Below are 71,345 nucleotides of genomic sequence, written 5' to 3'. Positions count from 1 at the left end.
TCACAGCCCTCACTGCTGTACTGCAATTGCTTGTCTACTCACTGGCCTCTCAGCTCCCCTGTGAGCCCCTGGAAGGAGAAGTAACCTTGTCTACCGGGGTGGCCCTAAAGCTTTGCTCCCTTTGGTAGGATTCATCTGCTGGGAGGAAGAAATGAACCCACCTGTGAGGGTTCATTTTATCCACCAACTGGGCTAGACTACAGTGCAAACATGTAGTTGGGGAAACATGAATCTAAATGTCCTGTGAACATGTTTTTTAGATGTGATTGACAGTTAAACCATAGACTTTAAGTAGAGCAGATTACCCTCCATAATGTGGGTGGGCCTCATCACATCAGTTGAAGGCCTTCACAGAAAGACTGGTCCCCCCCCCCCCACCCCGCCCCGGCAAAGGAGAGAGAACTCTGCCTTCAGAGTGCCTTTACATTCAAGCTGCAACACCAGCTCTCCCCTGGGGCTCCAGCCTGCTGACCTGCCCTGAAGATTTGGGCTTTTGCCAGCCCTCACAATCATGTGAGCCGATTCCCAAAATAAATTTCTGTATAATATATATATGTATATATTATTGGTTTTGCTTCCCCGGTGAGTCCTGATCAGTGCACCACCCTCCTGGATACTCTGTCCCCACCTAGTCGGCCACACAGCTATCCGCCCCTCATCTGGGCTAGCCTCTCTGTCTCCATTCCCTTCTTCTCTCTCCTATTACTGGCTCCCACTCCTCTTTTCTGCAGGCTCAGCATTTATACCTCCACCTTCTCTCCCACCAAAGCCCTTCTCTTGTAGAATTGACTCTTTCAAGCAGCAACTGTATACTGCCTCAACTCCACGTTAACTTGAACGATTTACTCCATCAACGATACAGAAGCAGCAGACAGGATCTGCGCGTTAGGTAGGTGGTACTAAGGGCCGGGGGGAAGCAATGATACAAAGATAAGTGAGGGACGGGTTCCATCCTGAAATGTCTTAACCATCAAGGAAATCATTGCAAGAGGGGCAAAGCAAAGGCACGGAAAGCGGCAACAGAGGGAGGGCTGCACGTGGAGCACAGGAGCGCGGGGCAGAGGGACCGGGGAGAGCACACGGGGATGATCTCTCTCCAGGAGTAAATGGGGAGAAACAAGAATTCAAAGAACAACCGCGGAACAGCAAGCCCATGAAAGATGGATAGGATTTTGAGCACGTTGGGAAAAGTGCAGGCCCATCTGGAAAAGGCTGACTAGACAGGAATGAAGGCTAAACAGGGGGTCCGAAACAAGACTGAATTCCCAGACCTAGGCTTTCACTCCTGACGTTCAGCCACATGTCGCCTATAGCGTCTCACCAACCACCCCCCCCCCCCCCCACCGTCCCGGCCCACAGTCAGCCTCACAGACTCCATCACTCCCAAGGCGGCTTCCTTTATCAGCATCTCTATTTGTCAGTGGAAGAGAAATATGATCGTCTAGGTCATTCAAACTCAAAACGGAACCTCTGGACTCAGTTTTTTTCCTCCCCAGTGGTGACTGTGTTACCAGTGTTTCTCCAGTGAGCAGACCTTCGGTCTGTCCCCCATCCAGACAGCACCCTGCTGAGGGTCATTTGGCCTTGGGTCAACTGCTCCCCTCATAGAAATCCACTGCTGGCCCATCTGTTTACAGTTTGTAAATGTCCCCTGGAAAGAAACCTATCTGCTCCCACTGGGCGGGACCAGCTTAGAGAAGAGGGAAAAGAAACACCCAGCTCACTGAGACACCAAACTTCCACTGAAGGTGCCCAAAGTTGCAATGGCTGTGGGGCAGTCACATCCCACTGGCTCGTAATGGACGCGCGCTTCATTAAAGTCGCCACGTTCGGTTCACGTCAAGCGGCATCTTGCTCCTTCCTCCTCATTTCGTAGCTAGTCTAGTTCCTCTTCCTGACTGGCATCCCCCACATGCACCCGGGCCCTACCTGACCACGATGCGCCTGTGTTCCCAACACCAGCAGTCCGCTGCCGCCGGGCCGGCCAGTCCCCGCCCCCCACCTGCCATCACACGAGCACATCACATTCATCCAGCTGCCACACACGCACGCCTGCCCGCAGCCCATCCCAGGCGCTCTGTGCCCCCTGCCCAGGCCACGAAGCTCTGCCCAGAGCTTGTCACCCTCACTGAGCTCTCCCCTCGCTGATCCCCCCCAGAAGGGAATTTGGCTTTTGTATGCGGTGTATGTCTTACGTTGTGAAATGATATTTCGTGGGACATGATATTATATGTGATAATTATTATACATAGTTTTATATATTCTTCTTTGGCCAGAACTTAGAGGGTTATAAGAAGTCACCCCAGGATGTGTATTTAAAGTCATGAAAATGTCACCCCCAAATTAGTACTGGCCTGCCACGGGAATATCCCAATCTAAGAAATCACTAATAAGTTGCTAAAGAAAACCTGGAAATACTAAGGTTTGTGAAAAGCAAACAGAAAAAGAAGATAAAAGAAGGAGAAGAGTCTGGATATGTGTGTTAGAAGCAAAGTATAACCCCACTAGGTATATTTCGAGATGACAGAAGAAGTGAAGACGTGTTTAAATAAGAACTATATTCTGCATGAAGCTTAAAAAGCCGAGAGTCAAAGACCAAGAATCCAGCGTTTTTTTCGGAAATGATCCTGTCTCTAGACGGCAGGCCAGATACTGGACTGAGGTCACTTGATGGACGGCTCGATGGAAAGAACCTTAAAGCATCCACCTGTTCTGCTCACAACTGTAGAGTACCATAAGGCATTGCGGGGGAGTGGACGGGTCTCCCAGGGGGACCTTCCCACCAAGTGCCCCTTAGGCCAGGTGCATCTCCATGAGAGAACAGTGTCATTGGATTGGGGCCTATGATCTCCTCTCTTCCAAGTCCCATAACTTTACGTTGTTTCTGCAGAGCTAAGAGCCGGATGCTGCACTGTCCAGATTGACTTCACTGGAGACGCCTGTAACTTCTGGCTGCAAAACAACAGGCCTCTTTCCCTCTAACAGCACGTGTCACATCTCCCTGTGAGATCATAACTGTTTCGAGGGTCAGCACCATGTCCCCACTCTTCCTGGAGACCTGCCACTCTCTCACGTACACAGACACGTCACTGGTTAGATCTTCAAACTACTCTTTCCTCGTATTTTCACCCACCAGACTCTTCTAATATTTTCAGTTAATAAACCCAACAAATACTCCTTGAACTTATTCATTCAACAAAAGCTTGCTGAGCCTCAAGAATACATCAGGCACAGCACTAGTGCTTGTACAGGAACACAAATTGATGAACAACACAGTCAAGACACCCTCCCTCAGGGAGCCCACAGTCAAGTAGAGGAGACAGAACAAATAGGCAAACGAGATCACAGACACCGAGCTCTCCACTGAACGGAAGCAGGGCTCCCTGGAGAAATGCCTGATCCTAGGGATGGGGCACGGCACACACAATACGAGCCTCGAGCATCTTGCAGGGCTAGAAAGAAAGCATTAAAAAAACCCACAATGATGGGTGTGTATCGAAAGGTAAAGAGGAACCAAGTGAAAGAACTCCCAACGGACAAAGATGAAATGATTTGAACAACAAAATAAAAAAGGTAGTATTTATGAATTATAATCCAAAGTATAAAATAAATATCCATCAGTCCGTGGCAATATAAACAAATGCGGGCCAAATGAGTAAATCTGGAAAAGGGACAAATGTCCCACACAGAAGAATAACAGATCATTATGTGGCTACTCCAGCCTCAAAGAGGTGGAGCGAAACTCCCCCACCCCTTACATGTGAGCTGCAGTGACTTCCTTCCAAGAAGCACAGTATGGAAGGGGGGATGGGAGGATGTAATCTTACAGTGGCAAGACCGGACAGACCCTACCCCAGCCAGATGAATAAGCCTGACATCCCAAGGGACAAGGGATGTTGATTGTAACATGTGCCTTTGACACAACATAATGAAGGTGGCAATTCTCTTCCGTGGTCTTCCTCCCCAAAATGCATAACCCCATCTAATCAAAGAAAATAATCAGACAAACCTCAGTTGAGGGACCTTCTGTTAAATACCTGGCCAGCACTCTTCAAAATTATCAAGGTCATCAAAAACAAGGAAAGCCAGAGAAACTGTCACAGCCGGGAGAAGCCTAAGTGTACATGGTGACTAATGGTGACGTGCTATCTCAGACACAAATCCTGGAATAGAAAAAGGACATTGGGTAAAAACTAAGGAAACCTGAGTAAAGTATGGGCTTTAGTGAGTAATAACACATTGCCATAGGTTCATTAATCGTAACAAACGTATCATACTCATGTAAGGCTTTACTCTTAGGAGAAACTCCATGCAGGGTATGTGGTAACTCTATTATCTTTGCAATTTTTCTGTAAGTCTAAAACTGTTTTAAAAGAAAAGGTTTATTATAAAAAAGAAAAGGTCCAAAACCACAGCTAGAGCTTTCAGTTCATGTACGCGAAGGGCCCCGTGGAGAACTAGAGGACAATCCCAGAGTAGTAACCAGTATCTCAGGACTTCCAACACTGGCAGCCAGAAAGAGTAAGGACACACAGCCACGCTTTTCGATGACAGCTTCATGGTGAGCTGGGCTCTGTGCCCCCTTCCCAATTTCACCGGCCATCGCCAGAATACGCTTCATCCTCCAACACAAGACCTTGCCTCATCACGGCAAAGTCTGTAGGGAGCATAGAACTGCCAGAGTCGGGCAGCAGCCTACATTTTGCACATCAGAGGAACTCTGTATTTGTTGAGATAGTGTTTGTAGATCACTTGGACACATGAAAACATCCATAACCGAACAGACATTTCTCCAATGATATACGAATGGCCAACGAACATATGAAAAGATGCTCAGTGTCATTAGACATCAGGGAAATGCAAAGCAAAACCACAACGAGATAATCCCTTAGTACCCACTAGGACGGCTGTAGCTTAAAAAAAGACAAAGGAAATAACAAGTGTTGGTGAGGATGTGGGGAAAGTGAAACCCTCAGACACTGGAGGTAGGATTGCAAAGCGGGGCAGCTGCGATAGAAGATGGGTAGTTCCTCAATAAGTTAAACATAGAACGACCACATGACCCAGCGGCCCCTCTCCTCTTCTGGTTTATACTCAAAACAATCACAAACAAGTGTTAACACAAAAACTTGCACACGGATGTTCATAGCAGCATTGTTCACAATAACCAAAAGGTATAAACAACCAGAGTGCCCGTCAACTGATGAACGGGTAAATGAAATGTGGTATATTCGTGCATTAAAAGGAATGAGGTACAAACACGAGCTACCACACGGATGAACTTCGAAACCATCATGCTAAGTAAAAGAGGCCAGACACAAAAGGCCATATATGGTATGAGCCCTTTTGTATGCAATATCCTGAACAGGTAAATCCATAGAAACAGAAAGCAGATTAGTAGTTAGTCAGGGGTTGGGAATCAGGGAGTGACTGTTCAGTGGGTACGATGTTTCCTTTTAGGTGACGAAAACAATATAGAACTAAACAGTGGTGATGGTGGAAAAACATTGTGACTAAACATCTCTGTGCATTGTACAATTTAGAATGGTTAAAAGTGCAGCACTCAGTAAGTTCTTTACAGATTTTGGATACTAACCCTTTATCTGATATGTCAAATATCTTCTCCCATTCCATGGGTTGCCTTTTAGTTTTGTTGATTGTTTCCTTCACTGTGCAGAAGTTTTTGTTTTTGTTTTTTTTTATCTTGATGAGGCCCCAGTAGTTCATCTTTGCTTTTATTTCCCTTGCCTCCAGAGATGTGTCAAGTAAGAAGTTGCTGAAGTTGCTGCCTAGGTCAAAGAGGTTGTTGCCTGTTTTCTCCTGTAGGATTTTGATGGTTTTCAGGATGAGCACTGGGTGTCGTATGTAAGAGATGAATCACTGGGTTCTACTCCCGAAGCCAAGACTACACTGTATGTTAACTCACTTGAATTAAAAAAAAAAAAAAGTAGGGCGCCTGGGTGGCTCAGTCAGTTAAATGTCTGACTTCATCTCGGGTCATGATCTCATGGTTCCTGGGTTCCAGCCCCACATAGGGCTCTCCGCTGTCAGCACAGAGTCCGTTTTGGATCCTCTGTCTGCCCCCCTCTCTCTGCCTCTCCCCCACTCACTCTGGCTCTCTTTCAAAACTAAATAAACGTTTAAAAATAAGTAAATAAAATAAAATGGTTAAAAGTTTATGTTCTGTGTATTTTACCATAATTCAAAATCACAAGTGCACTCCTTAATCCCATCACCTATTTCAGCCGTCCTCTCACCTGCCTCCCCCCTGGTAACCATCGGTGCGTTCTCTACAGTTAAGAGTCTTTTTCCTTTTTATGTATGGAATTGTTGAATCACTATATTGTACACCTGAAACTAATATAACACTGTATGTTAACTATACCAGAGCTAAAAATAAAATAAACAGAACACAGGAAAAAATAAAAACACCGATATCCTTTTAAAAATCAAAAAGCAAAGAACATCCATAACTAGCATGTTTCCAAGTATCACTCTCAGACTACCTATACCAGGAACACTCAGGATAATTGATAAAAATGCAAGTTCCTCGGCTCACCCAAGACTCACAGAATTAGATTCCCAGAAACCTGTCCTATTATCCTTTCAACAGCATCTCAAATGACCTTTGCACACAGATTTGAAAAATCAAACTAGAAAACTCTTGATATGGGAACTGTTTCCTCTATGTCCCCAGCCTAATAAAGCCCTGCTCAATATAGGCTTTTTTGTGGACTGAATAGACAAATGTTAGTTTTTGGGGGGTTTGTTTTGTTTTGTTTTGTGTTTTTTAAAGGGAGAACATGGTCGTCTCCCTTCCAGGCATCTGGGACTATGTCACTTACGAGGAAGAGTCCCCACGCTGTACTTTCAGCTTTTACACTGTGAGTCTGCTCCACTGACCAACAGGGCAGGGCATGGGGGGTGGCCTGATGGGAGTGGGGGCTGAAGTCCCCTTTGCTCTCCATGGAAAGGCAGGAGAGGTCACCCAGAGAATTTACAGATTTTCAAAAGAGCATTTCACCGTTACCCCTTCAACCCAGATTCTGGTGTTGCAAAGGAAGATCCACACTTCACAGATTTTGTGCGGATTAAAGTCATGGCCTCTGGAAATCATCATTAAGACACAGAGGGAAGATATCAATCAATCGTGTCACTGATTACAACCAGGGCTACAAAAGTCTTGCTTTCAGAATTGCGTGATGCTGTTAAGTGGATAGTGGAGTTGTAATCCGCTCCCGAAGGTTTTTCCATGCGTGCCACACAGGTCACCAACACAGTCTACACTCTAGATGGTTCTCATTAGCATAAAATCCTTAACTTTCAGTTTTCAAGTGAACATCTCAACAAGCCCGTACATTTATACAGTCCATATTAAATTTCTGCTGCCACAGGACCATATGGTAAGAAGTGAAAATTGGACGGGATTAAACATTAAGAGGCAAATGACAAAGTAAAAACCCATAGATACGGGAAAAGAGTACTTTTGCACAGTGTTGAGACTGTTCCCTTTCTGGGCACCTGAGCAAATGAAACACATTCTTTGTGGCTACTTTAGTTCCAAAGTTCTTTCCTGGAAAGGTCCTGGGATGATTTCCATTGGTCTAGAATCTACGTGCTCAAACACAGTGCTGTATGGAAGCAGCTTTAAAGAGGGGGAAGGTGGACAGTCATACTTGAGGAGTAAAAGCCATTTCCAGGATTATCTCCATGTTGCTTGGGCTTTGCCAATCAAGATGCAAATACTCATGGATCAGCATCTACCCTGTGCAAAGTATTTTACCTAGCGTGCTGGGAATGCAAAAACAAAAGCTTAAACTGACTACGATCCCCAAAGAGGTTTACAGTCTGCTTTTATCATTGAGTCATGTTACTATGCAAACAGATGGGTCCGGCTGGTGTATTTGTCTGGAGATAATGATGGAGAGACTAGAGGGCAGGAGAGGACCAGCCACACCTTTAAGGCTGAGGGAACATTCAAGGCACAGGATACATTAAAGACAGCAAGCCTGTCTAAAGAACAAGCCTAAAACAGGTTTTTGTGTGCCGCCTTTCAAGCTTACTTTCAAGGCCATTCGAGGGCCCACTCCGAAGTATTTTTAACTTATCTGAGTCTGGGCAGTTTTCTGAGAATCTTGTTCTCCTGAAAATATTTCAGGGGAGGGAGGTAGATTTTCATCCTCTTGCTTCATTTTTCAGGACCTTAGAGAGACCGAAGAACCACCACTCATCGCGTTACATGACACAATAGGACCCAGCGACTTGCGTGTGGTTTAGGTGGGGATGTTTAATGACCAACCGCGTGGAACACGCAAGGCCCACGTCTCCTGTCCGACTCAGGACAGGCTTGCACCTGTGCAGCCGGGTCCCCAAACAGCTTCCAACATTTGCATCCCACCGGCCCCTGCACCAACGCCTGTGCCTACCCCGGGCATCCCGAGCCCCGTCCGTGAAAGGAGGGCACCAGCACGGTCCTGACGTGGTGCCCCGGCCAGCCCGGGAGGCCCACTGGGCTTCCCCCGGAGGAGGTGTCAAACAAAGGGCGGAGAGGACTAGTAAAAATAGCCCCTTCAGCTCCCCTAGGCGGTCGTTAATTAATAAAGAACAACAGTCACGGTTCTCCAGGCTGCTCTCCGGCGCGCGCACGGCCAGGCTCTTAGAAGGTGGCAGCGTCCAGAAAAAAAGAGGATGTGTCCTGGCAAAAAAAAACTCCCCTGTCCCCAACACCGAGCCCCACGAGTCCACCTCCTTCGGAAGCTCCCGAGGGCTGCGGACCCACTGGCCCAGGCCCTTTCCCTAGGCCGCGGGGCCGGTGGCCAGGAACCCCCCCTCCCCCCTTCAGGCCCAGGTCCGGCCGGGCCCCCAGCGCGCGGCGCCCCCCGAGGGAGGCGCCACCCGCTCCCCGCGTCCAACCCCGGCTCTCCGCGCCCCCGAGGGAGGGCCCGCCTTGCACCCCGCGCCCCGGGGCGGGCGCGCGTCGGGTCTCGGCGCGCTCGCCTCTCGCGGCCGGCGGGGGAGCGTCAGGGCAGAGGCGGGGTGGGGCGCGGTTAAAAGGCGCTGCAGGTGGGAGCCGGGCCTGCACGCGAGGCCGCTTCCCACACCGGCTCCGGAGCCGCGGCGCCCCGGCCCGACCTGCCTCCCGGCTGCCGCGGAGGGCGCCGCCCCGCGCCGAGGCCCCCGCGCCCCCCGCGCCCCCCGCGCCCCCCGCGCCCCGGCCGCCGTCCAGCCGAGCAGGTAAGCGGGTGCCAGGCGCGCGGCCGCAGGCACGGCGGCCCCTGGGTGCTGGCTGCGAGCTGGGGGACCGGGGTGGGGGGGGGGGGGGCGACGGGGGGCGCCGTCTCGGCCCTTGGCGCGCAGGCGTTGCCTCCGAGGGCCCCGCGCGGGTGAGGTCTGCAGCCCGTCGCCCTCGTCGCCCTTGTCGGCGACCGCTCCAAGGTGGGCCCTGTGGCCGCAGGGCACAGTCGCCCTCCCGGCGCCGGGCGCCGGCGGGGGTGGGGGTCGGCGCGTTGGGGTTGCCCGGGGCAGCCTTATCGGCCGGGGACCCGCATCCTCCCGCGACCCCCGGGGCCACGGCCGGATGCCGCCCCGCAGCGCCTGGCGTCCTCCGCGCGCCCGGAGGAACGAGGATGGACGGGTCTGACTTTTACCCTGGATGGTCCCCCTTCGACTGGCACAACAGGTTTCATAAATACACCAACCGTGTGTATAAGCGGCCAAGGTGCGGGCCTGGGCCCCTTTCCCCCACTTGCTTTGCCGCGGTTTGGATTTTCTTTGCTTTCACCGAACACCGATGAACCCTGCTTGGAACTTCCCTGCTCGGGGCAAAGGAAGGCCGGTTCAACCGGGCTGGTGGATAAGTCCCAGGTAGAAGTGACCCCTTTGGCTGCGTGACGCGCGCCCAAAGAACTTGGGAAAGGCAGATGACAGCGGTGCAATTACTGGACAATTACTGGACAACGGTAATTAAGTGTCATTGGTGACACATCTCGGTTGAAAGGCGGAGGCACCAGAAGGGACTTCCTGTCTGCTGAAGGAGCCGTCCCAGGTGTTACCTGTATCCTGTGTTGGACGGGGGAGCGGGACTCACCTGAGGTGAGTGTGGCCCGAATGCAGTCAGGGACACCTGGCCCAGCAGCCACCTTGGCGTCGCCCAGGTGGAATCTCCCTGTCAGTTTAGGGCCTGATTGAATGTTACCGCGCATCATTGTTCTTTCCCCTCAGTAGACATTATGCCACAGAAGTATTTTCTTGCTCCAGTTCTAGTCGAATCTAACCAGTGTTCTAGAAGAAAATGTCCTGCCCGGATGCAGTTTCCTTAGAATCCCGGGATGCCGCTCAAACTGCTCCTGTGGAGAGCTTTGTCTGCGGCTTGGACCAGGCTGAGGCTTTGGGGGTGATGTCTGGATCCTGCCAAGGAGGGGAGAAGGAAGTCATGAAGAGAAAACATCAACACTCCCTAGCCTGTGACGTAACTGGGGTGGGGGAGGGGAGGGGGTGCAGGGCTCCCCATCCGTGCCCCGCAGTGACCCAAACTGGGAAGATGCTGATCAGTCCCGCTGCTCCACTGGTGTTTTTATTTTAAAACAAACCCCGGTACAGGTAACAGCGAATTCCTTTTCTTTTTCTCACTTTCCTGAATTACAACAGCTTTGAGAACGAAAAGACCCGCGGAAGGTCTGACTAAGCACTTCAATGGGGTGAAAAGAAACTTCTTGCTTGCAAACCCTCACTGTGCATCTTTGATTCAATCTGAATATTCCAGGAGCTATGAGTAGTCTGTAGACATTAGTTAAAATGTTAAACAGAATAAAATGGTGGGAAAATAATTTTCAACGCACGTGTCTTGGCCATGAGGACATAATCCTCCCAATGGCTACGTTAAGATATATTAAGATTTCTGTTTAACTTGCTTGAACGGTGAGAATGTATGGGCCCACAGAGTGCCTTTTCCTTTTTTATTTTCATGGACATTCAACTCAAGGTACACTTAAATCTTTGGAAAGGGCACAGGTTTGCTTGAATGAACAGAGACTGCTTAATGGAAAATTTAACTCTTTGAATTCTTTTCTTTTTTAAAAAATATTTATTTTTGAGAGAGAGAGAGGGACAGAGCACAAGCAGGGGAGGGGCAGAGAGAATGGGAGACACAGAATCCAAAGCAAGCTCCAGGCTCTGAGATGTCAGCACAAAGCCCGACACAGGACTCGAAGCTGGGAACGGCGAGATCATGACCTGGGCCGAAGTTGGACACTTAACCGACTGAGCCATCCAGGAGCCCCAACTCACTGAATTCTTAAGTGGATTAAGAAATACGTGTAATTCTATGAATTGTCCATGCTTCTATTTAGACTACGTGGATAGAAAAAGTTCTTTCATTTTTATTGAGTTAATTTTGAAGAAGTACATAAACCCTAAATCCATTTTAACACAACCTGTTACTCTGAAAGGACAGTTGATGACATTTTAAGTCATTACATTTAAAGGACAACCTAAGGTTGTCCCCAGGAAGACCTGGATATCTGTTGAGAGACAACAGATATAGATTCTTCTTGATTAAAGAGTTTGAGATTTTTTTAGACTGCCGATTTGAGGGAGAAAAGAGCATATCCAGTTTTTCAAATTCCCTTACCCCCTTTTTTAAGGGAATGGGCTCGAGGTTTGGGATTGGGGATCACAATTATGATCTTTGATAGGGGAAAGAATCTACATTAAAGATTTTAGTTTTTTCATTTTATTTTATTGGTATATAAAGTAAGAAGCATCAGGAAACTGGCGGCCTCTAGACTTCCATCATAACAGTTCTGGGGATAAAGAAAAACACCCACAAAGGTCATGCAATAGACACGTGGGGAGTAGTTCAGTGAATATGGCCACATCTACTATTTTTCCCTCAACAGGTGACACCCTCACTGACCTCCAGAAACTGCGTAGAGATTTACATTCATGTCGGTACTGTGCCCTGTTGCCTTCTAAGCAATCAGATGGTGTAGAAGAAAGCCTGAACCCTTGAAGAGGGACCCTTGCCCTAATTCTCCTCCAGGCTAATACCCTGTGACTCCTTGGAAGTAAGGCTCGGATGTGCTTGTTTCGCTCTGACATTGTCTTTCATCAATATAAATCTCTTCAACTACCTAAAGCTACTGTGGAAATCGGGAGGGATGTGCTCTGTTCTCAGGCCTATCAGATATTCAATGAATATCTTTGAAAGGGTTATCCAAATGGGAATAGAACTTTCTAGAAAGATGATTTCCACCTCTTGGAAATCTCATTGGTGTCTGCTAAGGGGTAACACTATAATTGTAAAGTTTTAGTTTTCGTTCTGTCATCAGTGAAATTTAAGATGGCATTTTTAAGCCAACTACTTAGGATGAAATTTTTAAGTTTTAAAACAATCAGAAAATCGTATTGCTGAAGCAGAATGCCCATAGACTTAAATTATTTGAATTGTAAAACGGAAGAACAATCTAACTTCAGAATACTGTGTGTATCATCAGAATGAGATCAATTGTTTACCTATTCTTAGAGCAAAGTATTCCAGCCTGGAGCTTTCGTATCAAGAATGCAATGTTTTCACCACGATTAGATATACCAGAAAACCAAAGACAGTTTTACCTTTGTAACTTGAGGTGTAACCACATTCTTGTACGGAGACAAGACTATAGGAGCGAGGCATATGTATTATTTCCTTAAAAGAGAGCCAGAGAAGCTGGTTTAAAATAAACCTCTCTGGTTGGCAAAGAAAGAGTTAATATTCTACTTTTTGTTGAAAAGTCTCCTCCCATTGGCTGCAGCCTGCCTAAAGCATGAAAGGAAAGAGGTGTTTTGTTTACCGACACTAATTGCAAAGGGTTTCAATGGATGCGGTTGTTTTGGAAAGTAATTTTCACAGGGTGTTCGGCCATCAAATCTGCAACCACAGTGCTGATGGAAAACTACCCCAAGAGTTACATTTTTATAGGGCAGACACAGAGGGGGATCGGGCCGGTGGGCAGTCTCTTCGCCCCAAGCCAGAAGTGGCTTTAACCCACTGAAAGGCCAGGTCAGGAGGAGCAAGTGGAACCAAATGTCCTCCTTTCAGCCTTGCTGAGTCTTCTGCCCTCTGTCCGCTCCTTCCTCTCCTGGGCTCCCTGAGTGGGCAAAGTGTCCTGGGGGCAGCCAGGCGTTACCAGTGGCTGCAGCAAAGTGTCAGGAAGTTTGGGGCGGTCCCTTTCCCTGACTGGCTCCTCATAGTTGTGAGGCGGGCTGTCCTTAGGTTCTCAACACTCAGAGAGTGATATGCAGGACCCCTGCCCCGGCTTCCTTGGTGAGGCCCTGAGGAAATGATGTGGACTGGACCGAAGAAAGTTCTCAGTGTAGGAAACATGGGCCAATTCACTCAATGGCTTTCCTGCTGCGCACTTAGGGCAAGGGAGCAATGGAGACTATGGACAGAGACTATGGACGGAGACTATGGACGGAGACTATGGAAAGCAGTGCTTGCTGTCGAGCCGTTTCTACTGTGATCAGTGATAGGGCCTCTGTTGCTCCTGCAGGAAGATGCTACAGATCAGGAGGTTTGCCATTAGCCTGATCGTCTTGAGTGACCAGTAGGCAGGACACACCCGTATTTGGGTTTAATCACTCATTTTTCTTAGTGTCCTAGGCATCTCTTTTTCTCCCTTTAAAGGCACAGGTAAATTGCTGATTTTTAGTGGAAGTCAAAAGTATTGTAAAATAGATTATTCTCTGTTCAGCTTTGCTACTTTGATAGAGCTTCAGAATGTGTAATTTGGGCACCCAGAAAAGCCAAAAGAAATAAAACTGTTATCATAATTGTCCCTGTTGTTTTGTTTTGTTTTGTTTTTTAAGAAGGAGAAGACCTAAGGTGCAGATGTCAAGGGTCCTGCTTCTAGAAAGCTGGGACCATATTCTTGTGGGGAAAGCCTCTTGACCCCTCCAATGACTTCAGCCTTTCCAGATTCCTTCGGACTGAGTTGTCCTTTGACACCTGATCGGTTTGCTTGCTAGAAGAGCAGGTAATAGGTGACCACAGGCGTGTCATTGTTCAAGAAGGCGGTTGGTAAAGAACTCAGAGGGAAAACACAGCCTTCTTACCTTTGGAGGAGTTTAAAGTCTCTGCACTTTGGAGGGTTTGGGAAAATGTGAGCTTTTATTTGGTAAATCAAAAACTTGTTGAATGTGCACTTAATTAAACCAAATTGCAATGGGAGATGTTCATTGGTTAGAGAACGTCTTCATTTCATAAACAAACCAGAGTGACCCCCTAGGTGAACAGCTGCTGTAAAATATGTGTAAACATCAGGTTGTACGAGTCTCTACCTCCTGAAATGGTTCCGGGATAGAAGAGCAACAATTAGGAAAATTTATTATAATGACTTTCAGTAGGGACTAAAACTTAATTTTATAGTTTGTATTACCCAAGGTGAGTTTTTAACATCGAAGATACATGTACCGGGGACACTGAAAATCTCTTTCTCAGAAAGTACACACTAGCTCCCCACCTCTCTTGTACTACGTTAGAAATAATTTTTAGGGGCATCTGGGTAGCTCAGTTGGTTAAGGGTCAACTTCAGCTCAGGTCATGATCTCATGGTTTGTGAGTTCGAGCCCCGAGTCTGGCTGCGTGCAGATAGCTCGGAGCCCGGAGCCTGCTTCGGACTCTGTCTCTCCCTCTCTCTCTCTGCCCTTCCCCACCCCCCCTTTCTCTCTCTCTCAAAAATAAGTAAACATTAAAAAAGAAATAATTTTTAAAATAATTTCTCTTTGATAAAGAAGGGAGAGTAAAATAAGAGTTTCTGCCTTTTATCTGCTATCAGTTCAAATTATACCATCTGCTCCAAGCATTGGGCCCACCCCTTTCTTTTCTTTTGACCCAAGTTTATCATATTTTTCTTTCTTTTTCATGTTTTTTTAAATTTTATCTTATTTTATTTTATTATTTTTTTTTTTGCCTCATTCAGTAATTAAATTTTTTGACACTGTTGTTACAAGCCTGGGCCCCTCCATTGTGTGTGGGGGGGTTGGGGTTGTCTTCCATCATCTTGTCAGTTGAAGATCTGAGCTCCTCAGAGCTGCTGGCAGTGTCCACCCCCACTCCCCCTTCAGAATTATCTGACACACTTTCGAGCCCTTGCCCCCCCAGCTCTGCCTTCCAAGTCCTCAGCTATGGAATTCTACCTCCCTTTTCATTTTCATTGAAAAATTAATATGCTTCTCAAAGTCTAAGCTAAGTTAAAACCACGATTTGAGTTTTCCTATCTGGGCCACAATGGAAGCTTTAGTTTGGATTCAAGACTTCAAATGTTCTTGTATTCTGTGTTAGAACTTTCAGAAGACTCCCATGGCATTTGAACAACTACAGACATTTTGAGGTTCTTTACTGCTTTCTGGCCAGTGGAGTTGGAATGGGCCGATACGCACTGAATCCTCCAGAATGATTTTTCAGCTTTCTTATTCCCAGCTCCACCTCCTTCGCCTTGGCGCCTGCCTGCAGGGTCTGGGAGCCCTGAGTAGTCTGAGGGTGCTGGCTTGTTAAGTGCTGGTTTTTAACTCCTTCTTCTGGATTATTCGAGGAAAGAATAAGCGTCTGTGAGATTCTGCGATCACTTTAATTATCCTGCCTTCCGGTGACTTGTTCATCAAGTGCAAGTACAGGTGCTGAAGGGCCGCCTCAAGGTCTCCTCCCTATTGCTTTCTCTTTGAGATGCTCTGTGCTCCCAGCTTACCTAGTTGTGATCTAACGCCTTAAACTTCGTGGGATAGGAATGCATCTCTGTCTGCAAGCTCTTCCCAGCGCCTCTAGCCCTGACGCCCCGACATCCCCCACCTGCTCTGCATCTCTGTTCAGAGCCTACTCAGCCCTGGGAACTGGACTATGTCTTGAGATGCAAAGGTGAAATGGCTGACATCTATATACAATAGACACTCAATAAATGCTCATGGTAGGCCTGGGGATCGTTATTTACTTGGCTTTGGCGATGTGGTGCGAGGAGGGGTTTTCCTATAATTGGGCTCTGTGTGCTTCAGCAAGAGAAGGTGGGGGAGAAACTCACGGTGCAGAAACTTCTAGCTATGCCCCCGCTTGCCCTCCACTCCCCTCCGCCTCCACAGCATGTGCCCCCTACTTCCCCTGCCCAGTTCGGACAGGAGGAATACACACACGTGTGCAAGGTGTGTGGTGGCATTATTTCCTTGGGCCTTGTGTCCTTGTGAGGAAAAGGTAGTGTCTAAAAGCCAAACCAAGGGCAAAGACAAATTTCCCAGAAAGCCAGCTAAAATGGAGGTCTGCCTTTTATACTACAGAGCTGGCTGACTTCATTAGTGTCAACGAAGGGTGTTGCTTCTGGGGCACACGTTAGTCCCTCGTCCGGAGACGCAGTGCCTAGCACTCCTGGGGACGCTGAGGCTGCCTCCTGCTACCTAGCTGCTTCGAAGAGCAGCACACGTGACTCAGGGGAGGCAGAGCTGTGGGCCAGAGGAGGGGCCCAGGAGGTCGAGGGGTCAGCCTGAGGAAAGGCCTGACCCCAGCCCTCAGTCAGATACAGGAAGGTCTCCCTAAGACCAATGACATAAAGGACTTTGGTGTCGCCCTCAGCCCCTAAAAAGGTTTGACAAGCTGTGTGAGTCTGTTTCTCTGAAAACAGGGACTTCACTTTCAAAAGATTGCCAGAGTGGCGTTGTTTCGTTTAAGGCAAACGCTGATTCATTCTCTCGTCTTCTGCAGCAATGTAGGGTCAGAGGGCATATCCGTGTGAACTGTAGCAGAAGTTCCTGTGGAAGTCAAGAGCGTTTTCTCTCAGCACGCTAAGTCAGTGCTCAGTCAGCAGGGAGGGGAGCCCTACCTGGCAGCAGCCACTGGTTCCCTTCACCCATGGCTCCTGGGGCCTGAGCTGTCGGGGAGGGAGCGCTGTCACCAGTCCTGGTTACCATGGAAACAAGTGAGCGCTTTTTGTAAAAGCTCATGATACTCTTTTGGAAGAGCACCTTCCAGTGGCGTGTGACGTCAGGGCCCCTAAGAACACAAGATTTCAGCAAACGATGTTATTCAAACTAGAGACGACCATAAATATATCGTATAAAGTAAGCTAACAAGTATTGGGGGTCCCTTCCGCCTTCCGAGTCTGCTGGGTATGCCACAGTAGGTCATTCCCATGATTAATTTTTTTTCTCTTCAATAAGCCACTTAATAAGATCCACTGTTGAACTTCCATGATCCCCTGGGCAAAACGAAAACTGATACAATACTTAAACTCATGGTGGATAAGAGAAAACTTGGAAATGTATTTGTTTACCTGAGTTCCTGGGTTAACGTCCAGCAGCAACCTAATATATAATCTGAATTCGGTGGAATCTGGATGATCTGAAACCTGTAACAGTTATTTCTGATTCAAAATGTTAGAATGCTTTTAGAGTGGGCATTCCTTATCAGAAAACCTACTAACCTAGGGGGTGGAAGTTATAAAATATCACAGCATCCTCTTAGGGAAATTTGCTTCCGTCTGTAATATAACCGTACTATTTCATAAAACCCGAAGGAGCTTTCCATTAGTTAACCTTTGCTAATGTTTTCTGTTTAGGAATAAGCCAACACAATGGACTGGGGTACCCTGCACACTTTCATCGGGGGTGTAAACAAACACTCCACCAGCATCGGGAAGGTATGGATCACCGTCATCTTCATTTTTCGCGTCATGATCCTCGTGGTCGCCGCTCAAGAGGTGTGGGGTGACGAGCAGGAAGATTTTGTCTGCAACACGCTGCAGCCAGGGTGCAAAAATGTGTGCTATGACCACTTTTTCCCTGTGTCCCACATCCGGCTGTGGGCCCTGCAGCTCATCTTCGTGTCCACCCCGGCCCTGCTGGTAGCGATGCACGTGGCCTACTACAGGCACGAGGCCGCCCGCAAATTCAGGCGAGGAGACAAGCGAAATGAATTCAAAGACCTCGAAGACATTAAAAAGCAGAGGGTCCGGATAGAGGGGTCCCTGTGGTGGACGTACACCAGCAGCATCTTCTTCCGCATCATCTTCGAAGCATCCTTTATGTACGTCTTTTACTTCCTTTACAACGGGTACCACCTGCCCTGGGTGTTGAAATGTGGGATTGACCCCTGCCCCAACCTTGTCGACTGCTTTATCTCTAGACCTACTGAGAAAACCGTGTTTACCATTTTTATGATTTCCGCATCTGTGATTTGCATGCTGCTTAACGTGGCCGAGCTGTGTTACCTGCTCCTGAAAGTGTGTTTTAGGAGATCAAAAAGAGCGCAGACACAGAGAAATCACCCCAATCATGCCCTAAAAGAGAGTAAGCAAAACGAAATGAACGAGCTGATTTCAGATAGTGGTCAGAATGCGATCACAGGCTTTCCAAGCTAAACGTTTCAAAGCACGGTGTAGCCGACTCATAACAAAAGTGGTGTCTTCTCCTGAAGGCAATGCCCACGTAAAAATCCCCTCTGTAGACTGAAGACTTTGTCTTTATAAATGGCTTTCATAATCCATAGACACTTGCGTTCACTTTTTCTAGAATAATTGGTGCAGTAATACGCAACGTAGTCGAGTATGTGGTCCGTCTCGGAAAACTAAGACACGATTGCCACTGTGCCTTGAAGTAACCTTAACACGTTAAATGGACTGTCTTACTAGGTGTTTCCCGAAAATTGCGTAACTGTTGTTGGTAAAGAACATTTATCTAGAAATTGATACTTTGATTAGTAAAAGGTATTTTCATAGGATTGGAGGTTTTAGTTCTGACTTTGAATTCATACAAAGTATTTTTATAATGACTGGTCTCTCTTACCTGGAAAAACAAACGATGCTGGCGTTGCGATGGTGCCACACGATCTACATTTTGAACTTGTAGAGAGTCTACCTTGTCGTCAATAGCGTGTTGTGTGGTCTGCTGACAAATCTACGAGCTGTCGTGATACTCTTAAGGTGGACATTGGTCATCGTACGACACGTTCTTACCGCTTTCCGCACGTAGACAGAGCTGTACTGGGGGGGAGCGGGGCGCTTCTGAACACTGGCCGATGTGGGGCCGTGGCGAACGGCCGAAAGGAGGGCGCTCGCCTCAATAAAGATCAGCCCGTGGCTTACCTTTCGCACGCGTGGCGGGTTTCTGTTCGTCCGGCCTCCGCGCAGCCACCTCGCGCGAGGACGCGTCGGTTGGGTGGCTTTGCCGCGTCGGCCGCCGGTTGCGCGGGTGGGGGCGCCCGAGAGGTCAAGGCGGACTCTCGCGGCCTCTTCCGAACGAGCCGAGCCGCGGTCAGCAGCCCGCCGGGCCTCGGCCGGCAGAGGATCCGGCCGCGTCGGGACACGCAAAATGCCCCCCCGGGTCGGGGCAGCCTGGGCGGAGCGGAGGCTGAGGAAGCGGGCAGCGGCTGTCGGACAAGGCTCGCCTCAGAGGACTCGCTCGTCACCGGCGCCCCTCGGTGCGTGTGACCGAGATACGCGCCCGTAGCTCCCTACCCGCAGGCCGGGACGCCTTTCTCCTCAGAGGTTCCCAGGCCGAACGCGGATGCCGTTAGCGTGGGTGCTGGCGAGTCAGCCGGTCACAGTCCGGCCACTCGAGCGTGAAAACACTACACGCACGTGCGGCCTCCGCGTGAAGGGACGAGAGCAGCTCGGTACGTTCCGCGCGAGGAAACCTGCCGGGCAAGAAGCGAGCACGAGGGCTTGACGTGGCGCACGATTCTAAGACCTCCCTCCAGAAAAACGGGATATTCTCATTTTCTTCCGAGTCCAGAGCAAACTCCACACATACCATTTCATCCACAGCTATCTCAGTATTAATCTGTAAAGACCAGGACTACCTTGTGAAACAAAACTACAACTCTACCATCAAATTAAAAAACCTGGTGAGCACGCCTAACTCCCGATGTCCCGTAGTATTCTTTTCTTTTTTTTTTTTTAATTTTTTTTAACGTTTATTTTTGAGACAGAGAGAGACAGAGCATGAATGGGGAGGATCAGAGAGAGAGGGAGACACAGAATCCGAAACAGGCTCCAGGCTCTGAGCGGTCAGCACAGAGCCTGACGCGGGGCTCGAACTCACGGACCGCGAGATCATGGCGGAAGTCCGTCGCTTAACCGACTGAGCCACCCAGGCGCCCCATATTATTTCCTTTTAAATAGCTGTTCAAATGAGTATCAGATGAAGGGCGAGGGGGAAATGCCAGGGGTAGACAAACCACCTTGGTAACAACCCCCGTCTGCATCAAAGAGGAACCTCCTTCCTACCATGATCTTGGAACTCCTGGTGCCTCGCCCGGCGGGACCCCTGGTCAGCCCCTCCTTTCTTACTTTCCATCTCTTTCTCTTCTCCCGTTGGTTTCTGCTCTTTAGCCCCCCTAACACTCCTTGCCTCTGGAGCCGTCCCTCCACCCCACCCCACAAGGTCAGGAGTAGTGGTCACGCCCTCTCAGCCCACTCACTTCTCAGCACCTTCATCTGGGCCCACCTGGCCACTGAACCCAAGCCTCTGTCAGCGCCAGTGACTTGCTGAACACCGAAGCTGATGGCTTCTCACCGGTTTTCATCTTCGTAAAGCTCTTTCCGAGACCTTTTTTGTTTTTGGATTCCAAGACCCTGCCGGCCTAACCTTGGGTCTCCACCTCGAATGGCTCCTCGTCTCCTGCACTGGCTCCTCTCCCTCTCCCACCCCTGGAGAGGAGACCTTTCCTTTTCTCTCCCTGTGCTCCTCTTTGGCAATCTCCTGTCTGCACAATTACCCTGAGATACTGTCACACTTTACAGAGAGGTTAAATAACGTGCCCCAGACTTGCCTCATATGTAGCAGAGCCAAGGTTCAAACCAGGTCCGACTCTCTCTGAAGGCAGTGGCTTCACGACCGTGTTGTGCCGGCAACCACAGCTCGGTGCTGGGTGACTGCGTATAAGGTATGATGTGGAGAAACCCCCTGCACCTCTCACCCAGCTCCAGCCGATGATCGAGTCGTGCTTTTTCGCTTTCCCAGGAGACTCTCACCTGCTTGTCCCTCACTCTGGATTCCTCTGAAGCAAGTCCCAGACACATCGTTTTGCTGGTAGATACCTCAATACGAGTCTTGTAAGAGTAGACTAATCTTTTAAAACTAAAACACAATGCCACCATCACGTTACAAAATCCAGTCGTGGTTCATAATTCCCCAACTGTCCTGTAAATGTTCCTCTTCTTTTTCTCATTATTTTAAGATAATTGGAGAATCACATGTAGGTGTAAGAAGTAACACAGAGGCCCATGTGCCCCTTGAACTTTCTCTCAACGGTAATATCCTGTGAAACTATAGTACAAGATCTCAACCACCGTATTGCCATTGATCCAGTCAAGACGTAGAACGTTGCCATCACCACAAAGATCTCCCATGTGGCCCTTTTATAACGACGCCCAATTCTCTCCCATCCCGTCTCCACTCATCACATCCCTTTTTGATTCCTGGAAACCACTGATCTGCGCATCATTTCTATAGTTTTGTCATCTCAAGAACATTATTATAAAAGAAATGATACACTATGCAACCTTGTGAGATTGGATTTTCGTTCCCCCGGCATACTTCTCTGAAGATTCGTCCAGGTCATGGTGTGCACTGATAGTCTATTCCTTTTTGGCGCTAAGTAATGTTCCATGGTAGAATGTGCAGAGTTTAACCATTCACTCATCAAAGGACATCTGGGCTGTTTCTAGTCTGTGGCCTATATGAAAAATACGAACAGGTTTTTCAGTGAACACATTTTCATTTCTCGTGATAAACATTCAGAAGTTCGATTGCTTGGCATACGGTGGTTGTACATTCCATTTTGTAAGAAACTGCCCAACTGTTTTCCAGAGCAGCTGCACCATTATACATTCTCACCAGCAGTGTATGAGTGATCTGCTTCTTCCTCATCCTTGCCAACATTTGGTGTTGTCACTATTTTTTATTTTAGCCATTCTGATTGATGTGTTCAATTTGCATTTCCATAATGTCTAATGAAGTTAAACATGTTTTCATATGATTATTTGCTATTTTTATATTCTTTTCATTTTCTTTCTTTTTTCTTTTTAATTTTTTTTTTAACGTTTATTTATTTTTGAGACAGAGAGAGACAGAGCATGAACGGGGGAGGGTCAGAGAGAGGGAGACACAGAATCTGAAACAGGCTCCAGGCTCCGAGCCATCAGCCCAGAGCCCGACATGGGGCTCAAACTCACGGACCGCGAGATCATGACCTGAGCTGAAGTCGGACGCTTAACCGACTGAGCCACCCAGGCGCCCCTTCATTTTCTAATTAGACTGTTTTTTTTTCTGTTGAACTTTGATAATTCTTTATATATTCTAAATACTAGTCCTTGGACAGAAAGTAGTTAGCAAATTTTTTCCTACTTTAGCTTTTCTTTTCATCTTCTTAACAAGGTCTTTTCCAGACCAAAAGTTTTACATTTTATTTGTTTTTTTTTTTTATTTTTAATGTTTATTTATTTGTGAGAGACAGAGACAGAATGCGAGTGGGCTAGGGGCAGAGAGAGAGGGAGACACAGAATCTGAAGCAGGCTCCAGGCTCCAAGCTGTCAGCACAGAGCCTGACATGGGGCTCGAACCCACGAACCGTGAGATCATGACCTGAGCCAAAGTCCAATGCTCAACTGACTGAGCCACCCAGGCACCCCAAAAGTTTTACATTTTAATGGAGTCCAATTTATCGAGTTTTTTTTCTTAGATGGATTGTGGTTTTAGTGTCAAGTCTAAGAAGTCTTTGCCTAATTCAAGATCCCAAAGATTTTCTTTCTTTCTTTTTTTTTTTTTTTTAATAAAAGCTGTATAGTTTTAGGTTTTACATTCAAGTTTGTGGTCCATTTTGTATTGAATTTTTTATAAGGTCTGAGATTTAAGTTGAGGTTCTTTTTTTGCATGCAGATGTCCTGTGGTTCCAGCACCCTTTTTTTTTTCATTTAAATTTTTTTAACATTTATTTATTTCTGAGAGATAGAGAGAGACAGAGAATGAGGAGGGGAGGGACAGAGAGCGAGGGAGACACAGAATCTGAAGCAGACTCCAGGCTCTAAGCTGTCAGCACAGCGCCCAACGCGGAGCTCAAACTTACGAACCATGAGATCATGACCTGAGCTGAAGTAAGTTGCTTAACCGACTGAGCCACTCAGGTGCCCCGCTCCAGCACCCTTTGATGAACATGCTATCTTTCCTCCGCTGAGTTGTTTTTGCACTTCTGTCAAAAATCAATTGTTTATATTCGTGTGGAGCTATTTCTGGATTCTCTGCTCTGTTCCATTGATCTGCATGTCTATTCCTCCACCATTACCAAATAGTCTTGATTATTGTACTGTATAAATCACCCTCGAAACCTGCTAGAGTGATTCCTCTCTCTCTATTCTTCCTTTTCAAATTATCTTAGCTCTTCTAATTCATCAGCCTTCGCATATACATTTTAGAATCATTTTGTCTGTGTCTAAAAAGTCTTGGGGGGGTTGGTAGAAATGGCATTAAATCTGGATATCAGTTTGAGGAAAATCAACATCTTCAAATATTCCTATCCATACACACAGTATGTTCCTCTACATATATCTTCTTTTATTTCTTTAATCAGCAGTGTATAGTTCTCAGCACACAAGTCATATAAATGTTTTGTTAGATTTATTTTAAGTATCCCATTTTCTTTTATTATAAATACTTTTTTATTTTAACTTCAGAGTCCATATGTTCATTGCTAGTATAAAGAAATAAATGGTTTGGGTATGGGGATTTTCTTCTGTTTTTGTATTGTGTGATCTTGCATTGCAAAAATCTAGGAGATTTTTGAAGATGCCTTGGGATTTTCTGCATAGACAACCATATCATCTGCAAGCCGGGACAGTTTTATTTCTTCCTTTCTGTTCTAAATGTCTTTTATTTCATTTTCTTGCCATATTGCACTCTCTTCTTTTCCCCTTTGTCAGTCTTGCTAGAATTTTTGTCAATTTTATTGATCTTTTCAAAGAACCAGCTCTTTGTTTCATTAATTTCTTCTATTCTTCTTCTGTTTTCAATTTAATTGATTCCTGATCTTACCTTTATTATTTCTGTCTTTTTGTTTGTTTTGAGTTTATTTTGCACTTTGTTTTCTATATTCCTGATGGGGAAGCTTAGATTATTGACTTGAGTCTCTTTCTCTTTTCATTCTGTGCTATACTATTCCTTATCATAATTCCTTTAACTGTGTCCCACAAATTTGGTATGTTGTAATTTTTTGAGAGAGGAATCAAGAGAGAGAGGGAGCGTGCACCTGAGTGGGAGAGGGGCAGAGAGAGAAGGAGAGAGAGAATCCCAAGCAGGCTCCATGCTCAGTGTGGAGCCCAGAATGGGGCTCAGTCTCACAACTGTGAGGTTATGACCTGAGCCAAAATCAAGAATCAGATACTTAACCAACTAAGCCACCCAGGTACCCCAATATGTATTTTTAATGACATTGTCTTTTTATTGAGTTTTGAGTATTCTTTTTTTTTTGAAGCTGCAATGTTTTTTTCTCTCTCTCTTTTTTTTTAAATTCCAGTATAATTAACATACAGTGTACAATAGTTTCAGGTATACTGCAGACTGGTGCAAACACTGTGGAAAACAGTATGGATGTTCCTCAAAAAAAATTAAAAATAGAATCATGATCCACTAATACCACTCCTGGGGATTTACCCAAGCAATATGAAAACACTAATTGGAAAAGATATATGCACGCCTATCTCTAGGATTATTTACAATAGCCAAGAAGTGGAAGCAACCCAAGTGTCCATCAATAGATGAATGGATAAAGATGTGATATATATCTCACAATAGAATGTGTGTGTGTGTGTGTGTGTGTGTGTGTGTGTGTGTGTGTGTACACACACAATGGAATATTGCTAGACCATAAAAAATAGTGAAGTTTTGCCACTGCAAACACATGGATGGATCTAGAGGTTATAATGCTAAGTGAAATAAGTCAGTCAGAGAAAGATAAATACCATATGATTTTACTCATATGTGGAATTTAAGATAGGCTTTATTTTTATTTTCATCCAATACAATGTATTGACCCATGATGGTTTATTTTTTTAATTTTAACACTAAATTTTTATTTAATTTATTTTTTTAATTTACATCCAAGTTAGTTAGCATATAGTGCAACAATGATTTCAGGAGTAGATTCCTTAGTGCCCCTCTCCCATTTAGCCCATCCCCCCCCACAACCCCTCCAATAACCCTGTTTCTTCTCCATATTTAAGAGTCTCTTATGTTTTGTCCCCCTCCATGTTTTTATATTATTTTTATTTCCTTTCCCTTATGTTCATCTGTTTTGTATCTTAAAGTCCTCATATGAGTGAAGTCATATGATATTTGTCTTTCTCTGACTGACTAATATCACCTAGCATAATACCCTCTAGTTCCATCCACGTAGTTGCAAATGGCAAGATTTCATTCTTTTTGATTGCCAAGTAATACTCGTGTGTGTGTGTGTGTGTGTGTGTGTGTGTGTGTGTGTGTGCGCACCACATCTTTATCCATTCAACCATCAATGGACATTTGGGCTCTTTCCATACTTTGGCTATTGTTAATATTGCTGCTATAAACATTGGGGTGCATGTGCCCCTTCAAAACAGCATACCTGTATCTCTTGGATAAATACCTAATAGTGCAATTGCTGGGTCATAGGTTGGTTCTATTTTTAATTTTTTGAGAAACCTCAAAACCTGGAAAACAAACTGCTAGAACTGATCCATGAATTCAGCAAAGTTGCAGGATATAAAATCAATGCACAGAAATCAGTTGTATTCCTATAGACCAGTAATGAAGCAACAGAAACAGAAATCAAGGAATCTATCCCATTTACAACTGCACTCTGTTTTCCAGAGTGGCTGCACCAGTTTGCATTCCCACCAGCAGTTCAAAAGAGATCCTCTTTCTCTGCATCCTCGCCAACATCTGCTGTTGCCTGAGTCGTTAATGTTAGCCATTAACAGGTGTGAGGTGGTATCTCATTGTGGTTTTGATTTGTATTTCCCTGATGATGAGTGATATTGAACATTCTTTCATGTGTCGGTTGGCCATCTAGATGTCTTCTTTGGAGAAGTATCTATTCATGTCTTTTGCCCATTTCTTCACTGGATTTGTTTTTTGGGTGTTGCATTTGATAAGTTCTTTATAGATTTTGAATACTAACCTTTTATCTAATATGTCATTTGCAAATATCTTCTCCAATTCTGTTGGTTGCCTTTTAGTTTTGCTGATGGTTTCCTTTGCTATGCAGAAGCTTTTTATCTTGATGAGGTCCCTTTTTGCCTGCTTTCTCCTCAAGGATTTTGATGGCTTCCTATCTTACATTTAGACCTTTCATCCATTTTGAGTTTATTTTTGTGTGTGATGTAAGAAAGTGGTCCGGGCTCATTTTTCTGCATGTTGCTGTCCAGTTTTCCCAGCACCACTTGCTGAAGAGACTGTCTTTATCCCATTGGCTCTTCTTTCCTGTTTTGTTAAAGATTAGTTGGCCATACATTTGTGGGTCCATTTCTGGGTTCTCTATTCTGTTCCATTGATCTGAGTGTCTGTTTTTGTGCCTGTACCATACTGTCTTAATGATGACAGCTTTGTAGTATAGCTTGAAGTCCAGGATTGCGATGCCTCCAGCTTTGGTTTTCTTTTTCAAGATTGCTTTGGCTATTCGGGGTCTTTTCTGGTTCAATACAAATTTTAGGATTGTTTGTTCTAGCTCTGTGAAGAATGCTGGTGTTACTTTGATAGGGATTGCATTGAATATGTAGATTGCTTTGGGTAGTATTGACATTTTAACAATATTTGTTCTTCCTATCCAGCAGCATGGAATATTTTTCCATTTTTTTGTGTCTTCTTCAATTTCTTTCATAAGCTTTCTATAGTTTTCAGTGTATAGATTTTTCCTCTTTGGTTAGATTTATTCCTAGGTATTTTATGGTTTTTGGTGCAATTGTAAATGGGATCAATTCCTTGATTTCTCTTTCTGTTGCTTCATTATTGGTGTATAGGAATGCAATTGATTTCTGTGCATTGATTTTTATATCCTGCAACTTTGCTGAATTCATAGATCAGTTCTAGCAGTTTTTTGGTGAAATCTTTTGGGTTTTCCATATAGAGTCATGATGGTTTATTTAGAAGTGTGTTTTAGTTTCCAAGTGTTTGGAGATTTTCTTGTTATCTTTCTGTCATTGATTCTACTTTGATTCCACTGTGATCAGAGAACATGCTCTTTATTATTTCAACTACTTTAAATGCATTGAGGTTTGTTTTATGGCTCATTTACTAAGAATATCTTTTTATTCTAATGTTTTTCACATCTGTAGTCTTGCTAACCCTGAGGAAGTTGCTCCTCCCATGGCTAGCTAATTCCCAAAGATAGCAAACAACTCCCGCATGAGTGTATCTTTCATATGCAAACAAATCAATCCAAAACTCATAGCCTCAGCCACATTTTTTACCAGGCTTTCAAGGACTCTCACATTCTGGGCCACTATCCACCTGCCTAATCACCCCAGGGCCAGATACCAGACAACAGGCTGAAATTTTTCAAAGCAGCCAATCCTAAGACTGTTTACCCTGCCTTGCCTTTCCCACAGAAACAACAGTGAAGAGTTTTGCCCATATTTCTTCACACCCTTGCTGTCTCCTGCTGACTCTGGTGCTTCCCCCATGTGGCCCTTCATGGTATGCTGTGCCCCCTGCTTCCAGAGAACTGTGAGTTAACACTTTTTCCTTCACAACAGTCATTTCCAAGTCTGCATGTCTTATACTACCTGATTAAAGCAAATCTTGGATACATTTAAAAACAACCAGAATATGGTCTATCTTGGCATATGTTTCACAAGCGCTTGAAAAGAACGTTCTCTTGCTGTCAGATGAAATGTCAATTAGATCCTATTGGTTGATGGTGATGTTGAGTTTTTCTAAATCCTTGCTGATTTTCTGTCTAGCTGTTCTATCAGTTGTTGAGAGAGAGGTGTTGAAGTCTCCAATTTTAATTGAAGATGTGTCCATTTCTCCTTTCAGTTCTATCAGTTTGAGCTTCGTATATTATTCAGTTCTGTGTTTAGTGCATACACATTTAGGATTGCTATTTCTTCCTACTCAATTGCCATTTTTATCATTATATGATGTCCTTCTCTGTGTCTGATGACTTTTTTGTTTATTTTATCTGATATTAATACAGCCATTACTGCTTTCCTTTGATTCTTTGCTTATGTCTTTTTCCATCTTTTTACTTTCAACCTACCTATGTCATTATATTTAAACTGAATTTCTTATAGACAGTACCTAGTTGGGTCATGTTTTATAATCCATTCTGTCATTATGTCTTTTAATTGGTGTATTTAGACCATTTATATATAATGTAATTATTGATAATGTAAAGCTTAAGTCCACCACTTTGGTTTTTTTTGTTGTTGTTGTTTCCTGTTTCTTACATCTATTTTTGTTTTATTTCAGTTTCCTTTTTCCTGACTTCCTGTGGTTTGCTTAAATGCTTCTTATAATTTCCTATTTATTTATCTAGCAGCTTTGCATGCATCTTGGTATAGCTCTTTTAGTGGTTGCTTTAGATATTACATTATATATATAACGTCACAGTCTACCTGCATCATTATTTTACCAATTTAGGTGAAATATAGAAATCTTACCTCCCATTCCATTTCTTTACCTTTCTCTATAATTGTTTTAAACATTTCCTCTCCATACATCTAGAATCACATTAGAGAGGGTTATAGTTTATGTTCCAACTGTCAAATTTAGAAAACTCAAGAGGAGAAGGAAATTCTATTGTATTTACTCATATTTTTGCTTACTATATTCTTTATTCCTTCCTGATGTTCTAAAGTTCCTTCCTTTATTTCTTTTCTATATAAATATCTTCCTTTAGCCATTCTCTTATGATATGTCTGTTAGTGAAATATTTTATAAATGTTCTTTCATCTGTGAATGCCTGGATTTCCTCTTTATTCAATGAAGAATATTTTTGCTGGTATTAGAATTTGTGGTTGACTTAAAAAATATTGTGCCACTTCCTTCTGGCATCCATGATTTCTGATGAGAAATCCTCTATAATTTGGATTGTTTTTCCCTATGATTAAGGTATTATTTTTCTCTGGCTGATTTCAAGATTATTTTCTTTGTCTTTAGTTTTCAGACATTTATTTATCATGTATTTTGGCATCATTTATTTGGATTTATCCTCTTTAGTGTTAACTTCTTTAATCTGTGGGTTTATGCCTCTTGCTAAATTTGGAAAGTTTTCAGCCATTATTTCTTTGAGCACTCTTTTTAGTCCTGCCCTTATCCTACTCTCCTCTGGAACTCCAATGACACAAACATTAGGGTTTTTATTATAGTAATACAGGTCCCTGAGAGTCCCTTCTTTTTTTCCATTCTATATTCTCTTTCTTGTTCTGATCAAGTGGTTTCTTTATTATAGCCCACTGATTCTTTTCTCTCTTCCATCCCTCTGCTGTTGAGCCCACCCACTGAGCTTTTCATTTGAGTTAATGTGTTTTTTAGCTCCAAAAATTTCAAATTCGTTCTTTATATCTTTTATTTTTCTGCTGAGACTTTCTATTTCTTGCTGAGGTTTTCTATTTTTCATTTGTTTCAAACATGTTTGTTATTGCGTGTTGAAGTAGTTTCATCATGACTGCTTTAAAATTTTTATCAGATTATTCTAGCATTTCTGTCATCTTGGCTTTTGCATCTATTGATTTTATCATTCAGTTTCAGATCCTGGTATGATAAGGGATTTTAGATTGAAATTTAGACACTTTTGGTGTTACATTATAAGACTCTGGATCTATTTCATTTAAACCATTTATTTTAACTGGCTTTCTCTGACACCACAAGAGGGGAAGAAGGATGGGGTGGGCACAGTCGCATTACTCTCAGGCGGAGGTAGAAGTCCAGGTTTTTCACTTGACGTCCATTGACACTCAAGGTGAAGAAGGGCCCCTCTTCTGGGAAGGGATGGGGTTTCCATCTCCCAATGTGATCTCTACTGACACCTTGGTGGTTGTGGCCTTGTTATTAGTGGGCAATGGTGAAATCCCTCGCTCTCCACTAGGCCTCCTTTGACGCCAACTCTGGGGGGTGGGGGGAGATACGTCATGACTTCCTGATGGAGGTAGAGTTCAGGCTCCTCACATGGCATCCACTGAAACCACAGGCTATGGGACCCTTTTTACCAACCAGTGGATGAAAGTCCCAGCTCCCTACTTGGCCTTCTCTGACACCACCCCAGAGGGGGTGTTGGGACAGCTCATTGTAGCCTCACTAAGTCTAGGCTCCTTTTTTGGCCTTTACTGGTATCAACGTGAGGGTATAGGTTATTTCTCTGATGCTAGGCTGGAGTAAAGCAGTCATTGTCTAAAACTTTTCTGTCTTGCTACGCTTCCCTTTTCCTGGCCCTTTGGCTAGAGGCAGAATGTTTATCTTGGATTTTTAGGTTTGGGGGATTTTGTCTGCACCCGTTGGTATTTTGGATTATTGGCTTCTTCAACTCCAAGTCTGAGATTTGTGATGCAAAAAGAACACCCAGGCAAACCCACCACCATGTGAGTCCCAAGGTCCCTCCCTGGTCTGCCTTCTTCTCTCCACTTTTCAGGGTCTTCTTATGTTTTTGTTTCTATAATTTCCAAGGATTTTAGTTGTACTTGGCAAGAAGAATTGGGAAAAGTACATCAACTCCATCATCCTGGGAGCAAAATATTTCTTTATTTTTAAATAGTAGTTTAAATAGAAATCAATGAAATCTGTATATTGCAGTTAGTTAATATGTCTCTCAAGCCTCTGTAATCTACTGGTTCCCCTACTCCTCTCTTTATTTTCTTGCAACTTTTTGTTTCTGAGAAGCTAGATCATTTGTTTCCTAGAGTTTCTCATAGCCTGGACTTTGCTGATTGCATATTTGAGGTATTTAGTATGTTCTTCTATCTTTTGTATATTCTATAAACTGATAGTTAGATTTAAAGGCTTAGGAGATTTTTTTTCCTTTTGCAAGACTGTTTTATAGGTGGTATTATATATTCCCATCAGAAGGCATATGTCTCGTTGTCTCCCAGTGGCGATGTCAGCAACCATTGATGGCCATTACCTAGCTACTTTAATTTATTACAGGTTTCAAAATGGGTTATTCAGACTAATATTTCAAGCTATCTCCAAGAGGCGTCCAATAAAGACTCTGTGGACACCTCAAACTTATCATGTAAAAAATGGAACAAATTATTTTCCTCTGAAGTAAGAAAACATCCGTTTACCTGGGTTTTTTACACTGATTAAAGACATTCTCCCCAGTCTCCCAGGTTTGGCCCCTTAGTGCAAGACTGACACTCACAGAGGCCGCAACAGCAAATGGGTAAAGTAGCCAATGGGTTCTCTCCAAAGATGGCAGCTGCTTCCCAGCTCTGGCTCCTTCTTGATTTATGATACTGTGGGTCCAGTGTTACTTGATCTTTCAATCAATGCTAGAAATTGGTGTTTTTATGTAAAAATTTACTGATTTTAAAATATTGGCAACAAAGGTTTTTTTTTTTTACAGTTCTTATTTTTTTTATCATTTTTTTCATCATGATAAGCGTACTCTTTAATCCCCATCACCTCTTTCCCCCATCCCACACCCATCTCCCCTCTGGTAACCATCAGTGTGTTCTCTATAGTTAAGAGTCTGTTTCTTGGTTTGCCTCTCTTCTCTTGTTTTTTCCTTTGCTCATTTGTTTTGTTTCTTGAATTCCACATATGAGTGAAATCATATGGTATTTGTCTTTCTCTAACTGACTTATTTTGTTCAGCATTATACAGTCTAGCTCCATTTATGTCGTTGCAAATGCTAAGATTTTATTCTTTTTCTTGGCTGACTAATATTCCAGTGTGTGTGTGTGTGTGTGTGTGTGTGTGTGTGTGTGTGTGTCACTTTTATCCGTTCAACTATCAATGGACACTTGAGCTGCTTCCATAGTTTGGCTATTGTTAACAATACTGCAATAAACATAGGGGTGCGTGTATCTCTTTGAATTAGTGTTTTTGTATTTTGGGGGTAAATACCCAGTGCGATTCCTGGATCATAACGTAGCTCTATTTTTAATTTTTTGAGGAACCTCCATACAGTTTCCCACAGTGACTGCACTAGTTTGCATTCCCACCAGCAGTGCATGAGGGTTTCTTTTTTTCCACATCCTTGCCAACACTTGTTATTTCTTTTGTTGTTGATTTTAGCCATTCTGACAGGAATGAGGTGATATCTCATTGTAGTTTTGATTTGTATTTCCCTGATGATGAGCGATGTTGAGCATCTTTTCATGTGTCAGTTGGCCATCTGTATGTCTTCTTTGGAGAAATGTCTGTTCATGTCTTCTGCCCATTTTTTAATTGGATTCTTTTTTTTTATATTGAGTTGTATCAGTTCTTTATGTATTGATTTATTGGACATATTTGATATATATCAGATATATCATTTATTGGATATATCATTTGCAAATATCTTCTACCATTCAGTAGATTGCCTTTTGTTAATTGTTTCCTTCACTGTGCAGAAACTTTTTATTTTGATGTAGTCCCAATAGTTTATTTTTGTTTTTATTTCCCTTGCTTCAGGAGACATATCAGAAAAATGTTGCTATAGCCAAGGTCAGAAAGATTACTGCCTGTACACACTTCAAGGATTTGTATGGTTTCAGGTCTCACATTTAGGTCTTTAATCCATTTAGAGTTGATTTTTGTGTGTGTTGAAAGAAAGTGGTCCAGTTTCATTCTTTTGCATGTGGCTGTCCAGGTTTCCCAACACCATTTGTTGAAAAGACTGTTTTTTTCCCATTGTATATTCATTCTTCCTTTGTCAAAGATTAATTGACCATATAATTGTGGGTTTAATTCTGGGTTTTCTATTCTATTCCATTGATCTATGTGTCTATTTTCATGCCAGTCCCGCACTGTCTTAATTACTACTGTTTTGTAATATAACTTGAAATCTGCAATTGTGATATCTCCACTTTTGTTTTTCTTTTTCAAGATTGCTTTGACTATTTGAAGTCTTTTGTGATTTCATATACATTTTAGGATTGTTTGTTCTAGATCTGTGAAAAATGCTGTTTTTGAAGCTAATATTCTGCAGGTCAAAAGAAGCACACGTTCTGCAGGTCAAAAGAAGCACACGTGTGGGCTGGGGACAGCTTGGGAGACGTGATGTGGGCCCCCTCGTTCTCCCTCCTGACTCCTCCCTCTGCCAACAGAGGCCAAATCATACCTCCTACAGCTCCACGCTGGATCTCGAGTGCCTCTCCCTGCTACCCTGGCATCATTCCCTCTTTCAGGGACCTTCCCAGTGGCTTTCCGACTAGCCTTTCCACATCTGTTACTCATTCCCTCCAGTTTCCAGGGTCATTCCACTGAAACCCGGGTCTGGGCCGGACACACTCACTCAGCAAACTCATACTAAGAGGCTCCTGGGAGGCAGGTTCTGTATTGAGTGTCAGGGGACAGAACGATGACTGAGATATTGTGTCTCTTTACAGTATAGTGGAGGAGCTAGAGCTACAAACAGAAAATTCTAAAATAATGTGAAAATGCAACAATATGATGGTGATAGACCAGGAGTCAGTGGAAGTCGTCGGGGTGGGAGGAGGCAGCCAACCTATCTGGGCAGTGTCCTGAAGAAGGTGAGTCTCAAAGGATGATTAGAAGTTAAGCGGGAGAGGGGCGCCTGGGTGGCGCAGTCGGTTGAGCGTCCGACTTCAGCCAGGTCACGATCTCGCGGTCCGTGAGTTCGAGCCCCGCGACGATCTCGCGGTCCGTGAGTTCGAGCCCCGCGTCGGGCTCCGGGCCGATGGCTCGGAGCCTGGAGCCTGCTTCCGATTCTGTGTCTCCCTCTCTCTCTGCCCCTCCCCCGTTCATGCTCTGTCTCTCTCTGTCCCAAAAATAAATAAAAAACGTTGAAAAAAAAAAAAAAAAAAAAAAAGAAGTTAAGCGGGAGAGAGGGGAGGAATGGAGGTTTCTGACGAGACATGGAGGAAGCAACACGGCATACGCAGGAGTAGTGATTTGGTGTGGCTAGCCCCTGAAGTGCCGGGGAGGGAGCGGTGACGGCTGAATCCAAAAGTGGGCAAAGTCACCACTGAACACAAAGTAAAATCCCCAATCCTCTGACATCAGCAAGTACTTCCAGGTTTCTCCCACTGACGTCTCCGTGCTCCCCACCCCCAGTCTGCCCACGTACGCACTCTGGTTCCTGAGGACTGCTTATTTATCCCCACCTTTGGGCATCGCACCAACTCTCTCCTGCCTAGAATGTCCTCCCTGTCTGCCCCTTCCTCCAGCCTTTCTTTCTAAAGTAATTCAAAGTCTTCATTCCCAAGATTCTCCCTGCCTCGCCCCAGAACCACTCCTCCTCCCCCTCCTCCCCAGGGTTGCCCTGCTTGTGTTTGCACTCCTGTGTTCTCTTTGCTTCCCCTCTAGGGTGGGGGCTCCTGGACAGAAGAGAACAAATTCGCTTTACCCCCAAAACATGTCCCTTCATATAGTGAGTGCCACTATACGTATTGAATTAATTGGGGTCTTGAAGACTAATGCCTCTTCTCCCAGTTTTGTGGCATAGCTGTTGGGAAGGAAAGAAGGCTCATTAGCTTGCCATCCTGAGGGGGACCCAACAGTAGCTCTCTGAGGCTCTGCGAAACGACTTCCCCAACCGCCAGAACTGCCGTTGCTATGGTTTCTCCCTCCCACTAGGAGTACTCAGGTGAATGCTGATTGAAGAACAGGGTTCCACTGGCCAAGGCCTTTTCAGGCCATTTTAAGAGGCAAAAAAGTTGGTGAAATGACAGAACGCCTTGAAATTATTCCGATATCAGAGCGCCGTGAGAAAAACTCACCACAGTGAGAAATTAATTGTGAGACCGCAGCCAAAAATCTTTTTAGAGATAATGCTACAGATCTCATCCATCATTAGCCAACCTCAGAAACATGAAGATACTTGTTAACCTAAATTGATTTCTGGATATGACTTATTAGACACTAAGACGATTTATTTTTACTTGTTTGCTAACATAACTTTTAAATGTATGGATTCAGGATTAATGTGGCATTTGAGATTATAATTAGTACTCAGCTATAAGTAATTGCTTCTAAGCAATTACTAAGCAAAACTAAGAGATTAGTTTCCTATTCAAAACATACTAATACAAGGCACCGTATACAAGACAGAGACTGTCCCTTCTGACTGGTAATCAGTTGCTAAATCTTCAATGTTCGAAAAATGGAAGGCATAAGCTGAGAGAAGAATTGATTGTTTCACGTTTAACTTCGGCCCTAAAAGAGACCTAGGAGTGGTCTTCTAGATTCTGCTCATAGAAGCCAGCTGTCCAACACTCATCAGGAACTAATATTTAGGTTCAGTGCTAATACCAAAGAGATGCGCTTGGTAGAAAATGTGCCACAATCTCAAATTTACTTACAAGATGCTTGGGATTTTAAATTTTATCATATTGTGCCTCTTCCCCATACATGACTGTTCTAACACGAACAGAAGATGGGCACCTCTCAGTTGGAACTAGTATTTATAGGGTCAGGATGTGACGTTTCCCCTGAAGCACATCCACATCTGTCAAGATCGTGCTAAGCCCAGTTATAAAATCATAAGGATCAAATTAATGTAGACTACGGGCCACGGGTCCCCCAACACACAGCCCAGGAATCTGTGTTTCTAGCAGATTTCTGAGTTGATTTTTATACAGCCAGCCTCAGTCCAGATGCCCATAGAGCAGGCAAATTTTCAAATGTCAGTGGGCCAAAGAATTGCCGGAAGTGATTTAGAATGTTTGTCCGGAGTCTAATTTGCTCAGCCTGGGGAAGTGGGGGGATTGACATTCTGACGTTTCCCTGGCTGTCCTCACACTGGTCTTCAGAAACACAGACACGTGGCATTTCAAGCAGGTGCTTTGAAAATAGCTGTATCTCCCTGATGTATCTCCACTCTGGAAACGCATCTGTAAAAGTTGGGCTGTGTTCCGCCCCAGAATGGCAGAAACTGCTATATAAGCATCATAGATTGATTTGTCCCTTTTCGGCCCCTATGGACTCAAAACAGGAGTTTGTCCATTCAGCAGCTTGTTCCACACGGGGAAGGGGGCGAAGCTCAGGCAGTCGCCCTGCGTCACACCGTGTCAGCGGTTGCCTTGCTCTGCTCGGGCCTGAGCCTCTGCTCGCAACGGACGGACGGCATCCCCCGTGGTCAGTCTGTTCTCCAGGCTGCTAAGCAGCTCTCTCAAACACCCTGCGGTCGCCCATCACTCTCCTCACGAGTAAAACCACATTAAAGACCTCTGATAAATCTTTCCAGGATCTACTTTCTGCCTTTATCCTACTCAGCTTTCTGCTTCCTTTGGTGCCACAAGCCTCACCGCTTTTTCTGCCAGCTCCTTGGCTTTGTTTTTCTGTGGCTATCTTCTTTCCCCTTTCTTTCAAAACGTTCTCCCTTGCCTTCTCTGATATAGACAAAAGGTCAGAAGCCAAGCCCATCACAAGGGGAGAGCCCCGTGTCCCAGTTTGCTCTGTGTCACAGTGGCCGCACCTCTTGGGCTTGCAGACAGCCTTGGATGCAGATACCAAGCAGGTCCGAGGCCGAGAGCCACCGTGTCGAGGAAGGCAGTTGCCCGGAACGCATCTTCCCTCTAAGGATGGAAGTAGGTAGATGGCTGGCTCCAGTTGTTGCTCCGTGCAGCTCCTCCTTCCTCCTTAATGCAAAGTGAGTCTCTTTAAATCGGAGATCCTAATCTCTCGAGTGTCTACTGCCCTAGGCCTTGTACATGATGGGATGTAAACTTTCGTGTTGCAGAAGAGGAAACAGGCTGAGAGGGCTGAGGCATTTCATTTCAGGCCATGTAGTTGATACAGGAAAAAGCAAAGACTTAAGGGGCACCCGGGTGGCTCAGTCAGTTAAGCCCCCGACTTCAGCTCGGGTCATGATCTCACCGTCCGAGAGTTCGGGCCCGGCGTCAGACTCTGTGCTGAAGGCTCAGAACCTGGAGCCTGCTTCGGATTCTGTCTCCCTCTCTCTCTGCTCCTCCCTCACTCTCTCTCTCTCTCTCTCTCTCTCTCTCTCTCTCTGTCTTTAAAATTAAAATTAAAAAAAAAAAACATTAAAAGCAAAGACTCAAAATTGGGTGTCACTGACCCATTCTCCCATCGCACTGCTGGGAGTGATGGGGAAGCAGAGAGGGTGTGGACGCCACGCCTCAGTTCTTCTTGAAGGCATTTTCCGAGGCCCCGTCTCATTTTCTGCCCTCACACACTACACTCTGGTGCACAGACCTGGTGCGAGAAAGGTACACAACAGCAAGGCTGAACGTGACCTGCATGGTGTGACACAAATAACCACAGTGGCTTTTTATTGTTGGTAGCATAACCACTGGATAAAAGTAATGCTCAAAATGCATATCATTAAAAGCAGAATATACATATATTTTTTCAAAATAGCAATTACTTCTATCAAAGCTCATGATTCAAAGAGAATCCGTACTCATCAATGAGGAAAAACTTAGAAGACTATCACAAATAAGTTTTACATAATAGATCATTTGAAGTAATAAAAATTTCTAAAATCTTATCAAATGATATGTCTAAAAAAATTTTAGAAAGTTTTTCAACATTATCTACTGTATAGTTTCAAATAATCAAGCAGGTTATTTCTGGCTCACGTAATGGTGGGTTAGTTTATCCAAGACAAACCCTACTGCTGAGAACATGTAGAGAAGTTGAACAATGTGAACAGACGTGTATGAAAACTTCCGAGAGCTACCAGAGTAGCAAAGACTTGAAGAGCCAAGATCCCAGCCAGAAAAGATGAGAAGGGAAGTGAACCATCTTATTCACAAGGCACCTGCCAATTTGTAAACAAACAAACAAAAACAAAGTTGAGAGGCTAAGAGGCTAAATAGAGTTTCTGGCAATCTCATGGGGCTAGGAGAACAAAAATTGAACTTGGGGGTCCACCAGAGGACAGGCCCTTGTGAATACCCCCACTCTTTCGGTCTGGACCTCCGAAGGGCTTACTAGGAGTAAGAGTAACCTGAAATCAGGCTACACTCACCAAGCCAAGTTTGAATCCGTTCAGACTTTGGATTGATGATACCGCACCTACCGTAACTGCTTTCCAGAAGCAAAAATAAATGCCCTCCAGACAAAGTTGACATCAGCCCGAGGCTCTAAGTTCCACTTTCATCAGCCACCATAGGTTCACTTACTACTCACAGTGCTGGTCTTGAACGCTCTCTTCATTTCTGGCACTTCCGTGTCTTTATTTCACTTACTTATTTGTCACAATTTTTAAATAATATTTTGTTGAGAATTCTTATATCTGAAGAGGGAAGAAGAAACTTGTAGCATAGGTCTTCCTAGTATGTTGCCAGAAGTCGAAGTCACCTGGGAAAATCTTTTCTCTCAGTTTCCAAATCTCTTTAAAATCAAAATACACATATATCTAAAAAGTCCTCCCTGAGTACTGAAGAGATGGTTATCAAGTACATCCTTATCTCTTCTTTCCTTTTGTCTATATTATTATTTCTTAATATTTCTATGGTAAGTGAAATAAAACTCAGAACTAACAATTTCTCTACTTGTTACAAGGTTTCACAAAACATCTGGAGGAAGAGATTAATACCGAACTCTAATCCAGGTTTCAAGAAGCTTCCCCCACCACCCCCCGCACCGTGTACTCCTTTGCCATGACCCACCCCACCACGACATCTTAATTTAAATTTTGGACCAGTAATTCACAAAGAAAACATAAATGACAAAGAGAATTAAAGAGGATACAGCACATTTTCTAAAACTGAAAGTCTTAGGAATTGGTCAATGAGAAAAATCCTCTATTAGCCGCTTCATATAACATGTTTAATGTAATTTTTATGAACCTAAAACATGCTGACACCCTGATCTTGGGCTTTGAGGCTCCATGGTTTCAAAATTGAGGGGAAAAAATTGTTTTTTAAGCCACTCAGTCTCTGGCATTTTGTTATGACAGCCCAAACTGATGAAGATAAGGAGTTTATCAATTTTATTAACATTTTCAAAGAACTAAACTTTAGCTTTGTTGCATTTTCTCCATTATTTGATTTCTAACTCATTGATTTCTTATCTTTATTATTTTCTTCCTCTGCTTACATTGTTTCATTTTTCTTTTTTTCAAGCTTCTTAAGGTAGAAATGTAGATAATCAATTTTAAGCTTTTCTTCTTTTTCTAATGTATACACTTAAAGTAAAAATTTATGTCTTAGCACTGCTTCAGGTGCATCCTGCAGATTTTGAAGTTTTTCATTTTCATTCATTTTATTTATTTGAAGGATCTCTTATGATTTTTTCTTTTACCCATCTGTTTTTGCTTAATCTCTAAATATCTGGTATAGAAAATACCAAATATAGATAGATAGTAGATAGGTAGGTAGATGGATAACTAATTTAATTCTGCAAAGGTCAGAAAATATACTCTGTGTGATTTCCATTCTTTGAAATTTATTGAGGCACGTTGCATAGTTCAGCATGCTTTCTCTCAGCAAACATTTCATGTGCACCTAAAAAATGTATATTATGCAGTTGCTGGGCATAGTGTTCTATAAAGATAAACGAGGTCAAGTTAGTTGATAGTATTATTTTGATGTTCCATATCCTTGCTGATTTTTGTGTAATGTTCTATCAGTTGCTCAGTTATTCTAACTATGAATATAAATTTGTCATTTCTCTCTTTGGTGCTTTCAATTTTGCCTTATGTATTTTAGAGCTCTGTTACTTAGTGCATACACATTTAGGATTGATGTCTTCGTGATGAAATGATCCGTTTGCCATTTGTCTCTTTAATTTGTCTTTTTAATTTGTCTCTTTACTTCTGGTAATCTCCTTGTTTTGAGGTATACATTGAATGGTATAGTGACTTGAGCTTCCCTGTGATTTGGGTTTGTATATTCCTTGTATATATTTTTCCAATCCTTTTACCGTTCAACCTATTTGTGAGTCTGCTTCTATTGACTGTTTTTTTCCTCCTGATTATGGGTCTCGTTTTCCTGTTTCTTCATATGGCTTGTAATTTTTTACTCAGTGCTGATTTTGCATACAAAAGGATTTCCCCGGGGTGTTTTGTTTTTGTTTTTCCAGTGAGTGCAAGTCTTTTTTTTCCTGATAGGTGGCTAGAATGAAGATTTGATCATGCAGATTTATCAAGAGTCAAATTGATCTGGGGCTGAGCTGTAGTGTTAATTAAATTGGGTGTACCTCTGGGGGCTCCTGGGTAACTCAGTCGGTTGGGCGTCCGATTTCGGCTCAGGTCATGATCTCCTAGCTCATGAGTTTGAGCCCCGCATCTGGCTCTATACTGACAACTCAGAGCCTGGAATCTGCTTCAGATTCTATGTCCCTCTCTCTGTGTCTTCAGATTCTGTGTCTCCCCACTTGTGCTCTGTCTCTCTCTCCCTCTCTCTCTCTCTCTCTCTCTCAAAAATAGAGGGGTGCCTGGGTGGCTCAGTCAGTTGAGCGTCCAACTTTGGCTCAGGTCATGATCTCATGACTCGTGAGTTCAAGCCCCTCTGTGCTGACAGCTCAGAGCTTGGAGCCTGCTAAGGATTCTGTGTCTCCCTCTCTCTCTGTCCCCTCCCCCACTCATACTCTGTCTCTCACTCTGTCTCAAAAATAAGTAAACATTTAAAAAATTTTTTTTAATTTTTTTGAATTGAGTGTACCTCTAATATCTGATGGAAAAAGGACATTTGCCATTCAGCCCAACCTCAGTTTCCTACACATCCACTGTGGAGTGGCTAGTCTCTTCTATCTTGTCGTTGTTTGACACAGACATCATATAGTGTGGGCTCACTTAGACTCCAGCTGTAGCACCACTCCAAAATTCAAATAGTGTGAAACTGTGTAATTCTTGGTTGTCTAGACTTGCCTACACTGACACTTTTGCAGTAACACTGTGCAGGGGGAGGGGGCCAGGAGGGAGGGAGGTTGATTATTAAGCCAAGCTATTTATTTTTGCATTTGAGGCACTTCTAAATTCCAATCTGTCTGGCAACCTATATTGTTATTAGTGTCTTGACTGATGTCTTCCTCAACTCTATAAAATCTCTTCATCTACAGGAGGCCTGCTTCTCCACCTTCCCACAAATCCGGAGCTACTCTCCAGATATGAAAGCAGTTGTGGCTCTCCGCTCACCATCACTTCCTATAAGTCAGTTCCACTGAGTTTAATCTGCCCACTTTTCTTTGACAATTGCCAATAGACTTTCATTTTAGCAGGGTTTTTGTTGTTGTTACCGTAGGGATAATGGTATTTTTCATTCTATACTCTAATTTGAAGCAGAGCCATAATGCTGTTCATAATAGCAAAAGATCAGAAACATGGAATCAGGGAAAATTACATGGCTTTTAATTAAATTTTTATATAATCATATAAGGAATACTATGAAGCTATGTGAAAGATGAGGAAGCTCTTTATTTATTTGCAGAAAAAGATTTCCATGATATATTGAGAAAAGCAAAGTGTACAATAGGGTGTACAATGCTCTACCTTTTGTATAAAAGAGGGAAGAGGGGCGCCTGGGTGGCTCAGTCGGTTGAGCGCTGACTTCGGCTCAGGTCACGATCTCGCGGTCCGTGAGTTCGAGCCCCGCATCGGGCCCCTGTGCTGACAGCTCAGAGCCCGGAGCCTGTTTCAGATTCTGTGTCTCCCTCTCTCTGACCCTCCCCCATTCATGCTCTGTCTCTCTCTGTCTCAAAAATAAATAAACGTTTAAAAAAAAATTTTTTTTAAAAAGAGGGAAGAAAAATCATCTATATATAGACTCATATAGATTCATATCACATACGAACATCACAGATCAGTTTTCACATCTGTAGAATGAGATTTAAAATACTTTCCTCAGAGTTATGCAATAAAATAAACATAAAACATTTGGCTCACTTCATGATATCAAGTTCTAGATAAATGATTAACACAATGACCTTTGCATTGGATTATCCCGGAGATGCCTTCATTTATGTTACACACTCGAATTAGTTATTCAAATATGTTACGTTTGCAGTGGCCTATTTTTTCCTTTGGTAAATTACAAGCAGGGACTGTATCTTTCCAAGGCCTATCCATCTACTAACCTAGTATGTAATGTCATATAGCCTGCAAGAAAAAAAAATGAATGTTTCCCATCACATGGTGATTGAGATGATACCAAGAGCCTCCAGACTGACCCTCTTTGTTAATGGTACACACTGTGAACGAGGCCCACATGGTACTAAGAGAAGAGCCCTGTACTCTAAATTCCTCACTATCACTGGTTTATTTCAAAGGCAATAAAGAAACCATAAAAGACGTTATGCTTATTGACTCCTCTTACCCAGAGCACCATAGTTCAATCCATACTTTTGACCATAAAAGTCTCCATCTGGTTCTTTAAATACATAATCCATTAAAAAGGCTGATCCATGACTTTTGAGCGGACCAGACATTAAAGCATTACATGCATCTGTTTTTGACAATCCTGTCAAGTTAGCGAAAGACCCAACCAAATGTTGCTCTTGCTTCTCACCCATCCCACGAACCCAACATACTCAGATGGGAGAGGGGCATTCACACCGCATACTCAGATCGGAAAGAGGCAACAGGGAAGCAGATCTAATGGAAGCAGGTCAGTTACCAGCCGGAACTAAAGTTCTTGAGCGATTCGACCACCAGTAACTCTCATCAGCTTGGGGTTTCTGGGACCTTGGGTCTGGGAGCTCAAATACAACACGGCAGAGCTGGGAGGCTGCTCTTAGGGCCCAGATATCACTCCCTCGGTACAAACACTCTTCACCTAGGCCACAGTGATATGTCTGTTTCTCTGGAAACGGAATGGCACAGTGACTTTCCGGCTTTTTGTGACAGGGATCTACAGCAAGAAGGACACTTTACATCGGGTCCAGTGCATACGTGTGGATATGAGTATGAAAACACAGGAAATATTTCATAAAACGTTTCATAGAATGTTGCTTAAACCCTAAGAGCAATTCATTCTGATATTTTCTATTCTGTCCTATTTCATTTAATTTGGTGGGGGCATGGGGAGGAAAGAAATTTATTTCTCAGGACAAGCAACACTGGACTAGAAGAAAAGATTATCCTTTTATCTCCCACTATCTTCCAAGTTCGTGCATTTTACAAAAACTTCCTGGCAAGTCTTCCCAGCGCCATCTACTGTACCCTCTGGGTATTGCAAGTGCCCTTTTTTTTTTTTCCCCCCTGGCACAAAGATATTTTTTTAAGGATGAGATTGTATCACAGAGCTCTACACACCAACAAGTGCGTAGAACACAGAACAGAAATGACTCCCCCAACACAGAAATGACTCCAAAATAGTTTAAGAAGTTTAGACTAATAGCTAACACACAAATCCAGTTCTGAATTCTCAGACCAAAGACTTCACATCCAATTCCAGAAGAGGGGCTTTCTAAGTCAGAGAACATCCACCTGATTGGAACCTCAGTAGCAAAACTGGCTGTGTAATCAGGGGTTTCCAGAGAGTGACAAATTTAAATTCAGGACATTCTAGACTAGCATTTCATAGAAATCTGCTGTAGTCTATCAAATACAATAACCAGGGAATCTCTCTGTAGTCCCTTGTCAAACCTCTGTCTGTGATTTTTTTACTAAGCAACTCATGAGTGTTTACTGTGCCCTAACTTATTCCAAAAGCTCTCTAAGATGATTTGTAACACAAACTAAAAAGTAGAAATCTCTTTTGTTCCTTTGTGAATGGTGCAGAACTTCCATTTTGATAAGTCATCACAGCTTACAGAATTTAATTTTTATATTCACTAGAAATAAATTTTATCTACCAGTTTGCCTAGGGATTGATAGCTCTGGATTCGTTTCTGACAAACATGTGCTCTGATACAAATACATTTGGAAGTATCTTTGTAATTTCTCCATCATCTGCTTAAATAATCATAAAAGAGCTACACTGATGTATTTGCAAGTAAGAGCATACACTCCTCCAGTAAAACAAAAGAAATCAACTTATTTTACTACTGCCTTGCCACTGAGACACATTCAGCACCATGAATTTCCCCCAAATATTTTACGTGTGAATATAAGAATAGAATGAGGAAAATGGAAAGACTTACAACAGTTTTAGTCACACTCAAAAGCTGGCATTTTTATGAGATGACTTTAATTTGAAAGTGAAGAAAAGAATAAATTATTGAAGTCTGAGATCTTTTTTCTTAACTCTTTGAATGTAACAACTGATTTTTTTTTCCCTAAGTGATTTGACATTAACAATTTTCAGGATACATAAATAAGGGTGTGGGTCAATGATGCAGAGAGAAATCATAGGGAAATGGCATTCTCCTGTAATAATTATTCACAAAAATTTTAAAGGCTTACTTTTAAAGATCACTCCTGCTTTTAAATCATATTATCATATGTAAGTAATTATTAATTACCCAGATATGCCAAGGGTCCATTATATCTTCAGTTTCCGACTGCTATTTTGAGGGAGGCTGAACTTTCTGGAATTTTTGCCAATTATTAATATGATGATTGAATAATATTTCAATAGCCAAGTCAAGAGAGTGGGTCTAGACCAGTAGCTAATGACCCTAATAACTGATAGCTAAGAGACATTCAATGATTCTAACTTGCCCTAAAACTGCCAAGGTTTCGGACAGGGACTCCATTCTCTCACAAGTCTCTTCTTGTCTTGAAATATGTTCTGCTCTCTCCTACATATGATTTGTGTGTCAGAAATTTCACTGAGACATTTTTTATGTGCATTCAGATCATCCTTCCCAGAGGGCATCCAAGGGGCTGCCCCATTAGGCAGCTGGCAAGCAATCATCCATTAAAATATGTGAAGAAATATCATTTTTCTCACACTGATTTCTTACACAAGAACAACTTCTTTCCTTCTGGTCCATTTATAAAACAGCTGTCAAATTAAAACCCTGAATAGCTTCAAATATTCACATTTCACCTTACAACCTGACAACTGCATCACTTTAAATGCCTGCATACAAGTTCAACTCAATTATAAACACCTGGGGTTTGCCTGCTTGCTACTAAGCATGTTACATAAAAATATTCATCATATGTGTCTCTGACACTCCAAAGAGACAACGTGTGGCTGTAACAGATCTCATCAGTTAAGCATCAATAGCTACTCGCTACGTGCCCGAGTTTCCCTGGGAATTGCTTCATTCAAGACCGCCTCAGGAGACACCGGAGTTTTTTCCATAAAGCCGAGTCAAAAAACATTCTCTATATTGTTCAGTGCCTGCAGGTTAAGAAGACAGAGGTATACCAATCAAGGAGCAGGCACATGCTGGGCATCTGCTATGCTCCGGGCCCGGGAAGGCTGGAGTAGAGGGCAGAGCTTTCTCCAGGGGCTGGTCAGTTTAAAGATGAAGACGTCTGAAAACAGGGGACAAAATTAAGGCTTATTTTCAGTGTTTCCATTTAACAAAGTAATGCTTTTAGCCCAAAGGGAAAAAAGACAGCAATAGGATTATGCTATTCACAAAATGATTACAGGATTTACAAAACTATTAATTTGTGGTGTGACCTCCTAATTGTAAGTCTAAGCTCTTGTGGACGTAACTTTAAATATCCCAACTTTTTTTCCATCGTACCTCGTCTTTTCCTCCTCCTCTACTCTGGAAGACACAAAAATATATATTTAAGATGTTCTGTCTTGAAGAAATTCAAGTCTGGTAAGGAGGAAAACACCAATACAGAAAAACAACACAAATCACACAAAACAGAATAAAATCAGGTCGAGACTTAAGAGCTGCAGGAAGTCTAGCTACATAGCCCCAAATAGGAGCAGCTGTGATATACAATTAGCCCACAACGCACACTAATTATGCAAATCAGGAGAGTAAGTCCGGGAAAACAAGGAAAAGGAAGTTGAACAGCAACCTATAATCAGGAGACACACACTAAAACCTAAGGTGAAATTTTTCAATGGGGGAAAGTGACTCAACTTGCAGTCTCCAAGCCACCTTTACCAGCAAGCTTCCTACGATGGTTCTAGACCCTTCCTTCATTCTGACCCAAGCGGGGCTCTAACCGGTTCCTAAACAGTGCTGTTCCAGAAAGTAACTGAAGGGAGGAGCTGCCGGCCAGCTCCACAACATCCACCCCCTCCACCCCGGCCACCGTGCCCCCCACCTTCCACCCTGAGACACCTCCTACCTCAACTGTGATGTGCGCTCAGACCCAGCAGCTTCATTCCTCCACTCCACCCGGCTTTGCCTTGTAATTTCTAAAAAGCCGATTCAGCACATCTGTCAGATGGGCCATGCAAGGGCTTTTGGCAACTCTTGGGGCTCTGTCTCTTCATGAACAGACACTCCCTCCTAGACTAAGACTTAGAGCTGGAAGGTGGGGTAGTAACCACGGGGAAAAGCTCACATTCGCCCATACAAGAATGGCCTGAGTTGGCCCATGGCGACGGGGCACCAGTTTTACAAGGAAAAGTTAATGCTTTCACGCTAATGGTGATAATCATGGGAAATCCATTTTTGAGGCTGGATCTGCTCTGTCAGGATGAATCATCATCTTTGCTTAACATAAAACTGAGCCTGAGAACGGCTTGCCCACCCTTCCACACTGGCCGCTCTTTGCAGAAATCAAGGTACCTGAGCAGTGACAGCCACCCACGCTGGGCGCTATTTCCCCAACGCGTCCTGCTCTGGCAGTTTTAATTCTCCATCCACTTGATTTGTGCATATCCCCCTTCTGTCAACCTGCATCTCGAGACATCGAAATACCCGACCAAATGTGAACCATGAGACTTCCTAATCCGGGATGAAGCTTCTGGGAGAACTGAGCGGCCCAGGATCCGCTCCCCTTTCATGGTGTGCGCGTGCAGGGAAAGGAGGGGTGGGTAGATGTCATTCATACCCTCTATTTTCTGAATCATCTGGGTCGCCCCCGCCCCAAACCGAGCAACTAACTGCCTTGCGATTTCTCAGCTGCGGGAGGAGGAGGAAGCGGCAGGGCCCGGGGGGGGCACCGTCTGCCGGGACGTGGAAGGCGGCACGTCCAGGGCCCACGGAGACGCCCGTGCCAACCTTGGCAAGAGCAAGACTTGTCTCCCCCAGCCGCCTCCAACCCTAGCCCTTCGCACATTGTTGAACGTGGTCGAATCAAAAAGGGAATCCAGGCAGGCGCTGGTTGAGTTTGTGAGATTCTGGGGGGAGAAAGAAGCAGGGACTTGGCCAGCCCTGGTGGCCCACCTGCCTGCCACTCTGAACCCAAAATCCAAGGCGGGAACAGACCCTGTGTCACCGCCCCGCAGCGGAACTGGAACCTCCACAGCCTGAGCTTCAATCTTCAAATCTTTGGGAACTCCTGTTTTCCCAATAATTAAAAAACGAGTAAAGCAGAGCTTTCAATGCAATAGTACTCTTTGGACTAAAGCAGAATAACAATAACAGCAACAACGACTGTCCTTTAACCCCACCCGTCCCCAAAATGCAGGGAGCCGAGGCTTGGGGCTTTGCATCCTCCTCTGGTCGCCAGGTCCAGCCCCCCGCCGCTCGGACCCTGGGCGGAGGGGCTGGGGTGGCGGGGCTGGGGTGGCGAGGGGGGGGGGGGCGTGGCGGGGAGTGGAGCGCACGGGGACTCGGGGAAATCCAGGCGCTCAGGGGTGCTTGGGGCGCTGTGCGGCCCGGGCTCCCCTGGACCTCGAGGGGCGATGGGGGGCGTCGGGGTCCCGGAAAGCCCCGGCTACCGGGGAGGCCCCGCGCGCCCCGCCCGCAGCAGGGGAGGGAGGCCGGGCAGCGAGGTGCCGCCCCCTCCGTAACTTTCTAAATGGCTTTGGGGGAAGAGGCGGAGTGTCGAGTGCGGTTAAAAGGCGTCGCTGGAGCAGGCAGGTGTCGAGGACCCGTAGCGCCCGGCGCGCTCCGCACTCCGGGACTCCCAGCCAGTCGGCGGCGCCCCAGCCCGCAGCGAGCGCGGAGGCGGCCCCGGCCAGGACCGGCCCAGACCCCGCCAGAGCGCCCCGCCGCCACCCGGGACCCCCTCGCCGCCCGCCCCCGGCCCCGCCGAGCGCTCCCTCCCGCACAGGTGAGGCCGCGCCGCAAGTGCGCCCGACTCTCGGCGCCCCGGGGACAGCTAGGGCTGGGGGACCCGGCTCCGGGAGGGACCCCGGGACGGCCTAGGGCCGGGGACCCCGCGCCAGGTGGGACCCCGGGACGGCCTAGGGCCGGGGGACCCCGCGCCAGGTGGGACCCCGGGACGGCCTAGGGCCGGGGACCCCGCGCCAGGTGGGACCCCGGGACGGCCTAGGGCCGGGGGACCCCGCGCCAGGTGGGACCCCGGGACGGCCTAGGGCCGGGGACCCCGCGCCTGGTGGGACCCCGGGACGGCCTAGGGCCGGGGGACCCCGCGCCAGGTGGGACCCCGGGACGGCCTAGGGCCAGGGGACCCCGCGCCAGGAAGGACGGCCTAGGGCCGGGGGACCCCGCGCCAGGTGGGACCCCGGGACGGCCTAGGGCCGGGGGACCCCGCGCCAGGTGGGACCCCGGGACGGCCTAGGGCCAGGGGACCCCGCGCCAGGAAGGACGGCCGGGACTGGGGGACCCGGCCGCGTCCGGGCAACCCGGATCCCGCGAGCTGGACACGCTCGCTGAGGCCCCTGCGCCGTCCCTGTCCCGGGCGGTCGCGGCAGCAGACCTGGGGCGGGGAGGCGAGGGGCGAGCGCGGACGTCTGGACAGGGAGCGGCTCAGGCCGAGCTCTGAAATTCGAATCGGGCCGCTCGGGCCGGATTTGCAGCAGCGCCGGAGAAGGGGCCGTGGTAACCGAAGCCGGGGCCGTGACCGGGCTGGGCGCGCGGGGCGGGGGAGGGGACCGTTCCGGCTCAGCGTGACGCGTGTCGAGACCCTCCTGGGGGAGATTCTCGCTCTGCTGCCCGGTCGCCGTAACTGCGGCCACCTGACCTGTTCCGTTGGCCGAAGGATTAGTTCAGAAAGTTGCAGAAAGTCGTGGGCAAAGCAGGAAGCCTTCGCAGCAGGAAACTGACCTTCACCTCCTCGCGCTGCCCTGGGGAGGGAAGTCACTCGGGTCGAGGTCCGGCCGGATTAACTAGCACTCCCTGCCCCCGCGAGCCCGGAGACCTAGACCGCAGCCCGAACCTGAGGTTAGTTTGGTTGCTTGCCTTTTTCCTAAACAGTCAAGAGCGTTTGTCCCCAGGTGGCGTTTCCCAGCTGGAAAGAACGCTTTCAGCACACTTTTTACAGACCAGGTAGCGTGCAGCTGAGAAGCGTGTTCTGTAGGACGGGCCGCGTTAGCCCTTCGGTGCCCCCTCCCTGGCAGGAGGAAATAAGCCCAAAAGGCGTGTGTCCTCCAAGCTTTCCGACAGGCGGACACCTAGGACCACGACCATTTACTTGGGACTCTGTCTTGAGATGTGTGGCCACAGCCATGCCCCCATTAGTCCTTTGAGTCTCTTTCAAATCTAGTGTGCGAAGTCAGTCACAGCTACAGACACCTGTGAGGGGGTGGGGGCGCTCTGTGGAGAGGTCAACCATCCAAAAAGTAAGGACCGGGAAGAAGGTAAAGGGGTCAAGAGCTCCTTTTGCCTTTTCTGGGACCTGGTGATTCACCCGGTGCCTTCCCCGAAGACCTGAAGCAGCTTCTCAACCCACTTCTGGCCCAACTCCAAACAATGACAGGGTGGTGTGGGCCAGGTAGGAGCCTGCCCATGACCCATCTGCCAGGTCAGGAAAGGCAGGAGGGCAGCTCCCTGGGTGATCTGAATGCCGGGGACAATTCCATCCTGCTTGGCTAGTCCATCCTGACCTGTCACCCCTGTCTCTCCTGCGGAGCGCACTGTAATTTGCTCCTTTTCCTAAAAGGATCTTTAAAGCAGATCCTTTAAAGGATCAAGAGCTTTACAAAACGACAGTATTTTTCTCAGCTGATGGTGATTGGACTGGTTTACAAAAGAGCATGTGATCCTTGGTAGCACAGAAGAGGCCAAGGAGTAAGGACCACCCTAGATTTTTAGTGGGACGTATTGACTTAAACCAGGGACAGTTTATTTCGGTGAGTGTTCTGCTCTCCACTCGGTGCTAATGAAGAACCGGACTGTCTAATCTCATGATACTGTTTGGTTAAAAGATGAATTTTGGTTCACCTGAGGACCTCCCAGACAGTCTGTATCTAAAGGATCAGGGCTGAACCCAGACGAAACCACAGTTTCTTCCAGTCGATGTGTCTCTTTGTCAAGCTGAGTAGGTCTAAATGTGTCTCAAGCATATTTCAATCTTCCGTAATTTTTGTGTCTGTGACTCTTCTCCGTGTCTCCCCTGCCTCCTCTGACCTGGATGGCGTTGGATGGCTCCGGCCGGATCTTAGTGCCCCACAGCAGTGCCCAAGATGGGGCGCAGTGACGAAAGGCATTCGTTCCCAGCTTGCTTAGAAGTCCATCGGGAAACGGGACCCAACTTGTTCCAAGGGGGAGAGCATTATGCTTTTAAGTAAGAGAAGAAGGAGGATTCACTACCAGCTTAGAAGGCGTGGAAAACCGATCACTCACCAGAATTGTGGAGAGGTGGAATCTTGTTTACAAGAGGGGTTGATTGAGACAGCTGGGCTGTAGCTATGAATAAATGAAGGCAGTTCACATCCTGGGATGAAGAGAAGGCCACCGTCTCATGGCAGATTGATCACAGGCTTCTCCGAATCCCTTTTCCATGAGTAGCAGGCTTTGGTTCTGAACTTCAATACAGTGACTCATCTTGTAGGGCCGGTGACCGGGGAATCACGGAGTTAAATTTGCTGTCCTTTTTCTTAATGTGCACCTTTAGAAACGCCTCTAAATTAAAACCACGACCCACAATAAAAAATGCACAATTACAGCCGTCACCAAACAGCTGTATCCCTCAGTACTAAACCGGGCAAATCAGTCCCACCCCACCGTGGCAGTGAGGACCACCCATCCAGACACAGGAAGTATGTGCAAAAATCCATGCATGGTGGCTTTCCTCCATGGGGAGACTAATTCTCACCTGTTCCTTTTCATATAGAAAAAGGAAGTGAAGCCTTCTGTGAAATTTTAACCTGGGAGTGCCTCAAATGTAAACTTTACCATCGGTAACAGTCATTTCACTGTTACATCCCAAATCCATGAAAGTGAACCGAAATGTTTTCAAGGAAGGTAGCTCTGCAGGGAGTTGGTCTGTTGGCCTTTAAGGCAAGGCCGGCCGCAGCCAGCCTCGGTCCCGGTGGTACCGTCCAAGACCTGAGGCTAGCGGGCAGAAGTAACAGGCGGGTCCCGTTCAAGTGCTGAGTGACTCGCGCAGTCTGCAGAGTGCAGAGTTCGGTCAGCACTAATTAGTGCCTTTAAGTTAGCAAGTACTTTTGCTGTGGCGCTCCTCCTCCACCCCCCGCATCTCTGTTATGTGCCAAGCACGGGGTGAATTCTTCCCGGGAACACGCTGGTCTTTATGAGACAACACACACGGACACGTTCCAGGTGGTTTGGGAACTATACGTCTAATCCTACAGCGAGCTGGGCTGGTTTTGTTTTCATCGTTTTGGGTGAGGTTGTGTAAGAGTTGGTATTTGCTCGCGAGGAGGTTTAAGAGTGCTCACTTACCGGGGACCCGGAGAAGTGTCCCCAGTTCCGTCCTGACGAGTCATTCCTGTGTTGTGTTCGCTTTGCCTTTTCCAGCACACACGGCCCGGAGGAGATGGATTGGAGCACGCTGCAGACCATTCTGGGGGGCGTCAACAAACACTCCACCAGTATTGGGAAAATCTGGCTCACCGTCCTCTTCATTTTCCGCATTATGATCCTTGTCGTAGCCGCGAAGGAAGTGTGGGGAGATGAGCAAGCCGATTTCGTCTGCAACACTCTACAGCCTGGGTGCAAAAATGTGTGCTACGATCACTATTTCCCCATCTCTCACATCCGACTCTGGGCTCTCCAGCTGATCTTTGTGTCCACGCCGGCTCTCCTGGTGGCCATGCATGTTGCCTACCGGAGACACGAGAAGAAAAGGAAGTTCATTAAGGGGGAGATAAAGAACGAATTTAAGGACATTGAAGAGATCAAAAGCCAGAAGGTCCGTATCGAAGGGTCCCTGTGGTGGACCTACACCAGCAGCATCTTCTTCCGCGTCATCTTTGAAGCAGTCTTCATGTACGTCTTCTACATCATGTACGACGGGTTCTCCATGCAGCGCTTGGTGAAGTGCAACGCGTGGCCTTGTCCCAATACAGTGGACTGCTTTGTTTCCAGGCCCACGGAAAAGACCGTCTTCACGGTTTTCATGATCGCGGTGTCTGGAATTTGCATACTGCTAAATGTCACCGAATTGTGTTATTTGCTAATTAGATATTGTTCTGGAAAGTCCAAAAAACCAGTTTAACGCATTACCCAGCCAGTGGATAAAAGAGAGGGTGAAAAGGAGGAGGCACAGACAGGTGCTTTGCTGTCAAGGCACAGTCACCAGCACTTCCCCGAGATACAGATTCCTATCTTAGACGCAACCATTTGAAACTGCTCTGGATCTCAGTGAAACTCCAGATGCCTCCAACAGAGCTCTCCTCTCCTAAAGCTTGAAAACAAAGGCATGATTCTGTGCCTATACTGATTTTCACTAAAATTAGTTCCAGTGAGGCCCCGAGCCGCTAGGGCTTGTGGGTGTAGGCTGTCTCCTATTTTAAACAAAGGACATCAGCATTTCTTTCTCTTTCTTGGAGGAAAGGAGAGAAACGCCGGGTTCTAAAGAGGATGCTGAGAAGGTTTGCTTGATCTCCTTAAGGGTCTCTTTGCCGTTTTCCCTGAATTAAAGGTGAACATAGAGATTCTTGGTTCTTTTATTCACTTGGGGAGTTTTAGTCTGTAACAAGGGACAGGGTTATCTAACGCTTCAAACTCTGTTGTGCTTTTTTAAGTGAAAACTTTAAAATGGGATAGATGTTCTTTTGATCTGTAAGATGTTCTGAAAACCATGATATGTTCACCCTATTTCAAAGGCTCAGACTCTGATATGTAAACGGTGTGCAATTAGATACTGTCATCGAGTTTAAAACAGAGCCTTTCAGTTATGAGTAATTTGCAGCGCCCCTGCGAGGCTGGTGGCCGTATTCATTGTGGTATGTAGCCCGTAAAAGCATTTCAGCCTCTCACACGTGAAACGAACTAGAAGTTCTTAGGGGTGGCTTGTATTAGCAAAGAGCCTTATTTCAAAAACTTAGGTGTAATTTTGCATGCGAAGTACACGCTGGATGGACCACCAGCTACTACTGACTACAGGCTGGGGCAAGCCACCCTCTTTACAGTGTTTGCCCTTTCCATTACTGTGGTCAACAGTGGGAGCACTGATTTAAAGAGGTGGCTTGGGAATGCTTCATTGCCACAGTACAATTTAATGGTGCAGAACAAAATGGGGGGAGTGGTAGTTACTGTTTTTAAAGAATAGATGGAAACAAAATTTTAAAGAATTTAGATGGACTCGAAATTCTCATGATTAAAAATGAGTTTCGTCTACTTCAAAAGTTTGCTTCCGTCTTTAGCATCCAGTTTTCTTAAGTGAAAATAGAATTGGTAGGCATTTGTTTTTAAACAGAAATTAGAGTTTAGATGAATATTTAGGTGTTCATGGGACAAACTGGACCCTAATATTATCACTGTGCTTGACATGGTTTCCAAAAAATGGTACTCGACATACTTTCATGAGGGTAAACACTTTTCTGTCGCCAAGAATAGCACTGTAAAAACATTTTGTAATAATAAATCATAGCTTTAATTACATGCTTGTAACTAAATAATTTTGTAATGTCTCAAATGTCATTTAAAATATTAAATATAATTAATTCGTAAAATATTTAAAATCTCTTACAGTTTTTAATAGAAGAGCAGATTTTATTTTAACCCATAGCCAGTGTTCTATGTTAATATTTTATATTTTTAACACCAACTCGGTAAGTTACCAGGGTGTCCATCCACCATTCTGGGATTCTTCTGCCCGGGTACAGGAAAGCCTCTGTCACCAGAAAGATTGACAGGAGAGGGGGAAAGAGTATTTTTGTCCAGCCGCATGCTCACCTCCAACAGGTTTTTGACAAACACACGTGCAGCACGACGTGTGGACTGGATTTGTAACCTGCAGGATGCCAAGTTGGGTTCACGTGACCGGTTTGGCTCCTAGAAGAACCACGGGAGCTGAAAATGTCATTCATGGTGAAGTTCGGCGGAGGCATGAGAAAAATTGTATAAGGGGTCTTTTCTGGGAGATGTACTTTCTGTGTATTTGTAGGTAATCGAATCTGGTCTGATGAAGCTGCTCTGCATTCCTTATTGCCCATTTCTATGGGAAATGAGCCCATAGGCAGGCCAGCCTGTCCTGTGTGTGGGAGTGCTTGCTGTCTGCGGGCCTGCCTGCCTTGAGGGGCTCTCCCCCAGCCGGCCAACAGCGGCTCCGGCTTTTCAGTAAGAGGAACCTTGAGCCCAAGGACCTCAGCATTTGACACATAAATACTTAGGAATGTTTTTTATGGAGAACCGTATGCCATGCGCTCGCTTTCTAAATGGATTTAAGAGGACAAAAAAAAATAGCCAACTTTCATCCAGGTAATAGAAAAGAGAAAAATAGTCCCTGGTCATCTTCCAAAGTGCTCTGCACACAGGCTGTTAAAACGGCACACGATTTTTAAGATAGATGTGTTCATTCTTAGAAGCTGTGAAGGTTATTACTCTCAAGGTTTTAAAAGACTAGACCAAAATAATTCCAGATCACTACTGACCACTTTGAAGAGCTTATAGAGCGGTCTGGCCACATGCCTGAAAATTAGAGCTTGAACTTTGAACATGAGTTTAATCCTCAATACATATCTCGAATTTATCATTTGTGCTAGGTAAGAAAAACCTCTGTTTGGGGTTTTTGGTTTTGGTTTTCAAAAGGGACCACCAAAAGACCCTGGGCCGGCCTGATTGCATCAAGGCCATTGGCCAGCCTCCAGCAGGGCCTCCACACTGGCTGGGCATCCACGTATTTGACCTTGAAAGCTTGTGAAACGGTGGGTGCGGTCCAGCTGCCAATTTATCTGGCACAAGGTTTGCTAGTAAGCTGGCACTCGTGGTCTCAACTCTTCCGTAGATGCACAACTGTCAAAAGGCGGGTGGCAACTGGCAGTGAGTGAATGAGGGCCGACTCAGGAGGACGCAGCCGGTATTCTCCAGGGTGGCCTGGCCCGAGCTGACCATCACTGCTGTCACCGACCTCAGCAGTCAACTAGACAGCAGCAGGCAACGTGCCAAGAGGGGTGTCCGGTGGGTATTGCAAGAGCTCACTTAATTCTCCGGACCTCAGTTCTCTCATCTTACAATGGCCTTACTGGTACTTTCCAAGGTTAATGGCAGCTAAGTAAGACAATTTATGTAAAAGCTTTCTACGTAGTGAAGTGCTAAGTAAAATATTGCCATGCGTGTTCCATGAGATAGATCCCAAGCTGGAAAGATGGTGGGCGGTATTTTAGATAGAAATGACTCAAGCGGAGCTTGACAAACTGGAAGCTGGAAAAAAAATGGCACTTTTATACTAAATCTGATGTAAGCACAATAGAGAGAGAGGAGAGGCTAGGTGCAAAAGTCATGGCATAAAAAGGTAGGGTTACGACAGTTATGTTAGTCTATGATTAAAGAAAAGTCAACAGGGTCATAAAGCGTCCATTCATCTAGTTAGTCTCTGTTACCACGTGTTTTATGCATATGATCTCATTTAATCCTCACAGATACTCTGGCAGTCTTAGGCCTTCGGATAGTATTACTCCTATTGAATGGACCAGGAAGGTGCCTTTCGGGGAGGTAACATATCATACTCAAAGGCCACGAGCAGACAGTCCTATCACACAAAGGGTGTGGGTTGGACTTCCAGAATTCTCCCAGTGCATTTAATTCCTGAAGCTAGTAGCCAACACCACAGGGATGCCCCATCTTCCCCAGTGCTGATAGGGTTAAGAAGAAGTCCTGACTTCTAGAGACACTCATTCCATTCCTGCGCATCTCGAATTATTCATTTACTCAGCCAATATTTACCAAGTGCCAGCGGAGTGCCAGGAACTACTGGGCACCGGGACTGCGAACAAAACAAAATCTCTGCCTTCATGTTGAAGGAGGCAGGCTACAAACAAATCCCTGTCGATTATATATGCTGCAGATAAGTGCAACGGAACTTTCTGTGCATACGGGAACTAGGAAGGGCCAGGGACGATGAGAATCGCTGTTCGATGTAGGGTGGTCAGGGAAGGCCTCTCTGCTAAGAGACATAGGAGAAGCAAGCCAAACGGGTATCTCAGGGACGAGTCATCCAGGAAGAGAGAGGCCGGGACACCAGAGTCAGGGAGAGACTGGGAGGAGATGAGGCCAAAGAAGGAGGGGGTAGTACAGACGGCGTGGGGCTGGAGGCCGTCAGAAGAATTCCCTATTGTGCAGAAATCTGCCTGTTTATAACACCAGCTTTCCAGCATCTGTTCTGCCCTCTGGTGGACCCAGAGGAAGTCTATTTTCCACTTAAGAACCTTAAAGAGCTGAGAACACATCCAAGTTCAACCTCAACTTTATTTTCCAGCTATATAGCCCCACATTTCTCAGTCATTCATTGGTTCATCCAATATTAAGCAACTACTGTGTACCAGCCTACGAGGTACAAGCAAATAAGAGAGAACAAAACACATTTTCTAACCTCTGGCAGTCAAGCAGTGATAAGTGTGCCAGGGGTTGCTAGGCTCCCCCTCAGTGTCTTCCAGAAGGCGGACGGTGCCCAGCACTAGGTGCAGCACTCCAGTGTGGCCCAGCATTGGAGGGACTATTCCAGACGCAGTATCACACGTTAATTTTGAGGGAGATTTTTAACGGCCTCGTCACCTTTCCTCACTTTCAGTGACAAGATGATTTATGTAATTACAGAATTAATATACAAATACATTTGCATTTAAAATGAAACGCAGAAGTATATAAAGTCAAGTGAAAGTCTCATTTCATAGTCCTACTCAGAAGTATCAGTATTAAGATCTCAATGTATATCCTTCCAATCTTTTTTCTATGCAATGGCAGATGTATATGTAGATACAGAGATATACATACATAACTACTTTGGTTTGCATTTCTGACATACTTTTTTCCGTGGTAGCTTCTCATCTAGTAATACGTCTTGGAAATCTTTCCAGGTCGGTATGTATAGATCTAACTTGTTTTGTTTTTTTTTTAACAGACGTACAATATTCCATAGAATGACGGAGCCACAAACTGTTGAACTGCCACCATGTCCATGAACGGTCGCTCTGTTTCCAAGTTTTCACTGAGTACTCCCCCTCCCCTTCTCTTCCCACTGCCTCCCACCTCCTATCAAAATTTATACTACATGTCACATGGATTTTTCCAACCTAAATACAAGCCTCTAACGTTTTCCCTGTTGAATTTCATCTTGCTGATTTTGGCTCATCCCTCTAGTCCATCCAGATCTTTCTGAGCCCTGTATTCAGTTTATTGGCAATTCTTTCCAACTTTATGTCATGTGTCAGTTTAATTAGCCTGCTTTCTCTATAGTTACTTAAGCCAATAAAAATGTTGTATATGGAACACCACCCAAGATTTCCTTCCAACTCATGTCAGTCCATCTACCAGCATAACTTGAGTTTGGAGTGAATTAGCTGCATCTAATTCACAAGTTTTCATCTTAATAGCATGGATATTATGACCAACTTTGTGAAGTATCTTACAAAAATATTTAATAATATTTACCATTTCATTATCCATTAAAAAAAAACACATCTATTGAGCTCCTTCTATGTGCAGAGCATTGTCTAAGCCTCTGGCAAATGCAAAGATGATTTTAAAGGGTCGCAATGTGGAGGACAGAGGCGTATGAGGCGGTTACCATACAAAACAGTACAGTATGGGAGCACGTGGGCACTTCAGTCGGTTAAGCACCCACTTCCGCTCAGGTCATGATCTCACAGCTCGTGAGTTCAAGCCCCATATCGGGCTTTCTGCTATTAGTGCAGAGCTCGATTCAGATCCTCTGTCTCCCTCGCTCTCTGACCCTCTCCCACCAAACATAAACATTAAAGAAAAAAAACTTGAAAAAAACACACAAAAAAAGTACAGTATGGAACCAGCTGGGTGAGGCAGGAACACCAAAGCACCACAGAAAGCAGAGTGTGAAATGGTTTGTCTTGGGGGCCTTCAGAAACAAAAAGCTAAATCATGAAAGATGGCTGTCTTTGGCCAGGAAAAGACCTGCGACGTGGTTACTTTGGCTTTTTCCATTTCTTGGAGAAGCTGAATAACTTATCAAAGACCTTTCTACTATTTGATGTGATAACTGACTGAACCTTTTCTCAGAAGCCCTGGGTCCAGACCAGAACCCCCAGAGGTGTGCAAAGCCTCTCTCTGCTGCCATCTGCTGCCAACAAGGGTAACTACGGGGCGCGGCATCCTTCCCATCCCCGTGGCTTCCCTCCGGGCCTGTGGGGCGTTTCTTACAAAAACCTCTACACCCGAACAGCCACACTTACCCCTTCCTAAAAACCCTATTGCTTCCATTGCTCTGGGTTTGTATTTCCAATTTGTAGATACCTAGCCATTGTTGTTTTGTCAGGGTAACCATAAAAAATGAAAACCAAAAATTCACATATAAACGTATATTTCCTCTGCGAAAGAGTATAATAAGCAATATTAGCAAACTTCTGTAATCTCATGGTTATAGTCAGTGGCTTTCCACAAATTTCCCATTTAGGTTTTCCCTTAGATTTAAGCATTCTGTCACTTGAATTTTGAAATCTTACTATCTAGGACCATAAATGCCATGGTGAGATTATTTCTTACTCAACACTCATCTGTATGGGTAGGTGAATGTGTTATTTGAAAAATTTTTTCAATTCATCATCTAACATTAACACAGCAAATCTTTAAAGATTCAGTGTTATTTGATTTTATTTCTTTATGTTGGGGGGGGGGTGGAAATCACCTAATATAGTCCACTTTAATTTTTCCAGTTCCTTATTAATTGTGATATCTACTTTTTAAAACCTGAAAAATGGGTTTAGGGAAATTTTGAGTCACAATAGCTCAAGAAAGCATAACTTTTTCCCATTTGCCCTGCCTTTTCCTAAGAAAGATTTCAATTTGAATAGCTATTTGAACACCCATGTCCACAACAGCGTTATTCACAGTAGCCAAAAGGCAGGAGCAACCCAAGTATCCATTAACAGATGGATGAAAAAACAGAATGTGGTACATCCATACAATGAAATATTACTTTACCTAAAAAAGAAGGAAATTCTAACACATGCTACAACATGAATGAAACTTGAGAACACTAAGTGAAATAAGCCACAAAAAGGCAAATACTGTACGATTCCACTTTTGTGGATGCACCTAGAGCAGTCAAATCCAGAGAGACAGACAGTAGGATGATGGTTTCCAGGGGCCCGGGATGGGGGGATGGGGAGTAATTGTTTAACAGTTTCAGCTGGGGATTAAGAAAAGTTCTGGAGATGGATGGTGGTGTAGGTTGCAAGATAACGTGAATGTGCTTAAAAATGTACATTTAAAAATGGTTACTATGGTAAATTTTATGTTATGTATATTTTACCATAACTTTTTAAAGTGAGAAAAGAGACATCTCTTTTCTCAACACAAGAGACAATGGATGTTCCCTACTGAAAGACACTGATTGTGATCACAGTGTGTTTAGAAGTATTTTGAACTCCGAAACACATCAAACACTATTAATGTCTCTATTCTATTTTATTAGTGCTATAATGCACCAAAATAAATTCCTAAGCCCATGTATATTAACCATAAACATTAAACTAATAAGACAAGTCTGAACACACAGCTGAGTCTTTCCCTGCCCTAAGAAAAACAATCATGTTCAAGTCAGATCAAGTCATTTAGGGAATAAGTACCAGAAAGTGACTCTGCCTCCCGTTCAAGTGGCTAGAAGTGACCTTTCCGAGTCTCAGAAATATTTACAGTTCTCTCTGTAGCCCATACCAGGTAGAATATTATAAATAAAAATTATTGTCAGGAGGGGTGGCTGGGTGGCTCAGTCGGTTGACTCTTGATTTCAGCTTTCAGCTCAGGTCATGATCAGACTGAGCCCCACATCGGTCATCATGCCGGGCGTGGGTGGAGTCTGCTTAAGATTCTGTCTCTCCCCCTCTGTCCTTCCCCCACTAAAACCAAAACAAAACAAAACAAAAATCATTGTCAGGAATAGTGGTAAAAATGGTAGGGGCAAAGGGAACCTCCCATGGAAAGCTCTTAAAGGCTCACGTCTCTACGTTCCTCTGTTGTTGTTAATTCTCCCAAAGCTGGTATGAATTAGAATTCATTCTAGTAATCTGGACTACTTTTCATTTATATCCCAAACAGAGGCAAAAGTTTTAATAATAACCATACCCTCTATATCCAGAAGCATATGGGGGCTTGGAAGAATTTTCTCCCAATAGCCAGCAAACTTCCAGCTGTATAAATGGTACAAGAAATTTAAAATCATAAACAGAATTTTTTTCATAGGATTTTCATTCTTAGGAGTCTTTTACTACCTTTGAGTTTCCAAAAAGGTGCTCCAATGCTCTAGGAAGTAGCAAAGTCAACATGTTTATGAGAAAACAGGGAATTAACACCTGTTGTTGTTGTAGTCTTTTTTTTTTTTTTTTTTAACGATTTCTTCTGGGCTCCTTCTGCTTAGTAATGAATGGGGAAATCATTTTGTTTATTGGCCTGGGAGATCCTCAAGGGTTTAGCTAAGCTACTCAGGGTACTGCTGCCTCGGCAACTATTTTGCTTGGCCCGTGGGGGCTTTAAACTGACCCTAGCCCCTCGTGCAAGTGCATGCATGCCCTAAACAGCAGCCCGGCCATGACTTTCCTGGCTTTGGGATAAACAGTCACCCTACCTCCCAGGGCCTTCCCCTTATGGGCCCCGGACATAAGACCCCATGAAACTTACCAAAACTCGGCTCTTTTGGGTTTGAATTGACCAGTCCAGCCTTAGCCCAAGAGCCCCAAAGAACTCCATCCATGGGCCCTAATAAAGACAGGTGCCTCAGGTCCTGCCTCTCTCTCTGCCTGTACCCTGACTTGACTTCCCTGTGTAGCCCCTCGAGGCATGCTGTGCACATGCCTCGCGACCTGTGGATAATAAGCTTCTCTATCTCAATTTTTCTTGTGGTCTGTGGTCAACCTGCAGCTCACATTCTGGCACAGTGTGCTCCATTTAACAAGTGGGAACTTAACGAAGTCAGAACAGAGTTAAGATGTGATCCTGCCCAAAAAAGAAGGAAAACAGACGAGAACTGGCAACTGTCCAGCACTTTTGATTCTATGAGTTACTTATGCTTGTGCAGAGAATGGTACAGAAAGCCCAGAAGGTTCATGAGAAGACCCAGTTGACCCCAAGGATGAACTAGCTGAAAGAACACCAAGTAATTCTAGATTCATCAGCTCCGTCCCATCAAAGCTCTGCAGGAGGCTTAAAGACCTGTGAAGCTCAGTCCTGGTCTCTAAGACCTTGCGGAGGAAGATGAGAGCAAAGGAAGCAGAGATTGCTCACAACTCCCTGTGGGGGGTGAGACGGAAATGGGAGGGGGACATCTCACGTAGCGGAATGACATGAGCAAAGAGAAAGGAAGAAGCCTGGGTATGTATTAGAGGCTGCTGGAAGACTGGGGGGAGGGGGCCGGGGCTGGTAAGCAGAAAGGCAAAGAGGATGGAGTTTGTCTTGCAGGCAACGGGTAGCCACTGAATGTTGCAGGGCTGGAGAGGCACACAATCCAAGCAGGGCTCCAGAAAGATAACTCTGACTCCGGGACGGTTGTAGAAGAAAGGTCGAAGGGAGACGGGGACGCTCTCTGGAAACGACTGGAATGATCAGATGCAGTGGCACCGGGCCAAATTCATTTAGTGAAAGAGAGGCAGAAATATGTACGAAATAATGTACGACTAATCATCAGAACTTGCCAACAGATGAATTTGGTGAGACAGAGAAGAAGACCCAAACAGGACTACCTTTCAAGCCCGAGCAGTAGAAATTAGAAATAAGAAAGTGAGCAGGGACCCTGGTACGCTCCAGGCGGGAACCTAAAATTTCTTGAGCTGACTTCACGTGGTACAAACTACTCGCTGTAGAGCGAATAGCACAAGAATGGCTACTTGCATTCCTTCCACAGCCATTAGGAGTCTTAAGATAAAAGATCTCAGAGCGTGCGTGGTTCTAAAAACAAAACACAAACACCGTGAAAAACGCTCATGCCAATTTTCAGAGCGTGAGAGCTCTGCCTCCAGGCTTTGCGATGGCAGCCCCAGGGGCTCACCAGCAGGGCCGGTCTGAGCTCCCAGTCCCTTCTAAAATTGCCAGTGTGGACTAATCAGAGGGTGTAGCTACAGGCTGGGTTGGATAGAAGGATACATAGATACTCTGCCACACTGTCATTGACCCCACCGCCACCCAGATTGGAAAGATATATCCCTTGAAGAAGACGGTCGAACTCATTTGTGAGCAGGTATTTAAAGGTTTATCATCAACACCAATGATAATATCTAACACTTGTAAGCTGCTTTATAAGTTTCACCCAACACCTTTACTTGGATAATTCCACATGAGCCTGACCCGCCCTTTGAGTTCGGTGGCATTATTCTGGATTCACAGATGAAGAAATTAAGTTCAGAGAGATCAACAGACTTCTCCCATGGTTACACAATTTATAATAACCAACATTTGCATTGACTTTTTAAGCATTCAGGCTCATTTTTTAAAATATCAACGTGAATAAATAAATAAATAAATAAATAAAAATAAAATAAAATATCAACGTGAAGAGCACTTGGCCGGGTAGCCGACGCAGAGTAGGCCTCCACAGATAGAGTTGTTCCTTCTCGCTTGAATTTCACCTCTGTGCTGCTATTAACACAGCAGCGGCCCCTCATTACAGATGAGCAAACTACGCTCCCAAAGTAAGACAGCCTGCAAGGGGCCCCATCAGGATCGGAGAGCCCTTAGTCTTTTGTGGCCTTCACATGTATAAGTCACTTCGAATATATGCCCAAGAAAACTTTTATGTACCTGGTAAATTATGTGAAGCTTTCCTAGTATTTCAGCAACTGACACTCAACGTAAGGACATTCCCTGGTTTCAAAATGGAGTAGAACCAGTGGCTTTAACTAAAGCTTGTTTGAGAGGGAAGTATTTTCAAAACACAAAAAGACAAAAACAAAAACAAAAAAAAAAACCCCCACCATTACAACGCCAAGAGTATGTGAGTCTGAATTCTGAAATGTTTATGCCAAGGCAAATAGAAGGACACTGATCTTGTACCATATGCTCGCACGTCCTCCTGTCTGGAGGACGCAGCCACCGAAGGAGAAGGGCAGGAAGAGCCCTGTGCTCCGGGGTCCCAGTAAAGCATAGACGGAGTTGTGCTCATTAAATAGCCCCTTGCACCTGGGGCGCACCCTAATTTCAGATCCCAGGCTGGAGTGATTCAACATGTGGCAGGGAGGCCTTAATTAATGAAAATGCTAGGGTGTTCTAGGAAGTGGTGGTGATTCAGCAAGCATTTTTACTTCTGAGTCAGTCCTAATCACAGGCAAGACTGGGTTAGGATGGTTTCCAAAAAGGGTGTGAGGCTTCTTCTTCAACAACCAATGAAGGGGCAGAAAAGTGCTCAGCGAGGAAGGTCTAATAATAGGTTGGGGCCTTTAACTAGGCGTAGAAGGGACTGGGGAAGCTGCAACGCTGATGCCTGGGTCCGCGAGGCCTATGCCCCGTCCGGATGACACGGCAGTGCGTGCGGAGGTAGGCCAGCTACTAGGCACTGAGCCTACACGGGTGAGCCAGACAACCAGGGTGCAGGCCACATAGAACTTGGTCAGCAACCAACCCAACAAGGAGGCCAGGAGGAATCCTCTGGGAGGTCAGAAAAATCATGTCAACCATGCTACTGCTTTGGCCTGAGGGCACTCCAGCCCACACCCGAGCAATTGGAGAACATGACATCCAGGAGTTCCCCTGGATTCTGGAAGGAGGTGTTCCTGTCTCCTTCCCATTCCGCTTACTCAAACAACACCAACGAAGTGCTGACATGAGTTGATTCTCCCCTTAAATGCCCAAGCGCAAAGGTGAATAAGGCAACCTGTACTGCTGGCAAAGCTTTCACTGAAAGAAAAGCCAAGACAGAAGGACAGCTATCCCGCAGTGTGAGACGTGCTCCAAACGGCACTCCATCCCAGCACTCTCCATGGGGGTGCTCCCGATGGAACAGCATCTCGAGGTGTTCTGTCCCTATCTCTCTCTCCTCTCCCGTCTCATCCATGCGTCTCCGTGAGAGGAGAGACACCCCATGGGGCAGTCAGGAAGATGGAATGGGCCCAGTGAAGCCCAATGCCCTGTGGCCTTTCCACTTTGGTCTGTCTGCAGGCCGAGGGGTGCGTTCTGGCCCGCTCTGTGCTGTGGGGTCAGCTGACCCGGCGGGCTGTGCCCCTGCGGAAGAGTCCAGCAGCCAATGAGCACGTAGCTAATTCTATCTATTTTGGAAAGAAGAAAGAAGTATCAAAAGCTCTCTTGTCCCGCCTTTATAGAGCTGACATTTTGATTTCTACCTGCCTGTCCTGTGTTTTATTTCTCACCTGGTTCTGAACTCGGGAGGGGCGCTCAGGGGATTCCTCTCACCAAACCCTAGCATAGACCTAGGATTAAGTGAACTTCCATGATAGCACAGAAACCACCCTCTTCCATTCAGTGCCAAATATCTGTTGAATCTATATCCACAGAACAAAGGAAGGAGTGGTTCTCTCTTGCTGGCATGCCTGGCGATGCTTGCCAGTGGCATCCTCGGAACAAAGCCTCAAAGGAAGCTGAGTGAGGAAGAACTGTGTGCTCAGTAAATGCCAACCACAGGGCTTCCCTCAGAGACTCACTCACTTCCTACACCTTTACCCAGAATCAGGGTCAGCACTCTCTGGCAAAGTCCACAGCCATCCTCTTCCGATGCCCCTTATGGCCACTGAAAGACCCTCTCGATTTCCCCCATTGCCTTTATTTACCCACCTTCAAGTTCCATCATTTCTGGAACATTCAGAGTCTTCTTGTCCATCAGATCCCTACCACCATATTAGGAGATTCTGCTATAATCAGATGATGTGCCAACGCCCGGATATCACACAGAGTAGATGTCTACTCTGATGATCTCCATCCACTCTTTTGGATCATAATCACATGATATGAAACTTCCTTCGATACCTCTGAGAGGTTCCTTTCTGCCCAGAACTTGCTTTGTTTGGGGGGAATTCTTAGCCAAAGAGATACAAAGAAACACGCTTCTCTGTTTCAACCCTCAAAGTAAAAAATAGGTTGGTTGTTGAGAGAAAAGCTGATATTTCTCTTTTTTTTATTTTTTTTAACGTTTATTTATTTTTGAGACAGAGAGAGACAGAGCATGAACGGGGGAGGGTCAGAGAGAGAGGGAGACACAGAATCTGAAACAGGCTCTGGGCTCTGAGCCGTCAGCACACAGCCCAACACGAGGCTCGAACTCACGGACCGTGAGATCATGACCTGAGCCGAAGTCAGACGCTTAACCGACCAAGCCATCCAGGGGCCCCGAAAAGCTGATATTTCTAAGATACAAAAAGAAGCAGAGAGCTTTTAAGTGAACTCTTCATTTTCTAACTCAGAAATCATAAAGAAACATTCACATGAGGCACCTAGAATAGAGAATTCACAGAGACGGAAAATGTAATGGTAGTCGTCAGGGGTTGGGGAGAGGGAATGAGATGACCCTCCTGGTTTCTCACCTCTCTGATGGCGAGGTTTCACCCTCCGACCGTCAACAATGTCAAAGGGCTGAGTGGACTGTAGGGCCCTCATAGCCTCTCCTCAACCCAGTCAGGAGGCCAGGTGCATGAGACACCATCCAGTCGGTGGTGCGCCCCCCTTCTCCAGCCCATCACCGACAGTGTTGATATTCAGTTCCCATGCCCTGTCTCTTTGGAGTTTGGAGAGGTGGGCATCCTTCACCCTCTGACCAAGATATTCCGACTGTGAGGTCTGGAACCCTTCTCAGCATACGAGGTAAAGCATTAGTCTAAAGAACACTCCAACCTGTTCTCTTCCCTTGTTATAACTTACACAGAGTATCCTTTGGGAATGGAAAAGCCTAATCCATACCTTTTCGGCTTCTCCTAATAGCATTACGCCATGCTCAACCTGGTCACATGGCAAATACCCGAGAAAGTCCATGAGTTGGTCCACTCAGCTTCCACACTTACCATTCACTTAGGTCTTCTACCCGAGGCCCTCAGAGCCTCCAGTCCTCCCTGCCTACCACCCTTCCTGGCTTCACACCTCGCCCCCCAGACCCCATGGCGCAGACCTCAATCCTTCAACTCACTGACCTTTGGACACACCTAGCATGGTGATCCCCCAGGATGAAGTGATTCACCCACCATTCATTCTCTCTGCACCTGCTGCAGCCAGGGAAAATTGCACAACTGCTCTCGTCACCCACAGACCAATCTGGGACTCCTGGTCTCTGTGTGACCTGATTTTGTATAGACCCGGTTCTACTCATTCCCAGCAGATCTCTGAGCCTGCCTCACTCTAACGAATGATCGGTCTCTCGGTCCGCACTGTTTTTGGGAAGATGAATGAATCCTATCTCTTCACTTGGGGGCCCATGTGCATGGGTGGGGAGTGTGAGAGAATCCTCCCAGGATTTCCGGATTCCCTGTTGCCTGAGAGATAAATTCCTGCCTTACTCGTTTGTCATCCAAGGGCCTTTGGCATCTGGTGCCGGTCTGTGCCTTCAAACTCATCTTTTATTACTTCCTTAGTGAAGTCCTTCGCACCAACCCAGATGATGTCTTCCTGGACCTGCAGACATGCCCCATTATCTTTTTTATCAATTGTGGTAAAATACACATAACATGTAATTTATAATTTTTAAGTGTACCGTTCAGTGACATTGAGCACATTCACGCTGCTGTGAAGCCGTCACCACCATTCATCTCCAGAGCTCTTTTCGTCTTATAAAACTGAAACCCTGTTCCCATTAAACAGCTCTCCGTTCTGCTCCTCCCAGCCCCCAGCAACCACTAGTCTACTTTCTCTCTATGACTTGATTATTCTAGGTCCCTCATATAGGTGGGATCATGTAGCATTTGTCTTTTTGTGGTTGTTTATTTCCTTTAGCATAATGCCCTCAAAGTTCAGCCATGTTGTAGCATATTGCAAAACTGACTTCCTTTTTAAGGCTGAATCATAATTCATTGTAGGTATGTAACACAGTTGGGTTAACCATTCATCTGTCAGTGGACACCTGGGTTGCTTCCGTGTTTCAGCTATTGTGACTAATGCTGTTATAAACATGGAGGTACAAGTGTCTCTTTGAGGCCCTGCTTTCAATTCTTTTGGATATGTAGCCAGAAATGGAATTGCTGGACCAGGTGTTAATGGTATTTTTAATTTTTTGAAGAACTGCCATCCGTTTTCCACAGCGGCTGTACCCTTTTACATTCCCGCCAGGAATGCGCAGGGGTTCCAGTTGCTCCACGTGCCTCTCAACACTTGTAATCTTGCTGTTGTTGCTGTTGTTAGTAGCCCTCCTGGCGGGTGCAAGGTGGTATCTCATTTTTGCTTTTGAATTCTCCTCATGATAGGTGATGCTGAACATCTCTTCATGTGCTTATTGGCCATTTGCATGTCTTCTATTCAGGTGTTTTGACTTGGTTTAGTTTTTTTGTTGTTGAGTTTTAAGAGTTCTCTATATATTCGAGATATTAATCCCTTATCAGATACATGAGTTGCAGATCTTTTCTCCCATTCTGTGGGTTGCCTTTTAACTCTGTTGATCATGTTCTTTGATGCACAAAAGTTTTTAATTTTCATGAACTTCAATTTGTCTATTTTTTTCTTGTGTTTCCTGTGCCTTTGGTGTCATAGCCAAGAAATCATCACCAGATCCAACATCACGAAGTTTTAGCCCTGTGGTTTCTTTTAAAAGTAACAGCGTTTGTGTTATATCTTTAATGCATTTTCAGTTAATTTTTGTGTATGGTGTTAGGTAAGGGTATAACTTCATTCTTTTCATGTGGATATCCTGTTTTCCAGGCACCATTTATTTCTTTTTTTAAATATGAAATTTATTGTCAAATTGGTTTCCATACAACACCCAGTGCTCAGCCCAACAGGTGCCCTCCTCAATACCCATCATCCACCCTCCCCGGCCTCCCACCCCCCCACAACCCTCAGTTTGTTCTCAGTTTTTAAGAGTCTCTTATGGTTTGCCTCCCTCCCTCTCTAACATTTTCCCCTTTCCCCTCCCCCATGGTCTTCTGTTAAGTTTCTCAGGATCCACATAAGAATGAAAACATATGGTATCTGTCTTTCTCTGTATGACTTATTTCACTTAGCATCACACTCTCCAGTTCCATCCACGTTGCTACAGAAGGCCAGATTTCATTCCTTCTCATTGCCAAGTAGTATTCCCTTGTGTATAGAAACCACAATTTCTTTATCCATTCGTCAGTTGATGGACATTTAGGCTCTTTCCATAATTTGGCTGTTGTTGAAAGTGCTGCTATAAACATTGGGGTACAAGTGCCCCTATGCATCAGCACTATCCCTTGGGTAAATCCCTAGCAGTGCTATTGCTGGGTCATAGGGTAGATGTATTTTTAACTTTCTGAGGAACCTCCACAGTTTTCCAGAGTGGCTGCACCAGTTTGCGTTCCCACCAACAGTACAGGAGGGTTCCTGTTTCTCCACATCCTTTCCAGCATCTATAGTCTCCTTATTTGTTCATTTTAGCCACTCTGACTGGTGTGAGGTGATATTTCAGTGTGGTTTTGATTTGTATTTCCCTGATGAGGAGCGACGTTGAGCATCTTTTCATGTCCAGGCACCATTTGTTAAAGAAACTCTCTTTTCCTCAGGGCACCTGGGTGTCTCAGTTGGTTGAGCGTCCAACTCTAGACTTCTGCTCAGGTCATGATACAAAGGTTGTGAGATTGAGCCTCATATCAGCCCCCTCACCCCCATGCTGAGTGTGGAGCCTGGTTAAGATTCTCTCCCTCTCACTCTGCCCTTCCCTGGTTCATGCATGTGCTTTCTCTCTCTCTCTCTCAAAAAACAAAAGAAAGAAAGAAGGAAAGAAGAAAGAAAGAAAGAAAGAAAGAAAGAAAGAAAGAAAGAAAGAAAAAGAAAAGACGGAAAAGAGAGAAAGAGAAAGGAAAAGAGAAAGAAAAAGAAACTGTCCTTTCCTTATTGAATTTTCTTGACACTCTTATCAAAAACAATGTGACCATATTTACAAGGATTTATTTCTAGGCTGTCTATTCTATTGCTTTGGTCTATATATCTGTCTTTATGCCAATACCGCATTGTTTTGATTACTGTAGCTTTCCAGTAAGTGTTGAAATCAGGAAGTGTGAGTCCTCCAACTTTGTCCTTCCCTTTCAAATTCATTTCGTTTTTTGGTTTCTGGGGTTTTGTTTGGTTTTGGTTTTTGGTTTTTGGTAGGGTTTTTTTTTTTTTGTTTTTTTTTTTTTTTTTTTTTGAGTTCCTTGAGATTCCAAATGGATTTTAGGATGGATTATTTTTAATTAATAGATTTTGCTCTTTGCGTTTGCTGCTTTTGTGTCCCTTGTCTTGGCCTTCCTTTCCACCTATCATTCAATTCAGATTCCAGCTCGATTCCTACCTGACTCTTCCTACCCAAACTGATTTCTCCCTCCTCCAAGCTCCTACTTCACTCATTTCCTATATCACTCATTCAAGAAGCATCTGACTTTTCTCACGATCCCTTATCCCTTAATACTCAACTCAAACATCACCCAATCTAAAGTAGGCCTTTCCGTGACTCTTTCTTGTAACACCATATGTTTTTCCCCCTTTGAAGCACTCACCATGATTAACAATTAATTAATTTCTAAGTTAATTCTCATACATGCAGATCCTCAGACAAACATTTCAACATCTCTGAAATAGAGCTTCGTGTGTCACAACTGATGACATCTTACCATCAAAATCACAGCTTTTATTTTGGTGAAACATAAGTAATGGTATATCTTGCAATCAATGGTACTTTTGATTTGATGAAACACAGGATGTGTCTGCTTGTGTGATTTACCTGCTTGGCGATTGTCTCACCAGACTGTGAAAGTTCCAAGAAAGCAGTGGCCAACCCAGCTCACCACGGCACCCCCAGGCCTCCCTCACTCAGTCTCTGACCCACCTTTTCGATGAATTGATGAACTGTAAGTTCTTTGAGGAAGCTAGTCAATACATGTTGAAAGGGTCACAACACCTAGAACAGCACTACCGGCTCTTGGACCCTTGCTGAATGAATATTCAAGCTAGATAGCACCTAGCACCTGGCTGCTCTCGGATAGAAATAAAAGGATTAACCATACCTCATTCTTTTAGAGGAAAAAGCAGGAAAGTCCCGTCAGGAGAACCCAGTGGCTTATGCTTTTTTTTTTTTCCCTTGACAAACACCTGACTCGGCCTTTGTAAACAGAACGCTGTTTCGGAAATCTCTATACACGCATAACCCTTCATTTTGCAACACACTCTTCCTTGGGGACGTTACATAGGAATCATTTAAAAGTGATGTCATTCTTTTTTCTCAAGAGGGTTGATGCTATTATCTGTTGAGAAAATGACACACACTTCTACACTCTTGGGAGCCGCAAACTATTTATAAATACATTGTCCCTATGTAGCAAATACACTGAACCTTGAAGAAGGAGGAAATCAAGTTTGTCCTCTTCTCAGGGGTCACTGAATCCTGGTCTGGGTTCATCGAGTGTGAGTACACAGAGGCGGAGTTTGGGCCAGATGAGTACAGACAAATTCTTCAACAACCACCCTGCGAATGAACAAAAAGGGCCTTACATGGGGGCACAAGGAAGAAAGGGGAAGATACAGATTCTCTTAATAGAAGCAAGGCTTTTTCATTCTTACCTGTTTATTCTTTCCCCAAAGGGAAATATGAGGCTATGTTTCACAGCTGATTCTTTCAACGTTTGAAGAATTCACTAATTAGATAAACACCTCTATTCAGAGTCAGCAGCTTTCGCAAAGAGGAAATAATGACATCTAGACGAGTGCTTCTGAAACCATCCGTAGTAAAAGATTACTTTTTTCCCTAATCTCCTGAAGACTAATACTTTTGTAAATTACAACATAAATGCCAGAGCAATGCCAGATTGCTACAAAATTTTCAAAGTAATAATAATGAGTGTCTTTTTTTTTTTTTTTTTTTTTTTTTTGAGCAGCAACTGTGTACCAGGCACTGTATT

General features: G+C 44.9%; 2 protein-coding genes across 9 annotated transcripts; both read left to right on the top strand.

Annotated features, from left to right (window-relative positions):
• The first annotated feature begins 11,968 nt into the window (after window positions 1–11,968).
• Window positions 11,969–18,509, top strand: GJB6 (gap junction protein beta 6). Of its 3 annotated transcripts, none has more exons than XM_042906743.1 (2): window positions 11,969–12,065; window positions 17,577–18,509. In XM_042906743.1, exon 2 carries the CDS (start codon window positions 17,592–17,594, stop codon window positions 18,375–18,377), a length of 786 nt encoding a protein of 261 aa, XP_042762677.1. In that variant the 5' UTR covers window positions 11,969–12,065; window positions 17,577–17,591; the 3' UTR covers window positions 18,378–18,509. The 3 variants fall into 3 exon arrangements, with proteins under 3 accessions (XP_042762677.1, XP_042763936.1, XP_042763306.1); XM_042908002.1 differs by lacking the exon at window positions 11,969–12,065 and adding an exon at window positions 12,731–12,817; XM_042907372.1 differs by lacking the exon at window positions 11,969–12,065 and adding an exon at window positions 16,988–17,079.
• Window positions 18,510–19,508: 999 nt separating this feature from the next.
• GJB2 (gap junction protein beta 2) lies at window positions 19,509–53,889 on the top strand. Of its 6 annotated transcripts, XM_042903569.1 has the most exons (4): window positions 19,509–19,861; window positions 27,594–27,711; window positions 42,905–42,957; window positions 51,703–53,889. In XM_042903569.1, exons 2-4 carry the CDS (start codon window positions 27,667–27,669, stop codon window positions 52,400–52,402), a joined length of 798 nt encoding a protein of 265 aa, XP_042759503.1. In that variant the 5' UTR covers window positions 19,509–19,861; window positions 27,594–27,666; the 3' UTR covers window positions 52,403–53,889. The 6 variants fall into 6 exon arrangements, 4 of the variants coding, with proteins under 4 accessions (XP_042759503.1, XP_042760895.1, XP_042760114.1 ...); XR_006193750.1 differs by lacking the exons at window positions 42,905–42,957; window positions 51,703–53,889 and adding an exon at window positions 41,122–41,207; XM_042904961.1 differs by lacking the exon at window positions 27,594–27,711.
• The last annotated feature ends 17,456 nt before the right edge of the window (window positions 53,890–71,345 follow it).

The sequence above is a fragment of the Panthera leo genome, chromosome A1, assembly GCF_018350215.1.
Source record: "Panthera leo isolate Ple1 chromosome A1, P.leo_Ple1_pat1.1, whole genome shotgun sequence".
Classification (NCBI taxonomy): domain Eukaryota; kingdom Metazoa; phylum Chordata; class Mammalia; order Carnivora; family Felidae; genus Panthera; species Panthera leo.
Note: the sequence above shows the minus strand (reverse complement) of the source record. Positions and strands in the feature narration are given on the sequence as shown.

Excerpts from the sequence above, each read along its gene's own strand:
- GJB6 (XM_042906743.1), top strand. The coding sequence starts at position 17,592 with ATGGACTGGGGTACCCTGCACACTTTCATCGGGGGTGTAAACAAACAC.
- GJB2 (XM_042902929.1), top strand. The coding sequence starts at position 33,570 with ATGCAACAATATGATGGTGATAGACCAGGAGTCAGTGGAAGTCGTCGG. Across the intron at positions 33,663-42,904 it reads TGGGCAGTGTCCTGAAGAAG|GGATCTACAGCAAGAAGGAC; the intron begins GTGAGTCTCAAA and ends TTTTTGTGACAG. Across the intron at positions 42,958-51,702 it reads TCCAGTGCATACGTGTGGAT|CACACACGGCCCGGAGGAGA; the intron begins ATGAGTATGAAA and ends TGCCTTTTCCAG.